A 72,089-nucleotide genomic window follows, 5' to 3' on the forward strand; every position below is an offset into this window, starting at 1 on the left:
TAGGGATCTACCCCTTCAGGTTCCAGGGCTGCTGCCAGGCTCTGGGGCCAAGCTATTATTTATTATTGGTACATTTCCTGCTGCCTGCTCAGGTAGGGTTTCTGGGAGTGGTGTGGTAGGGATCTTGATGGCTGGAGGAGAGCCCGCTGGCCCCCAAGAACAATGAACAATTAACATGTTCATGAACAGGTCATGTTCGTCAATGTTCATTGTTCATTGTTCGTGGATGGCAACACACACCATGTTCGGGTTTTTTTTCTGTGCATGCCCATGTCTAGATTACACCTCCTCTTACTCCAGGTAGGGCTATGCAAATTTCTGTATGCCTCTCAGGGACAAAGCAAGAGAGTCCCTCCAGACATAAAATAGCCTAGCTCTATATGATTTTGATTTCTGTTCTTTCCTTTTTTTAATTCTAACACATGAACAATACAATGACAATTAATGGATAATTCCATATCTTAATCCTCATAATGGTAATTCCTTGCAAACATAAGGATGGGAGATTTGGATGCCTACGCCCCACTGAAGAGAAGAAACCTTCAGGTAAGTTCTTTCCAATGTTTTGTTCTACTTCAGTGGGGGAAGGTATCCAAAATGGTCATGTAACCAGGCTTAGACTGGGAGAAAGACTTTCATTACTGGGGTGGGAGAAAGATGTTCATTATTTTCCAACTTCTGTTGGAGACTGGTCTCCCAAGAAAGCTTTTATAGATGGTAAAGATGACCTTACTGCTACCTTACGGCACTCCATAACAGAAGCCCTAGTAAAGAAAAGATCAGCAGAAAGCCGCCCCGCTGTGATCCCACCCGATGCCCTGAGACCTTGTACCTGAAAAGATCTATGTATGCACATTTTATCCAGAAAGCTGTAATTAGCTTCTATATATAAATTGCCCCTCCGACATCCAATTTTGTGCCAGTGACAATATTCTTGGATGTGTGGATTTGCAGAAAAGGGTAACATCAAATGTTGGTTAAGATAATACATTGAGGAATCCTTCAGAAGAAGGATCAGTTCTTAGTACCACTGATTTTTATTTTGGCAGGTACAGAGGTCCTCCCTTATGTAAAATGCCCCTAAATCTGAAAATCTCCATGTCGAGGTTATAAAGCTTATAAAGGCCACTTTCTCAGACAGAGATTTCTTGGTCTATGGATATTAAGGTTCGATGTTTTTGTGAGGAGGAGCGAGACCTTTGGACAGACTCCCTGCTGGGAATTTGTGTAGAACCGGTGGTGCCGATTACACCATTCCCTTTAGGCAATTGATTTATATCCTGGTATGCATAAAAAAGGCAATGGTATCTTGCCTAGATTAAAATCCAACAGATTATTATCTCTGTCTTCTGTTTTATTACAGAAGGTTGCCATGTGTAAAGGTATATACTCAAATGATCCTGATGAAGCAAACCTGGCACAAACAGATCACATCTGGTCATAGTTGTCGTGGGATCGTTATCGACATTAGTATCAGATCGGAGAAAGTGAGGTCTCCTAACACATATGTAACTAGTAGAGAGACATTCTCCTTTCACCATCGCCTCCTAGTCAGCACCCTGTTGAGAATCAGCCAGTGGGGAAAAATCTCAAGTAGACTATTTGGCCCGGTGCGGTGTAAGGCATCTATTCTTTCTGACTTAACCTCAATGACCCTGGACAGGAATTTTGACACTTTCCTGTCTTTATTGATGTTAAAATAGAGTACCATCACTGGTGCTCGGAAGATTTTTGGTGATGTCTAGGGACCAATCCCCTGGTCCATATCTTGTTGGTCAAACAGCCTGTCCAACTGTTATAACCCCCCTGGATAAGTAGAGTCCTGAGATCCAGCTAGTGCTACACTGCCCCATTAAATATCTGGGCTGATTGAAGCATAAGTTAAGAATGCCAGCTTTATTGTTCTTGTTTTGAACCATAGTATACTGTTTGCTTTCCTTTAAAGACGCTTTCTCCTTGACTTCCATGCCTGGGCAGTGAGTGCTCTTCCTTTCTGTCTGAGGCCTCGGATAGGGAGTGCTACCACGGGCCTTTCTTCCTTGCCCTTCTCTTGTTGACGACTCTGATTATGTTGATACTGGCAGCATGGGCAAGGTTGATCTAGTCAAGGAAGCATCTGAGGGAACAAATGCCCCAGAGACTCCTGATATGTCACTTGTGCTGGGAGGCACACGGCTCCAATTTTGCCTTTTCCAACTGCCTGAGGCCTCAGACAGGGATGGCTCATCTCGGTGTAGGCTGTTGGCAAAGGCAATCTAGTCACGGAAGAATCCGAGGGATGGATGGCCCCGGAGACTCCTGACTGTTATGCCTGCTGTGGACCGAGACACAGAGCTCCAAATTGCCTTTCCTATTGTCCGAGGCCTTGGACGGATATGGCATGTTGATCGCAAGATTTTTTTCGCCATTTAGACCCAGGGCCCTGGATCTTGCTAGACGGAAAATATTCCATCTGTGCCACAGTCTTCCTAACTGGCAGATAAGGAAATTATGAAGTTGCTCCTTCTTTTGTTGTCTTTTCATTTGGGTAGGTAGAGCTATACTCTAATTTCCTCCTGGAGCGGCAGGGCTATTCAAACTGGAGGGACTCTCTCGCTTTGTCCTTGAGAGGCATACATAAATTTGCATAGCCCTGCCTGGCGTGAGAGGAGGCATGACCTAACCAGTTTGGATGCATTCCCCCACTAAAGGAGAACAAACAAATCTTTTTTATTTATTTATTTATTTTTAATTACTAACATCCAGACTACAACCAAACTACAAACAGAAAAGGGAAAAAGGAAGCAAGGGGAAAGGTAAAAAAACAACATAAGAACATAAACTACAACTACAAGTATTGAATTCCCTTCATAATACAATTCTTTAAAGTTGAACTTTCTCATATGCTATTAGATTGGCAGATCTTATAAAATACAAACTACAGTCAGGATCAGGTCTTCTCTCCCCCCCCTCCCCGCATCTCGGTCTCAATTATCTCTGAACAGCTACACTAGCTGTGCTCACTCCCTCCTCCCCACTCCCCCCTCCAGATTCTGAATCTTCTTCTCGCTGAAACTCTTGATGATTAAGCACAAAACCCCTCAGCTGTACTTCCGATGTTATCTTGTAGGCTTGGTCTTTATATCTAAACCAGATGCCTTCCGGAAATAACCATTTATATTTTATGTCACGCTTTCTCAGAAGAGCTGCAAACCTTTTGTATTTGAATCTTCTTTTCCGAGCTGAAAATGGAACGTCCTTCAGTATCTTAACCTTGTTGCCAAGAAAGTCCAAGTCCACATTAATCGAATTATATAAAATGGTGCCCCGAGTCTTCTTAGATGAAAAATCAATAATAATCTCGCAAGGCAGCTGACGCTTCATTGCATATTTTGAAGATGTCCGACGGACTTCCAGAATATCGCTTTTTACCTCTTCGTTAGTCGCCTTTGCGAATGACGCCAAAAGTTCCAACACCAAATCCTTTAAATTTTCACTTTCCCCCTCCTTCACATTCTGTAAACGCAATAGTGTCTGAGCATGATCCACTTGTAGTCCTATCAATTGATTCTCCAAAAGCTTTACTTCTTTATTTGTAGCTCTCATGAGTGTTGCATTTTCCCGGGCAGATTTCTCTGCTTCGAGCGCTACATCTTTAATGGTTTTCACTTCATTTTCAACTGAGCCAACCCTTTGTCCAATTTCATTTAGCTTGTCAACAAAGGGCTTCATAGCTTCAACGACCAACCGTTTAACCACCTCTTCAAGAGTCTCTCCCTTCCCCAGCAACGCAGCTGAAACCGATTTGCCCACTGCGGGGCTCTGCTTTTTTGTTGCCATCTGAGGGGAGGGGGGGAGTCCGCCAACTAGGTTCCAAAACTCAATGAAGAGGAAGATTTTCGAACCTTCTTTAGCTTCAGCTCCCACCAATCTTTCGCATATGCTTAGAATAACAGAAGGGATCCGCTTACTTACAGGCTTTCACCTTAAATCTGCTTGTTGCTGTTCTCCATGGCCCGGCAGCACGCGATGTGCTGCACAAGTCTGCCGGCCTCCATAGGAGCAAACGGGCAATTTACCCCCTGGATCAACTTCAGGGAGCTCTTCCCGCAGTGCTCCGGACCCTGGCCCCCTAACTGGAAGTCCTGGGGGTTAACCCTCGCAGGTCAACCTCCCGGTCAGGCTGCTCGGCCGCTTCCTCCCGGACCTGCGGAGAGGAGCGTCCGACATGGCCAGGAAAACGAAACCGAATCTCAGGAGAACAAACAAATCACTCACCCCTGACCCCATTCCCTCCCAGGGCAACAGGCCCTAGCCTCCATCAAAGTCTATGTGAAATAAATTCCAGGTGAGTAGCCATGTTGGTCTGCAGTAGAAGAGCAAGATTTGGGTTTGATAGCACCTTAAAGACCAACTAGGTTTCCTGGGTATGAACTTATGAGAGTCAGAGCTCCCTTTGTCGGATATGATAGCCAAACCTAGCTGGTCTTTAAGGTACTACTGGACCCAAAAATTGCTCTTCTATGTGAAATAAGATACGTTTACATTGTTTCTTCAACTCAGTATTTTATTTATTTACTGAGAAAATTTACATGCCGCCACTCCAAAGTCATGCTCAAAGTGGCTTACAAACCAGACTCCAAGCCACAAGAAGAAACCTCCTTAGGGAATCTGTTCTGCAGAACTTGTGCTACATTGTGAAAGAACGCCCTCAAATGACTGCCAATTAAACCCCTTTAAGAGAGAGCATGGCAAAGAGGCTGGTGCACAGGTTAATAATAATGATAATGATAATAATAATAGTAATAGTAATACATGATTAATGGTGATCTCTCAAGGGGTCAAGAGATGAACAGAGGTGGTTTGCCATTGCCTTCCTCTGTATTGTACTAAAGGCCAGCCCTGCTCAGCTTCTTAGCTCTGACAAACTCAAGTGATACATCCTTTCAAGCACCTCAGACTGAACTCAGAAGCATATTGGTAACCAGTGTAGCTGCCTTAAAATAGAGGTTATATGTCTACACGTTTGAATTCTAGTCCACAGATAAGCTACTATAGGTTATACCCAGGGCTTTTTTTCAGCTGGAACGCAGTGGAACGGAGTTCCGGCACCTCTTAAAAATGGTCACATGGCTGGTGGCCCCACCCCTTGACCTCCAGACAGTGGGGAGTTTAGATTGCCACTGAGCGGCACGGAAAGCAATCTAAACTCCCCCCTGTCTGGAGATCAGGGGGTGGGGCCACCAGCCATGTGACCATTTTAGCTGAGGGTGATTTAAACTTTAAAAAACTCCCCCCTTGTTCCAGCTGACCCAAAGTGATATCATTGTGCAGTCCTGGGAGTGTGCACACACTTTGTGTGCTTGCATGTGGTACCAGGGGCACCACCTCCTGCCCGGAGTTGCCCCCTGTGCTGGCAACTCACTGAGTTCCACCACCTGTTTTCTCAGGAAAAAAAAAAACTGGTTGTACCAATGGAAGTATCCAAGTTGTCTTCAAGAACAGCTCTGTGGCACTGCTAGGAATCGTCATGCCATTTTCATCTGCTTCAGTAATCCTGGGATTCACAGCAGTCTCATATCTTGATGTCTAAAATGGAATTATTCAACAGGGCATATTTATGAAAGGGAATGGGTTTGTAGTTAACGCCTGAGACACTTCAGGCAGCTTTCATTGCTTTGTTCCTTTAGTGTATCACACTGGTTTTATTGCATTGTTCTCCAGTTTTGAAATCCAGCTCTGTTGCAATTGTATGTATTATACAGGTATATTGTATATATTAAACTGTTTTAGTGCATTGTTTCCTAATTTTTGGAAGCCAGTTTCATTCACTGTGGGTTGTAATTTTTATATTTTTCTTATTGTGTGGATTCTAATAGTGTATTTTGCCTGAATTCTCAGGGAGAAGGCTGAGGCCGCAAATGAAGTAAATAATAACAACAATAATATATAATCCTGACACATTGATAAAGGCATACTAGCCCTCTGGAATCAACTACGATCTCAGTTCCACAGATCATCATGGTCATGATAATGGGACTAGTTTGTTCAGCAGCACAAGGCATTCCAGAATGGCACATACACAGTGCAATCCTAAAAAGAATTGCTTCAGTGTAAGCCTATTGATTTCAATTGGCTTACACTGGAGTAACTGTTCTTGGGATTGTACTGATAATCATCTAGTCTGCCTTAGAACAGAGGAAAACAGTGGACAAGCTGGTAAATGCGGAGAGAATGTCCTTTTTTAAAGTCAGCTTTAGTGTTTCCAGGCTGACTGGAAAGCATTTTGATCCGGCGTTGTGAAAAATCCGACTTCTTCTTTTCCAGATATTACAGATCGGAGGAAAACTCCTCCTGTAGAAGCCTGACTCACTTATCTCCCAATCACAGGAAGATTGATCATCTGGACGATGATCTGTGGGAAATTGGGCATTACCAGCCGTTATGAACTTATTTGGCACAGACCTGCCTAAAACACTGGAAAGGCAAGGCAAGCTAATGTAGAGACACTGGCAGTTATCTGCAGTTAGTGGATAATTAATGAGTCATTGTGAATGGTTTATTACAATAACATTGTGCTTTTTTTTAAAAAAAAGGAAACAGTGGCAGCTGATGAACCAAGTGCACAGCTGCACGGCTTTTTTTGAAAATAAATCAGTCCTCTCAAAGTAAATGCTCATTTTCCCACCAATTGGAAAGGAAGAGGCTCTGCTTATAAAAGGCTGATGTTACAGGTACGTCCCTAGAGTTTGTGCCCATTATGATCTCTGCATTAACATCTATCTCCTGATTTTTTAAAAAAATAGGCATTGCCAAAAACAACTGGAGAAATGGAGAGAGGCTGATACCAGAACTGCTATTTTAAGGGGGGGAAATAGCACGCAGTCTGGATTAAATTAGTGCGGATCTTAACCAATGTGTACCAGAGTCCAGGTTACTCTTGTAATAAAGAGGCAAGGACTAATCAGTATAAAACATGTTTACTAGAGATGTTGTGTGTGCCTACAATAGCACATACAAGCAAGGAACGTACAAGAGCTAGGAAATACCAAGTGGAAAAATAGAGCCGTTTGCATGAGCAAAGAACCCACTTGAGATCGAAGAAGCGGGGCAATACGTTACCTGATCACGGGGAGAAGCAGAGAAGCAGCAGCGAAGCGGGGCGATATCTAATGCCTGCACTAGATACGCAGAGTGATGGTCGGAGGTCGGGAGAGGAATGGTGCGCGCCTCATGGCAGGCAGAGCCTGCTTAAGTACCCAAAAACGTACCCTGAGGCGAGGGCCTTCCATGTGGTTCTCAGGAGGGGAAACAAAGGCTTGATGGGTCTACAACTATCGCTAATGGGACACTTTAGTGTCTGAATATATGATTGTGACACCTCAGGAAGAGGGGACAAAGGAGGGGAGGGGTGCCGGGCGGGTTGATTGAATCTGCCAGGAAGCTGGAGTTGTTTTGATGGCATCTGTTCTGGAATGCGGAGGTTGTATCGAAATGTGTCCATTAGGTGTTCTGGACAGCCGGCACATAGCTTCCATTCCAGGGCAGCTTCCAGCAATATGCATAGCAGGGCTCCATGGATGTGACAGGAGCCTGGTCTTGCAATGGCAGCCTCAGAGCAAACCGTCTTTGCCGCCTGGGAACATGGCTTCTCCCTTGGCACGTCTTGTGGGCTGGCTAGCAGGCTGCCTAGTGGCGAGGGCAGACCCAGTAACTGCCTTCAAGGAGCTTCCCACTGGAACTGACCAGGGGGCGCCTGGCCAGGCTCACGGAGGGTCCCTCCAGCTGGCACTGTGCTGCTAGCAGCATGGCTCTGGGCTCAGGTGAGGTAGGTGTCCAAGGAGGCAGGAAACAGGCATAGGTAACACAGTCCATAACCGCAGCGAGAACAGGAAGCAGGCATGGATAATGCTGTCAGATGGCCATCTAGCCTCTGCTTAAAAACCTCCAAAGGAGAGCCCACCACCTTCCAAGGAAGCCTGTTCCACTAAGGGACTGCTCTGTCTGGAAGTTCTTCCTAATGTTTAGCCAAAAACTCTTTTGATTTAATTTTGACCCATTGGTTCTGGTCCAACCTTCTGGGGCAGTGGAAAACAACTCCACACCATCCTCTATATGATAGCCCTTCAAGTATTTGAAGGTGGTGATCCCATTGCCTCTCAGTTGTTTCCTCTCCAAGCTAAACATACCAGGCTCCTTCAACTTTTCCTCATAGGACTTGACCTCCAGACCCATCACTATCTTTGTTGCCCTCCTCTCGACATGTTCCAGCTTTTCTATATCCTTCTGAAAATGTGGCGCCCAAAACTGAACACAATACTATAGGTGAGGTCTAACCAGAGCAGAGTAGAGCGATACCATCACTTCGCGTGATCTTCTATAGCCTAGTGGTTAAAGTGTTGGACTAAGACCTAGAAGACTCAAGCTCGAATCCCCACTGTGCCAAGGAAGCTTGCTGGGTGACCTTGTGTCAGTTGCACACTGACAGCCTAAGCTACCTCACAGGGTTGTTGTAAAAATAAAATGGAGGTGCGGAGAGCAATGTTCGAAGCTGCTTCAAGTCCCCATTGGGGAGAAAGGCAGAAAATCAATGAAATAAATAAATTAATAAATCTGATAATTAAGATCATATTGGAGCGCCTGATCCAGCCAAGAGTTTAGCTATAATATTTTAAATGGATTTTTTAAAAAACAATGTGTTTAACATCTTCCCCACATCTTAAAAAAAACTTAACTTTTGACTGGATTGCACTCAGGGAGTTGTAAACAATTTTATTGTTTTATACAAGATTTTATATTTGGACAATGGTATATTCCCATGTTGTGCTCCGTCTCCTCTTTGCTGGCACACAAATTTAAGTATCTTTCTTCTGTGCATTACTATCCCTTTAAAAAAATTTCCTCCATTTCTACCTTCGCATTTTTACCTCAGAAAAGATACAATAATGGGTGAGAAATCCAGAGGGGATATGAGAGAGTGTGAATTCTCTATTGAATCGTGATCCCTGCTTGTAGATAAGGGATACAAATCCTGTTAGAAACATAGCCAGTGAAACCTCTGGGATGATAAATGAAACCTGAAAAGCTCCTTCACAAATGTCTATATGGTTGTTTAGTTTGGGGTGGGGGTTGTTTTGTTTTTTTACCTTAAAACGTTTATTTTAATATATCTTTGCATTTTATATAACATTTTATTGTCTAAAATCTGTGAGCTGTAAAGACACACCTGTTAATAAATGGAATAAAAAAATTTAAAAAGAAAAAAACCCTAATAAATCTAATAGCTAGAGACATCTAATGAACAATGCTGTATGACAACCAGGGCTTTTTTTCTGGGAAAGGAGGTGGTAGAACTCAGTGGGTTGCCCTTGGAGAAAATGGTCACATGGCTGGTGGCCCTGCGCCCTGATCTCCAGACAGAGGGGAGTTTAGATTGCCCTCCACGCTTGGGCCACCAGCCATGTGACCATTTTCAAGAGGTTCCGGAACTCTGTTCCACCATGTTCCAGCTGAAAAAAAGCCCTGATGACAACGATCATGAAAATCAGAAACAATTCCGTAAAAAGTACCAGACATATGCCATAAACAACACCAAAAATGGAATTCCAGTACTAGAAAACATTGTGCTAAGAGCAAAATAACACATATAATCAACAAAGATTGGCTACCATCCTGTTCCCTTTATAAAACAGTCCTTTATAAAACAGTTCCCTTTATAAAACATTTCGATCAAAATGCAAATGTTTTTAATTCTTAACTTCCAAGCACAAGTCATGCTATCCTTGCTCTACCCCCACTTTCAGCATACTGATTTCCTTAGTTTAAAATCTCCGAATTGTTCTGCTGCTTCTCTGGTTATAAATGCCAGGAAAGATTGGCCTGTGTATTTATCTACTGTGTACATAAAGCCAGCGAGCCTCTGCAAGACATGCAGATGTGCACTCAGTCAGATTATCACCAGCGACATCTTGCTTTGTTAAAGGAGGCAATTGTCCAGCCACATTATACTATCTTCCCAGGTAGTTCTTCAAAATGTTCAGCTAGAGATTATAAAGGAATCCAACCTACACGAATCTTTGAACTGTAGGAACGAAAAGATGGAATTTTAGAAAACGTGGCACAATAAATAGTTCTGCTTAGGGTCTTATTTCAGCAACAGCTCTGTTTTTCAGTTTGGGATGTGAAGAAATACTCTCCACCCTAGAATTCACCTCAATATTTTGATAATAGCTACTGGACTCTACCACAGGTTCCAGCAGATTCTCCGGCTGGTAAGAGACTGGCCAAAAGAAAACGCAATCGATTCTGTAGCATGGTGGTTAAGTGGTTGGGTTGCAAATCAGCACTCTGCTAATTCAAATCCCACCACTACCAAGAGCTCAGCAGGTGGCCTTGGGTAAGACACTCCTCTCAGCCACAGCTCCCAGCTGCATTCTGGGATAATAATAACACTGACTTTGTTCCTGCTTTGAATGGGACACTAATCTGCCTAGAAAAGTGGTGTATAAGTAGACATGGGCATGAACAGAAAAAAAAATGAACATAGTGTTCATTGTTCGTTGCCATCCACGAAAAACGAACAACCAACATTGACGAACATGATCCTATTAACAAACATGTTCATTGTTTGTGGGGGCCAGCAGGCTCTCCTCCAGCCATCAAGATCCCTACTGCACCACTCCCAGAAACCCTACCTGAGCAGGCAGCAGGAAATGTACCAATAATAAATAATAGCTTGGCCCCAGAGCCTGGCAGCAGCCCTGGAACCTGGAGGGGTAGTTCCCTATCCCACCACACACAAAGAAAATTCAAGCTCCAATGCACTCACCCTGTCTCTCTAACAGCAGCTGTCTCTCTCTGAAAGCCAGAGCTGGGAGCCCCCCTTCCCTCCGGTCTTTTCCTCTTGTAACAAATTTGGAGCTCCAGTCCACACTTGGAAGGAAGACCTGCCTATCAAGCTAAATTGGGCTTAGATTGGGGTTTCCAGGGCAACAGCAGGAGTTCAGACAATACCTGCCTGAGTTGCCATGGGAATTGATTGCAGGTGCCAGACTGTTTGGCTTGATGAACAGCAACAAACAGCAATGAACAAGGCTTGCAACAACCACCTGTTTGTTTAGAATGGGGCCTCATGAACAGCTTGTTCACGAACAGCAGATTGGGCAGTTTGTGGGTTTTTTCCCGTTCATATTGCTATTTGTGCCCATCTCTCTATATAAACACTGAGAAGCCACGAGGAGCCACAACAATATTGTAACAAAGTACAAAAGGAATTTAGTCATGTAAGGTGTATATAACAATCAAGTACATTCAAGTAAATATAACAGTGTAAGAACACTCATTCATAATAAAGTGACTAGGTGCTTGACACAAGACCGCTTGCCTCAACGGATTCTTCCAGTGAATCGAACATTTGCAAGTTAACTGAGTCCTTTCATCTATACAGTCTCGTAATTCACTGGAGAAAATGGTCACAGTTGACCCGTCGTTGAGGAATCCCTATACAGCTCCAAGTTGGGAAGGGCGGTGCGCGAGATGAAAGGCGCACTGTGGAGAATTCAGTCACACCGGGTAACAGGCTGTACCGTCCTGTGCGTGAGATGAAAGGTGCACTGTTGAGAATCCAGTCACACCAGGTAACAGGCTGTACAGACGGTACAGCCTGTTACCCGGTGTGACTGGATTCTCCACAGTGCGCCTTTCATCTCGTGCACCGCCCTTCCCAACTTGGAGCTGTATAGGGATTCCTCAACGACGGGTCAACTGTGACCATTTTCTCCAGTGAATTACGAGACTGTATAGATGAAAGGACTCAGTTAACTTGCAAATGTTCGATTCACTGGAAGAATCCGTTGAGGCAAGCGGTCTTGTGTTAAGCACTTAGTCACTTTATTATGAATGAATGTTCTTACACTGTCATATTTACTTGAATGTACTTGATTGTTGTATACACCTTACATGACTAAATTCCTTTTGTACTTTGTTACAATATTGTTGTGGCTCCTTGTGGCTTCTCAGTGTTTGTTCAGACTCTTGGGAGCCGCCTCTGAGTTTGGTTTGCATCTCTCTATATAAGCACAGTTATTATTATTGAAAGAAAACTGCAGAAGAGTCCTCCTCTCTCCAGCACAGAACATTTCAGTGCATACATATACAAATGATTCCTTAAGGAAGGACTTTTGAATGCTGAACTTCAAAAATTACTATCCTATCTTAATTTAACATCTGTTAGTTTACCGTGCATGTTTTCACCTTTTCTTTGTATACTTGCTCAGCCTGATGCTGCACAGGTTATGCATATGCTTTTATTCATTTATTAAACTTACTTATAATTTGAATGCCCAAACCTTGATATCAGAACCCATGCCATGACCATTTAGTCCTGCTTTCCAAGGAGCAGTAAAGAGTAGAGGAGCAGTTGAGGTTGCCATCCCAGAAACACAACAGCATAGAAGGGTGAAAGTGAAATAGATTGTCCCTGTCCTAGCTAGTATGGGCGAAGGGGGAGATGAAAAACAGTAATGCAGATGCAGAGTGGTAAATGTAAAATCTGTCTATCAGAAGATAGGCTGATTCTGCACACATTGAATAATGCACTTTCAATGCACTTTATCAATTGTTTGAGGTGGATTTTTTGTCCCGCACAAAAAAAAAAATCCGTTCCAAATGATCTATAAAGAGGATTGGAAGTGCATTATCCAACATGTGCAGAATCATACTCTTTCAGATTTGTTGGTGGAGGCAGTTACTACCTAGAGAGAAATTAATAACTGGCGGGTAGTAATGGGAAGGGTTACCTCGTTGGGCAAAGACCACAGTTGGCATCAGGGACTTTTCCAAAATACTAGGACCCAAGATAAAGGGCCAGACCATTCCTTTACATAGGGAATATATGAAGTAATAATGTAATACTTTCAGGAATCCTACTGTGATAATAAAGATTAGTGCCTCTGAGCATAGCGTGCCTTTCTCTAATCAACAAGTGATCACAACCAGTCCCTAACTGACAAGAGAAGGACTTCTCAGAATACTTGCCCTGCTGGAAAGGGGCAAAGTGGAGAAGAAACTACTAATGTGCTGAGCTTATTTCTTCCTCTTCTTACAGATATTTAAGTCTAGGCATGGCCAAAGGCATGTCTGGAAGGAGAGGATGGGGGAGATTCGATTAGCTGCAGCTGACAATTATCTGGGCTGCAGTTTTTTCTGCTCTGCTTCCAGGCACATAAACCTGGGCATGTTCCAGGGCTCCTGGTCCTTGACTTGTAGCCTGTGGAGCACAGCCTGAGAAATCTGTTAGGTATCTTGGTGAACCAGGACATTCTGTTTACTTTGTTTCTTTTTTAACTGTATGGTTTATAGTGATAGTTGTAATTGTGTTTTGGAATTTTCTGTACATCACTTGGGGAAAAAATAGCATAGAAATAACTCTGGGATAACTCTGCCTAAGATTGCACTGTTCAAGAGCGTTTAACCTCATAAGCCCAGGCAGAGAGACAGCTCCTCGATGGGAACTTTTCACCAACGTGTGATCTCATCGGGATCTCTCCCCGCCCCCCTCCTGAGACACATCTTAAATTTCAGTTTCTGCCCAAAGCAGTTTCTAATATAATGCTTTTTATTGCAAAAATACCAAATATCCCAGTATCCTTGCCCCAAGAACCTGGTATCTACAGCAAGCACGAAGTGAAGTATAAGACATTCAGTTATGATTTAGAGTTGATGCATTTTTTTGCCAATGATAAGAGGATTCCAAATGATCTTGTCTCAGATTAGTAGTATATGACAAAATATTGTTATTTGAGCTGCAATTCATAAGCTTTGCCCAATCAATTCTGTCTCCACATTGGAAATGTGGTTTAAGATTCCCCAGAGCATATTGTCTTCATTGAAATTTCTGTACTAGAATATATTCTTCAATGATGATTTTTCTGAGTTTAACTTTATACTATACTTATCCTATAGTATGAAAACCAATTTACAGTTTTCCTTTCAGTCTCTCTCATCTATTTTACGTTCATAAATACAATTTGAACTTAATAAGAACTTTGAACATAAGGACAGTTTATTATGTTTTAAGGTAGTGAAGAGAATCTATCTAATTTGCCAAACTAATCGTCAAAGCAATTTGCCATGTTACCAAATAACTGTATAATCAGGGCTTTTTTTCAGGGGGAATGCGGGGGAACGGAGTTCCGGAACCTCTTGAAAATGGTCACATGGGTGGTGGCCCCGCCCCCTGATCTCCAGACAGAGGGGAGTTGAGATTGCCCTCCATGCCGCTCAGCAGCGAGGAGAGCAATCTCAACTCCCCTCTGTCTGGAGATCAGGGGGCAGGGCCACCACCCATGTGACCATTTTCTCTGAGGGCAACTCACTGAATTCTACCACCTCTTTCCCCAGAAAAAAAGCCCAGTATATAATATTTTGTTTATTCACGCATCCAGTGTCTTTCTTTGCAGAACACTATGATTTGCTTTTGATCCCCCCCACAAAAAACTTTCTCAAACTACATTAAAACACCTTTCTTTAAAAAATAGAACTAGCCCCTTGGCTAGTTCTCCACTCCTCTATTTTGCCCTCACACCAATTCTGTGAAGTAGGCTAGGGTAGGTAAAGAGACTGAATGATAATCCAGTAAGCTTTATGGCTGAGTGGTGATTGGAACCCAGATCCTGCCAGGTCATCATCTCAAACTGGCTGTCTAGCACCACATAAACCCTTCAGCTTGTACTGTTAAATCTGGTCTCTGTTCAAAAAGAATCCAGTTCTCTGTTCAAAAAGAACCCAATGGCCCAATGTCTCCCTCGAGACATTGGGCCATTGGTTATGAATCCAGACCAACCAGCGAACCAAGTCTTCCCAGATCCAGAGGCTAAGTACCTACAACTGATTTTTAACAGGACCATACACTGATTTCAGAAAGTCCATTTTACTGACGATCCAGCTCTTCTAGCTCCACCCACTGACTCATTGCTCTGGGGGTTAAAAATGGTAGGCAAAATCCTTTTTAATTCCCTCTTCCCCAGTATGAACTGCAACTGAAGTGTTGGTTGGGCCTTCTCCATATTATACATTCAGGCTGTTCCTATTCTATGGTTTTCAAATAATGTTAATAAGCGACCCAGATAGGCATTTAGGCAGGGGTCATTTCATAGAAAAGTGCTGGAGGAACTCATTAGCATAACTCATCAGCATATGCCATGCCCCTTGCCATCACCGGAACTGTGTCATTAGCATAAATGATTTGCATATGCCACACCCCCTGACATCACCTATCCTGGCTGTTTTGGAACCAATTCTGGCCATTCATGGCCAAAATTGGACCCAAAATGGCAAAAGGGGGCTGCAAATGGCCAAAAAGGGCCCCAAAATGCTCAGGATCAGGCTGCTGCTGAGTGGGAGAGTGATCCACCACCTGTCAGAGGCCCGATCCGGGCCGTTTTGGCCCCAATCCTGGCTGAAATGGGCCCAAAATGGCCAAGAGTCAGGTGGGCGGGGCCACTTGACATATGACCTCTTGGGGGAACTGCCAGAACTGCGTTCCTGTGTGTTCCCCCTGCATAACAAATGGTAGTACTATTTGGAGAGAGTCATTGGCCTCCTTATTTTGGAAAGCAGTGCACCTTCTCCCACCCTTCCTATTATACAACTATTATTTCATCCCTGAAACTTCACCTCTTAGTCCCCACAGAATTGTATGGATGAAACAGCTCAGTGAAAAATAAGAAAATGAACAGTTATGACAAGGGAGATAAATTTGCACGCATCCTTGCACCTCAGAAAAAATCTGCTCCGTATCCTCATTTTATCGGTTTCTCATCATAAGCCATATCTTGTCATGTTTTAGAGATCGCCTACTGAATGGCTGCCTCTTAATCCCATCCCAACGATTTATTTTCATGGCTTCTTCTGGCCACTCATTATATACCTTATTACCTTTTCAGTGAAATAACGTTCAACCTGATTTTTTTCATTTACTTGAATGTCCTCTTAACTATATTTTAGACCCAGAGTTTTTGAAAGATCACACAGTAACTTTAAAAAAAAATCCTACTTTGATTGTGTTTTATTGGTCATATTACAAATTTTCATTAGGTCTCATCAAAGTTACCCTTTTGCCAAGGAGAGTAAACTTTTCAGTAAGAAAGAAGTCAAAGGGGTGAAGAATTGCTCTGTGTGGAAAAATCTCCCCATAGCAAATCAGATCTTATCCTGTGAAGCACATCAGGATTGGTGAGGCTTAAATTCCCCCATCATTCTCTGTTTTCCTTTGCTCGGCTCTCTTTAACTGAGGCTATCGGGCCTCATGGGCAGGGACTGGCCCCGAAGTTCATTTGATTGACAGTGCCTTCCTAAGCAGAGTTCCGACTTTCTAAGCCTATTGGCTTCAGCAAACTGTCTGCTTAGGATGGTGCTTTGAGTGTCTAGGAAGATCTAGTACAGCGGTCCAGGCAACACGCCCAAAGCACAGAGCTCACTCCACTAAGAATTAGTATGCTGGCAGCAGTCTAACTGGTGGGGGTGGGGTGGGGACTAGTTTGCAAGCCATTTCTTTTGCCAAGCCTCACACTCAACTGCCCTGAGTTCTGCTCCTTCAACAAGGAGGCACCTCACCAAGCTGCATGAAAACAGTTGTGCTTTTATTATTTCTGACTTTAATAGGTAGCGTACTTAGCAAGAGAAGCTAATCCCCCTACCAGATATCATAAACAACTATCTTACCAAGGTGTGTGTGCACATAGTTCATTCCCTACTTCTGAAACATGCTCAGCTATATTCTTGGTGACTCCTAAAACGATACATTTTGATCCTTTCAGTATGAGAATTCTCACTGAGATAAAGAAATTGGCATAAAATTTAATTTTGAGGCATTTGCTGATTTCCCCCCCTTCTCCCAAGAGGTTTAATGTTAAATGTAAATTAGATATTTTTGCTCTTGCTCAGCCCACCGAGAATCCACTCAGAGCTGCTTGAAGTGTGTGGGAGGGGGAAGAGGTAGAAGGAGTCTTTTTAGCATTGCACACTTTACTTTATTGATAAAGCATCCAGATAAGTATTGAAAACACAACATGCGCTTTCTTCCACTTTGTTGGTAAATGTTCTTTTTAAAATACGGATGTCAGGCTTTGGCAGGGGCATAGCTGCACATGGCATCAGTGTGCCTGAACTGCAGCCCTTGGCCGTGGACAGGAACTGCACAAGTCCCCACTCTGTAGAAGGAGGGGAGGTATACATCACCCTTGCTTCCTCTCTACCACTCGCGGGCCTGCTCAACCTGTCAGGGTCCCTGCGGCAGCCTCCCAATTCCAGCCTTCCACAGCTTCCACCCTCTTCGCCTCCTCCTTGCTGGTTCTCCCTTCTCTCCTTCCTCCCTCCAGTTATTCCTCCTTCCATCCTTTCTCTCACTTTCTTCACCACCTCTTCCTCACTCCTACTCAACCCATTTCCTGCTCCTAACTCACCACCCCACCTTGTGGGAGAACTTCCCTTATATCCCTTTACCCATTCCTGGTTCCACCTACCAACTATGCCCCCAGCCCTCTAGCCATGGTCCTGGCTGTCCTAGGCAGCCACACCTGTGGTTGCTTTGCTGGCTGCTCTGGGCAGCCACACCTGCACCTCCTTTGCAGGCTACCGGGCTTTCTCTGCTGATTGCTTCAGCCACACCTGCGCCTCCTTTGCTGACTGCTGGGCTTTCTCTGCTGATGGCCTCAGACAGCCCCACCTGTGGCTGCTTTGCTCCTAGCTTCACCTGGTCCTGGCTAACCCCTTCTAAACTTCTTGCAGGTTGGGGCACGGCCCTTGGTTGCCCTGGCGGACTTTCCTTCCCTGCTGGTAAGGTTGCTGGCTGCCTTGCTGCTGGCTGCCTATCCCTGCTTCTTGTGTCCTCTCCCGCTGGTTGAGTCCCTTCCCAACTGTCTTCACTCTCCCTCCCTGGGCTCATAGCCTCCCACCGAAGGGTGGAGCTAGCTGGCTTCCACCTGCCCCATCTGACCCTCTGAGGCTTGGGAGCTTCTTTCCCTCCCTCTGGTGCCAGTGGGTTATGGACCTGGATGTCTGTTGGGGCAGCTGCACTGCTGTCTCCCGGCCATCCCCTGTCCTTTTCTCCTGGCAAGTCCAGGGCCTGAGCCTCAGGCCCCAGACACAGATTTGGGGCTGACAGAAATTGAGGTGGGGGAGGGAAGGCAGGAAAGCTGAGAGTACAGGTAGAGAGAGGAACAAATATGGGGACTCAGCCCTTATGACTGAAAACTCTGTAGCAACCTGTGCCTGGTTTCTAAATGACTGTGTTGCTGTGTAGTGATCAAGCAAAAACATACTGTACATTCTCAGAAGTACCTTTCTTTCCAAAGGCACTCAGAAGTAACTTCTTTTCCTCAGCCTTGTTGCTGTAAACAGTTTTTTAGGCTAAGGCCTAGTTTTACACAAAATAAATCAGGAGGAAAAATGGGCAAAGAGAACTTGCCTAACACAGTAATGCTTAATTGGAAGAGAATTGTGGGAAAGGGGATTGTTTTGCAAAGTGTAGAGGGGAAATGAATGGATTTTAGAGGGGAACCATACATACATGTTGTTGGCTTGGGGATCTGGCCTTTATTTCTAAAGAGAGGGGTGGTTGGGTTCCTTTTCAGGATAAATATCAATACTTCGAAACAGGGCACTGGACCTCTACTGAAAACTCACTTCCATACTGAAAATCCAACATCATGAACATTGGGTGCAGCAATAATTGGGGTCTAACGATTGGAAAACCCACAAAGGAATTCAGAACTTCCTTGAAATACTGAGCGGAGTGCCCCAGCTGACCACAACTGACCAGCTCAGAAAACAGACTGAAAATTTAAAACAAACAAACAATTGACGAGACTCCTGTATGCTTTCTTGATGGGAGAACATTGGAAATTAGCTAGGTTTGTGCAACTTGCACAATACTTGAATGGCAATTTAGCACAGAGGAGAATGGAGCTTTTGTCCCCAGGCCGGGCCCTACTGTGTCACAAAGGTACAAACAGGACAACCTTTAGGGGGAACCAAGCTCAGGGTGAATCATGCCTCTTCTCCTGCCTTCTCCAGAAGCCTGCTGCTCATCTCAGTAACTGCTGGATGTCGAAGGTGATGTAAAATTGTTTTTAGACTTCTCAAGCTGTCAGTTCAGACTCCGGCTGTTCTGGGAGCAGAGGCTTCAAAGGCCTTGGCAAACTGTCTTGAGACTGAGGCTGTCAAACCATGGAAGGACAGAAGCAAAAGAGAATGACTCATTTTATCTCTCATCAAATTTAACTGAAAATCATTTTCAATCATGGACTGCGGGGGAGGGGGAAGTTAAAATTCCACAAGTTTTATTTAAAGAGATTTGGGTTTTTTTTCCTGTTTTTGCACTGTATTACCTAACTTTATATATATTAAATTGTTTACTTCTAAACAAAACTTGGTGGCAATTCTAGTTCCAACATTACAATTATGGTTGCTAATCTCCAGGTGGGGCCAAGAGCTCTCCTGGTATTATGACTCAACTCCAAAGTACAGACATCAGTTCCCCCAGAGAAAATACTTTTTTAGGTTTGTAGCTGTGTTGATCTGCAGTAGAACAGTAGGATTTGAGTCCAGTGGCACCTTAGAAACCAACAAGATTTTCAGGGTATAGAGAGCTCCCTTGTCTATAGGAGAGAGCTCTGTCTCTCAGAAGTCACCCTGAAAATCTTGTTGGTCTCTAAGGTGCCACTGGACTCAAACCCTGGAGAAAATGGCTGCTTTGGAGGGTGAACGCTATGGCTTTATATCGATCTCTCCTCTCCTCAAACTCTGCTCTCTCCAGACTCCACCCCCAAATCTTCTGGAATTTTCCAATCTGGTGTCGGCAACTCTAATTACAATGCCTTTGACTATTTTCTCTAATCTCCTTCTGCTCCTTCTGCTCGGCATCAAAATGTTAATGAAGAACTGTGAATGGTAGAGCAAACTGTTATTTTCTGTTCTCTCTCTCTGGGTTGTCCATCTCCTTCCGACACATCTCAACAACAAAACGGTAGAACCAAGTTTTGGCAAGTCGGCATCACAATTTAAGCAGCTTCTTGAATCAGATCAAACGGTAGCCTTTTGTGCGATTCCGCAGTGACCGTCTATGGGCTTTTTAGCAGTGGAATATGCCATTTTAATTCCTGAAACTATTAAATTAGCAATAACTATTCTACTTTTAACAGCATGTGGGGGCTTCGAGATGACAATTTAGACTTTGTTGAGAGGCTGCAAAATGTCTTTCAGCAGTTAGCCCTTTAAACATCACTCCCTCCTTGCCACCTAAAACACTTTTATTAAAAGCTAATTTAGTGACATGAGAGGTAATGGGATAATTATCCTGAAGTCAGAAGTCCCCCTTTAGGACAAGTATATCACATATCCACACTAAAAAGGAAAACTGACAGTCACCTAACAGTTTGCTAGCTGCTAATTAGGAGCTGAAAGCTTATTCTTTTTTTTAAAAAAAAACCACTCCCAGATGGAGAAATGATAAAGGAAGGAAGGCTATCAACTTGCTAGGGACCCCTAAAATGATGGCAACCATCAACTTTATTACAGTAGCCCTTATTGCAGTATGGAGGTGAGAACCATACTTAATCTAGGCATCGAGGGTATGTTCTCCAGACTGAGGGCCAAGCTACACATGACGAATGACACTTGAACGGCAAGTGGATTTAGTGGAGGGCAAGTGAACAGGGAGAAATACACTTGCTGTTCAAGTGTCATTCGTCATGTGTAGCTTGGCCCTGAGATTCCTGAAATCCATTGCTGGATCTGGAGTGATAGCCAATGGCAGGGCTGCTATTACCAGTTCCTGCGGCCTTTGTTTTCTAGACTTGAGCATACGTAGCCCATGATAGCTCGGAACCAAACTACAAGTGACACCTGACACAGGTTGGACACTTGTCAGCTTCCCTCAAGTTTTGATGTAGGCATCCTGGTCTTGCAGCTTGGCTCTCCGACTGCTGTCCAATGGACTTTTCAACTGTCGCTTGTCCAACATTCCGCCAAGCTGCCTACATTTCCCATCAAAACTTGAGGGAAGCTGACAAGTGTCCAACCTGTGTCATTCGTCACTTGTAGCTTGGCTCTCATTTGTTTAGTCTGAACCTCATGAGATTCCTGGGCCAAGTCTTATCCCTGACTGGTACTTGGCTGCCTGCAACCTAATATACACTGCTGTCAAGACTCCTCCAGTTTCACAAAGAGGACTCTGCACTCTGTGCAGTGTGATATAGAATATGTTCTGTGCAATATGACTGTTGCTTTAAAAACACTTTAAGGGATACTGTGGCTATGTTTGATAGAGTACTCTTCGTTCTGTCATCAGTTTCGATGCTTACCACCCTTTGGAACAGCCATATTTCAATGAATATATGGGCTTTGTCAGGAACTGCATCACTGTGAGGATGTAATCCCTTTGCTTTCTGGATTAGGACCTAGAAACAAGATATTTGGGAGTACAAGAAATGTACTTAATTTCAGTTCTATGGACTGAGATAATTGGTGTTCATGACCTTGTAACACACTGAGTATTATTAAGCAAATGTTTAGTGCTTAGAGGCTCTATGATCTAAGACTTTGAAGGTTCTGTGAAGTGTTAATTGGTATGTATGACGGTATTGTGAAGTGTTAATGTTATATATAAGTATAGAAGAGACTGCATTGTTCTATGTGGAATAAAGAATATATGGGTCTAAAGAAATAAATGTTGTCATTTTATAGCACATCCTATTGACTGATTGCTTAAGAATAATTTATTGGGACGTGAGCCCTTTACACGGCATGTCCTCCAGGAGGCCTGGTTTCTGTAAACTGGAGTTGTGATTAGATTTGCCAACTTGGTATTGGGAAATTCCTGGAGATTTGGGGGTGGAGCCTGTTGTGGTGTGGTTTGGGGAGGAGAGGGGAAGGATCTCAGTGAGGTATAATGCTATAGAGTTCACCCCCCCCCCCCAAGCAGCCATTTTCTTCAGGTGAACTAAACTTAATAGGCTGGGAGATCTCCAGACCTCACCTGGAGTTTGGCAACCCTAGTTGTAATTGTGAGAGAATTCCAAGTAACATTGCAGGGGGTGTATATGAATTCTATCTCCTTTCAGTTGTTGCAGTCTAGCAGGCAGGCAAGTGAGGCAGAATTTCCTGGAAGTGTAAGCTGGTTACTTGTGTAGCCCCAGCCCTAGGCTTGCCCCTCTCTTTATCATATTCTCTATAATATTTTGGAAATTTAAATATAAACAAGTAAAATGTCCAGCAAATGACAGAAATGTAAACAGAATGTATTGGTCCTTGTCTTCCTCTGTATTTATTTTTTCACTTTGAACCCTTTGTTTCCAAGCCCTGGCACTATGGTAGTTTCCACTCCCTTCCATAGTATGAGATGCAGTGTTTGGAAACCATGCAAATAGACCTGAGATATTTTAGTGCATAAAGCCTCTTTGAGCCAAGGCCAAGTTAAAGCAAGGATACAATGTATAGATATTTGATGGAGAAATCTATGTGCAGTCAAAGAAGAAACAAAATCTGTCAGGTTTCCAAACACTTGAAAGGGAGGAAATGTTATCTGGCCAAATAAACAGACACCGTGGACATGCAGAGAGGTTGTTGCAGATGTCAAGATTTGCAGTGAAATCCAAAGTATATAGAAAATGTCTTTCTCTTTTTAACATTCCATAACACTACTTCAAAGGCCTCAGGAACCATGCAGGACTCTGCCCCTGAAACAAATGCCTTCTCCATGGCATATGGCAGGATTATCACTTCTGCGAGGGGAGGGAGAGAGACAGAGCCACTTCTGAACACCAACAAGTGCAATTTTTCAAAGGAGGGCCCCCAAAGTCCCTCTACTGAGCAAAGGGAAATCCACTACTGTGTTTCTAACAGGAGAGATCTAGAGCACTTTAGTGTCCGAGGAAAATCCTTTGAAAATTTCTCTGAGTAGGGTGTGAAAGGGGGAGTGGGTCACCGCGAGGGCATCTGGCAACAGCTCTTATCGCTGTTCCAGAACACAAGAAGCCAAGCTGGATCAGATTCATGGTCCATGTAGTCCCACAACCTCTTTCCAAGAGTAGTCAATCAGACGGTCTCAGGAAACCCCAAGCACGGTTTGAAGACAAGAGCCTCTGTCCCAGCATTTCTCCAGCTGCAACTAGTATTCACGGCTTTGTCAGGGAATGAGTCTCAGTGGTAGAGCATTATGCAGAAGGTCCTCCTAGGTTCCATCCACAGAAAATCTACTTGAATCAGGCAGCGGGTGATGTGAAAGACCTCTTCCTGAAACCCTGGAGAGCCACTGCCAGCCAGAGCACAGAAAACCCTTCTTGGCAGACCAAGGGTCTGACAGTATAAGGCAGCTGCGTGTGTTCTCATCAAGGGAAGAGGCTGTGGCTCGGTGGAAGAGCATCTGCTTTGCATGCAGAAGGTTGCAGGTTCAGTCTCCAGCATCTCCCATATCTCTTTGTCTGCTTGTGCAGAAGTAAGTGACTACAAAAGGATCAGGCAATATGTGATATGAAAAACCTTGAACTGAGATGCTGGAAAGCCACTTCCAATCAGAGTAGACAATACCAATCTTGATTGTGTGTGTGTATGTGACAATATAAAGCAACTTCATGCGTTCAGCTAAGAAAATGCAGAAAGTCCCAGGTTTGGTCAAAAAGATCAGGCGGTAGGTTTGGAGAACAGTGAGCAGCTTCTAGTCAGAGTGGTCCGTACTGACCAATAGCCTGACTCAGTTGGTGGCAGCTTCATATGCTTATGCTGATTGTACCAAATTCATTTGCCTGAAATCCCTCAAATCTATTCCCCCTTCACCCCTGTTTTTCCTAGGCATGTTGTGCATTTGTGAACAATCTCGCTTCTGTATGTTTGTAAGTTTCCCCCTTTTTAAAAAACAAAACTCTTTCATTCAAAGATCACCGGTCTTGATTACCTCCTTGAGGAAGGGACCCCGTAAATACTGGTGGAGATATCCCATTGTTACCCCTCTTGCATAGCCTTCCTCCTTGCTGCTAATTCCCCCCAGTTACTTGCAAGGAGGCCCATTCCTGGTAAGAGATAAATGGTGGAGCTTGTGGGCAACACCCTGTACTTCTATCACTGGTGATTTGCAACCACGAGGCATAGATCTACAGTCATAGGGAATCTTCCCTGTAGGTACACTGAGAGCCAGTTTGGTGTAGTGGTTAAGAGCGAGGGACTCCAATCTGGAGAGCTGGGTTTGATTCCCCACTCCTCCACTTGAAGCCAGCTGGGTGACCTTGGGCTAGTCACAGCTCTCTAGAGCTCTCTCAGCCCCACCCACCTCACAGGGTGTTTTGTTGAGGGGATAATAATGGCATACTTTGTAAACCGCTCTGAATGGGCATTAAGTTATCCTGAAGGGCGGTATATAAATCAAATGTTGTTGTTGTTGTTATTATTACACTCGAGCCGGTCTGTGTGAATGTGACTCTTGTGTGCCTGTATCTTTCGTCTCCTCTGATTTGGGTTGGAATCCTTCCCCTTTCCCCACTTTGGGTTCGTACTGTCAAGAATTGGCAAATTACTATAAATTCAGGGCCACCTCTACCAACTCTGTGTCACCCCTCACCCCCCTGTTAGCCTGGCTCTCCCCATGGTGTTGGTCCCCTCCCTCAATCACTAGTTTGTTTCCTTCCCCACCAGCTCCTCTTGTCAGCTCACCCCTGCTAGCTTCGGAGTCTCCTTGCCACTGCTGGCTGATTAGGGAAAGATTTTTGAGATATAAGTGCCAGCATTAACAGCCACACTGGAGACGTGGTGGAGAATGGATATCCTTGGGGAGGGACTTCCACAGTGCAGGGGCCATTCAGTGAGTGATCTGTTGAATGTGAAAGACCCACACGAACAGCAGAGCAACATCTGAAGAACTTAACAGGAGAGAATAAAAGGAAGGGGCCACTCCCTAGGGCTGCCAACTCTGGGCTAGGGAATTCCTGGGGATTTGGAGGTACATCTTGGGAAGGGTTGGGGGTTGGGAAGACTCTCAGCAGGGTACAATTATATACAGTCTGCTGTCCAAAGAAGCCATTTTCTCCAGGAGAACTGAGTTCTGTTTTCTGGAAATCAATTGTAATTTTGGGAGATCTCCGGGTCCCACAGGGAGGGTGGCAACCCTATCAATTCCTGAAATACCTTATGCTCAAGGGTCATAACAATGATTGCCAGCATCTTGAATGCAGTTCGGTGACAAAAAGAGAGTGACTGGGTAGCCAATCCAGCTCATCCAAAATAGAGGTAAGGTACACCTTATGCGCTAGAGTTGCCAGGTTCCCCGGGGGCTAAACTATGAGATGGGGGGGGGGGGGAGTACTCACTCGATGCACATGCAAACTGAGATCATGTTTCCACACACTCATGTGCTGCTGGAAAATGACATCATTTTTCCTGTATCATGGAACAATCACGCAGTCAGCCTTCCCCCCTCCACCAGGCAAGTGAGTGGGGGGGGGCTGTTGGGGACGAGGGATCTCCACTCCCACCCCCCACCCCCATAGGGGACTGGCAATCTCACTTATGCCTTGTCCTGGTTCAAAAGAAGGAAACAATTGTAATTTGAGGACTTGGGTAAAGCTAGGCCATAGTTTATGTTCTATAGCACAACCCCAGTATACAGATTCCAAAGCCCCTTGTGTGCATTCACCAGCAGGTCATGTCCGTCACATTTATTCTGATGAAGCATCATTGAAGTCAAACTGGGTGGTCCATCCCTCACACTCATACCAGCCTAGCTTTCTTTACCTTCCCTCGCCCAATGCTTCCATGCCCTCCATGTACCCTTCAGCTTTATTCATGAATGCGTTCAACATCTCTAACTCTCATTTATGCTGTTTGCTTCACTGGCTGTACTTGACAATTCACTCCTTGTGTTTACTACCCTTTGAATGAAGTAGTTTTCCTGGAATTCAGGTGCAGTTAAGTGATAATAGTGCTCCTGCTCTGTTTTATGAGGCAATAATCTGGATTGGCCGAGTCATTTATCCCGATACGGAATAATGCCAGTGAAACAGTTTGATGGCACTGTTATTGTTCTTGGACTCAAAATAAGGTTTTAAATAAACTGTTTTGACAAGAAGCCATTTATTGAGGATTGGCCTGTGTTAATCTTACAATTCTACATTAGATAAATTTGGAGTTACCTTGTCCTGGAGAGCGAAAGGTGTGTGTGTATTCATGTGTGCACAGATGTTGAAACAGGGATTGTCAAAATTACTTTTTTAAGTTTACCATCTAAGATTTTGACACCATAGTATACTTATATTAAAAGAGAGAGAAATTTACAGCCCTATGCTAAAGTAAACCCAACTAATTCATCCAGGGTCCATTCAATAAGGCTGCTTATTTACATATAAATTAATCAAAACCTAAACAGAAAATACCCCATTCATTAAGACAGTTATTATAACTAATCTAAATTGAAAGACACCCTGACCTAGATAGCCAGGGCAAGCCTGGTCTCATCAGATCTCAGAAACTAAGCAGGTCAACCGTGGTTAGTAATTTAATGGGAAACCTCCAACAAAGACTGCAGGCAACGGCAAACCACCTCTGTTAGTCTCTTCCCTTGAAAACCCCACCAGGGGGGCACCATAAGTCAGCTATGACTTGATGGCACTCTCCACCACCAATTGAAAGATAGCAATAGCCTTTGGCTCTGGCTATTATTCTGAACCCCAGCTGTCTGGTTCTGAATTCATGGAGGTCAGAAGGACGGGGAAGAATCACCTCCCTGTATTCACAGATTGTGAAACTGGAAGGATGAGGAAGTTTTCTTTCTTTCTCTCTTTCTCTCTTTCTAGTCTGCCTTTCTCACTCTGAGCCAAGCTACAAGTGATGGATTACACTTGCCTGGCAAGTGAACAGTCTCACGTGTATTCCAACTATGTTGCCTTGATCAAGCGGAGAGCAAGTGAATGGTAAGTGAACAGGGAGGAATACACGTGAGTCTGTTCACTTGCCAGGCAAGTGTTGCCTGGCAAGTGAACAGTGTTATTCGTCACCAATTGAAAGATAGCAATAGCCTTTGGCTCTGGCTATTATTCTGAACCCCAGGTTGTTACTGATCATTACTAATTTTAAATATATAGGTGTCTTCCTGAAGTGACAAGAAATAATATTTGATAAAAGAGACGAATGCCACTTACACTGCCTATTTGTCATGTTTGCTGAAGACCCCACCAATTTTAACCATTATCATATTGATTGCTATCATTTGAAATGTCATAGAAACGTTTTGTGTTAAATAGTATTCTTAGTCAGAAATGTTCTGAGTGCTGCAAAAAGCTATAAGGAAAAATGTGGTAGGAAATTCAGGGACAATGTTTGCAACATCCTTTTGCTGACATGACAGAGAAGTAGCTCCATGTGGGATGGGTGTTAGCAGCACTGTGCCATTCTTGGCTTGGCTAGACAGAAACAGGGCCAGGCAGTAGTAGCACCACCCCTCAAATCTCTCAGCATTTGTGGAGGCAGTATTGCGAACCCTACCGACCAACCTCTGATGTGAAAAGCAAAACAGGAAGTGAGAAAGGAAGTACTTTAAAGTAGTTCTTATTAGAAACCTACAGTTTTCTTTCAGTTACTTCAGGAGCTTTCTTTTCTGTCTCTGCTGTGTTTTGCTAATAAGGGCATACGAAGCTGTGTTCCTTAGTGGAAGGGGGATGAGAGGCTCTGGGTTTTCTTGACTGATTGCAGGCTGCAGCCACTAAGATTCCTTAAATGTGTGAGGTAGTCCAATCGCGAAGCAGATGGGGTGGGATTCTGAAACAGATAAGAGTTGGTTTCATATACTGCAGCTTGCCTGTTTGTAGGAAAGAGGGATGCAACTCCAAGAGAGAGGAATTGTTTGCAAGTTTTCTTGTGCCAAAGTATAGTGTACTGTTTTAATACCATATTATCCCTTTTTTATTTTCTTAGCTTTCTTCTTAAATACGGTTTATGGTTTGTGTGTGTGTGTGTTTTCTAATTCCTTTGGGAAGTCTTGTTTTGTTTTCACTAGGGGCTTGCTCCTCAACCTTCTTTCCTGCCTTATTATTGGATTTGTCGCTTGCCTTCTGATTTCCTTCTGCTACTTCTGGCTCTTCGGAGCCCGATTTTTTATTTATCCTCCCCGCCCAGTCTTATACGCTTCATCAGGGCTCATTTCAAGGGGGAACGCGCAGGAACGCAGTTCCGGTAGTTCTCCAAAGAGGTCACATGTCAGGTGGCCCCGCTCACCTGACTCTTGGCTATTTTGGGCCCATTGCAGCCTGGATTGGGGCTGAAACGGCCCGGATTGGGCCTCTGACGGGTGGTGGATCACTCTCCCACTCAGCAGCAGCCCAATCCTGCCCATTTTGGGCCCCCCTTTGGCCATTTTCAGCCCCTTTTTGCCATTTTGGGCCCCATTTCAGCCCCGAATGGACAGGATTGGGTCCAAAACAGCCAGGATAGGTGAGGTCACGGGGTGTGGCATATGCAAATCAGTTATGCTAATGACACACATCTGGTGATGTCAAGGGACATGGCATATGCTAATGAGTTATGCTAATGAGTTCCTCCAGCTCTTTTTCTACGAAATGACCCCCTGCGCTTCATCATTTCTTTGTCTCTGTGTGTGACTTGCTGTTATTATGTGTTGCCTCAGTGTCCTTTACCTAACCCTTTTGATTTTTAATCCCCCCCCTTGGGTGCCCCAAGTGTAACCCAAGCACAACACTTTAACTTTATTTCTTTATTTTATCACACACAGTCCAGTAATGAAATTACATACATTTCATACACACATTAGAGTATCTTATCTGACACCTGTGCACAAACACAGCATCTCATCGTGACTGGCGGGGGTTCTTCTGGCTCTGGTGGGAAGAACGTGCAGCATGGTGGGGGCAGATCTGGTAGAGAGAGACGGAGAAGAAGGGGTGTTTTGAAAAAGCAGCAGCCAACAGTAATAGCAGGTTTCCTGGCATTGGAACTTCCCCCTGCAAGCGCAAGCTACTGTTTTTCAAGCTAAGTGCCTGCAGTGCCAATTCCTCAAGCTGCTTTATGTGTTACTGTTTCCGACTCCTATCCATTCTCTCATAGACTTTGATTTTAAACATGGGCACCCTTTCATTGCTTCAAAAAAAGGGAGGACATTTTTGCTTTATCTGTCTGATATTTGGCACTGTAGAGGCCTTAGTGCCCTGACCTGGATAACCCAGGCAATCCCAAGCTTGTCAGATCTTGGAAGCTAAGCAGGGTTGGTCTTGGTTAGTAATTGGGTGGGAGACCTCCAATGAAGATCAAGGTTGCAGAGGCAGGCAACGGCAAACCACCTCTGTTAATCTCTTGCCTTGAAAACAGCTATGACTTGATGGCACTCTCCAGCACCAGATGTGCCTGGGTTATCCACGTATGGTGGGCAGGGAAAGGGGGAAGGGTGTACCACCTGGAATGTTGAAATCCATGTTGGTACTGAGTTGTATTTTACTGGTTTTATTTGTTGTAATTTAGCTATGATTGTAACCCACCCTGAGCCTGCTTGCAGGGAGGGAGAGCTAAAAATCCAATCGATCGACCGACCGACCGACCGACCGACCGACCGACCGACCGATCGATCGATCGATCGATCGATCGATCAATCAATCAATCAATCAATCAATCAATCAATCAATCAATTAATCAATCAATCAATGTCTTAGGGGAGTACTGCAGTCCCCCTGAGCTTTGTCCAGTTCAGATAGAAAAGCAGAAAGGTACAGAACCAAGAAAGGGGGGAAGGGGGTATTTCCATTGAAACAAATGGGAAATAGTAACAAAATAGAATTATGAAAATGAAACAACAATAATGAAACAATAACAAAACAAAGCCATGCAAAACAGTAATAAAACAGTCCCTTTGATAATAATAAGAACAAAAGCAACAACACAAACAAGGCATGGGTACATTCTTTTGTGCATGTAGATTTCTTTTTCACCTTTTCTTAAAGTCATCTCCTATATGTGTGCCTTTTGTGGTGGAGGGTTAGAAATAGACATGGGCACGATCCAAAAAATAATCCCAATTTAGCTGATCATGATTCCGTGGTGGTGCCGAACCCAGGTACCCGAACCTCACCGATCAAGTCCCGTTTCCGATACAGAATCGGGAATTGGGCATCGGGAATCGGGAGGGCGCCCCACCACCAACACTCCCCCAGATCAGAGTGACCAGGCACTAGAGTGTGTAATACTGTGTGAGCCCTCAGCCAAGGAGGTGCCTACTGAGCTTGGCCCCAGAGCTAGACGGCAGCCCTGGAAGCAGAGAGAATAGGAATAGAGCCCAACCCCAGCTGCAACACTCCCCCCCCCCCCAGACCTGAGCCCTCAGCTGAGGTCCTCACTGAGCTTGGCCCCAGAGCTAGGCAGCAGCCCTGGAACCAGAGGAGATAGCTCCCTATTCCCTAATTCCCTATCCACTGAAGCCCAAAGCTAAAGCTCCCTCTCTCTCTCTCTCTCTCTCTCTTGCGCTTTCTCTCTCCAAAAGCGGCAAGCGAGAGCTCGCCTCTGTCCCACTCCACCTGTGAGCAGAAAGTGAAACTTTGTTGCGCAGCACATGGCTATTTATAAAGCCTGGGTCTGCTACGCAGGAGGGCTGTGTTTGGCCGTAAGAGCTGCCTCTCAGGCTTTGCAGGGATGAGATTCGGGGACCCATGGCTACAGAAGAACACCCCCTTCCCCCGCCCTCCCCTCTCTTCTCCCAAATGGACGAGACGGGTGCGTGCTTTTCTGGCTGCTCTGTGGTTGGAAGGAAGCCCTGCTGATAAAGGAAAGCTGGGCTTCCATTCGCGTTTCCAGGGCGACAGAAGGAGGGCAAACAGCTCCGGCATTCCCCAGGCTCCGTTTCCACGGGGCTCCGTTCCCTCAGGAACAGATGGCTGGCGCCAGACTGTATGCAGACCGCAATCCCGAACGTAAACCGATCGATCCGATCGAGACCCAATAGAGCTCCCCACCCAAGCGCTGAACCAGGAGCCATGGACGGAACCGATCAGCCCGGCCCCGATGGTGCAAACGCCAAAATTGGGGCAATTTTCAGACCATAATTCCGATCGTGCCCATGTCTAGTTAGAAACAACCCCCGTCTTTAAGAGAGGTTGAAATAGAAATCTATGTGTGCAATAGCAGTCTGAATAGCCCCAATCTTGTCAAAGCTTCAAACCTAAGCAAGGTTAGCGATGTTAGTAGTTGGATGGGAAACCACATATGCATTTGCACAATCTCACATACACACATGTGTCCTCTCTCTGTGCATATACATACACATTCCCTCTCTTTTGTGCTTGTATGTTCACATAAACCTCTCACACGGCTGCACCTCTTCTCACATCAATCCATGTGTATGCACATACTTATACATGCTTATACTTTGCAAAAATGGGATAGTGAGGAAGCGTAATGTGCGTCCTCCCTCTACACTAATCCTCACATTCATATGCTTCCCTTTTTTTCTGTTGCTTAGTCTCAAGTTCTTTTCTTGCCCTTATTTCTCCCTACCCTCTCATCCAACTCTCAACTAGACTGTGGGATTATTTGTACACTTTTAGGGAATCTTGTTTTATGCATTATTATCTCATCCTTCGGACAGCACACATGATATTCCCTTCCTCATTTTATCCTCACAACAACCCTGTGAGGTAGATGAGGTTGTCACTGGACCAAGATTACCAGACAAACTTCATGCAAAGTGTGGATTTGACCCTGTGTCCTCCCAGATCCTGAGCCAACATTTTAACTACCACACTCTTTGCTACTGCCAACTAATTCAATGAAGTGAGCTATGTGACTCAGGAAAGCTCATACCCTACCACAAATTTTATTAATCTTATAGGTGCTACTGCTCTTTTCTAAAGCTAATTCAATGGTTACTTTTGATGTTTTTATTGATATATTGATTTTATTGCTATTATCTGCCTCAGATCCAAGTTTTCTGGGAGAAAGGTAGACTTGTAAATATCTGAAGTAAACTAAGAGCCACATGGTCTTTTGCACTGGGATTCCCTTTTTATATATGATAATCATTTTCTACATAGAGGATCCTTTTGCTTGTATTTCCTGCTCCTATTTCAAAGTGCAGATTCCTACCAATGATTCAAGATGTACTTTGTATTCACGGTGCCTCTCTCATGCATCAAAGTTTGGTTCTCCCTATTCCGCCCCCCCCCCACTCAAATTATATAATATGAAACCAATGCAATTTGTGGAACACAGAATATTGTCAAATAAATTCGTACACAGCATTAAACTGTGTATTAAAGATGTTGTAAAGAACAGGGAAAACAGAAAACAATAAAGAAGAACTCTACAAAAGGCAGAAATTGGGAACATGGTTTTGTTTTGTTTTTTGGCAAAATCAAGGCTCAAGGTAGAATTCAGCAATAACAGTATCATCCGACAAATAGGTTGTTTTTATTGCAGAGGAAGGAACTGCATATACATTAAAGTCTCTCTATTCTTTCCACTTGTAACTGAGCTGTAACTTGATGGCGAGGTTGCAGGCTAGACCTTTACAGCACCCTGAAGTTACTGTTGTGGTTTTTGATACTTAAAAAATATTATTATTGTGACTTTAAAATGCACTCACACTGCTTCATAGTTAAAGTGGTTATTTTTTCAGGAATATGGTTCCCTAGGTATGTGTCTCTTATCCTGCATCATGACAAATAGCTATTCTGATTGATTGCTTTCACATTTGTGACCCTTTAGTAGATATAGTATATGAAGCAACTAGTGCTGGAAAGCCAGTAGAAGCCAAGTAGCTTAAAAAAATGAGTTGATTTTGGGATGGGCTTGACTAAATGGAGAGTTGTGTCCTTGTAAGTTTGTTGATCATATTTCTTTTTGAAGACTGTAACATCCCTGGCTGTTACGCACCTGCCCATGATGAGCATAGCACCTTGATAGTCAGTCGATAGAAAGTGATCCAATAGTCTATATTTTTCTGTAACATTCAAGATCCTTTGGATTTTATTCCCAAGTCTCACAAAGCAAATGAGCACCCAAAGACACATGGACAGGTGCTGTGGGGTTGCTGTCCCAGAGCTTGAGAGAAGAACACCAATCATTTTGATTTTACCATAATCATAAGAGTATTTGAAGAGCCCGGTGGGATCAAACCAGTGATCTATCTAGTTCAGCATCTGGTTTCACACAATGGCCAGCTAGTTGCCCTGGAAGACCAACAAACAGGGCACAGAGGTCAAAGTCCTTCCCCTGAAGTTGCCTCTTAGCACTTTTATTTACTGCTTCTAAATATGAAGGATCCTTTTAGTCAGGGCAGGGGTCATTTCGTAGGAAAAGAGCTGCAGGAACTCATTAGCATAACTCATTAGCATATGCCAGGCCCCTTGACATCACCGGAAGTGTGTCATTAGCATAACTGATTTGCATATGCCACAGCCCCTGACCTCACCTATCCTGGTTGTTTTGGACCCAATCCCGGCCATTCAGGGCCGAAATTGGGCCCAAAATGGCAAAAAGGGGCTGAAAATAGCTGAAAAGGGGCCTAAAATGGTCAGAACTGGGCCACTGCTGAGTGGGAGAGTGACCCACCACCCGTCAGAGGCCCGATCCAGGCCATTTTGGGATCAGTCCTGGCTGTTTTAGGCCCGATCCTGGCCATTTTGGGCCGGATCCAGGCCAAAACAAATTGCCAAAAATCAGGTGGGCGGGGCGCACCTGACATGTGACCTCTTTGGAGAACTACCGGAACTGCGTTCCTGCACATTCCCCCTCAAAATGAGCCCTGCTTTTAGTCATCATTGGCTAGTATCCTCCATGAATTTGTCTAATCCCCTTTTAAAGCTATTCATGCTCATCATGACCATTGCTACATCCACCGGGGCTGTATTCCATGATTTAAAGGAAAGAAGGACTTCTTTCTATCTGCCGTCTATCAACTTCATTTGGTACCCTGAAGTTCTATTATTAAGGATTAGCTGAATGAAAATGTGTATTAAATATACTCTTAAGGGCCTTAGAATAATAAGAGGCTCTTTCCTTGCCTTTAGTTTCATCCTCAGATCCATGGCAATATTGTTACTATGTTGGTTTCAAGCGGCATTTGGAATTCAACGCAAACTCGCCACCATTTGACCCAACATCAGCCGTCAGCCTGTGGCAGACAATTTTTGTATAGAGTTTAAGTTCTAATTGCTGTAACACCACACCACAAAAAGCTTCACCTGCCAAAATTCTATGTATTACGCTTCTGTTCGAGTCAATTGGCTTAGAAAGTTGTAACTCTGCTTAGGACGGTACTGTTAGCATTCTGTTTCTCCCCTTATGTCCTCATATATTCTACTCTTCTGTTAAATATCAGGTATCATAACAAATGGATACCACATTTCTAGAGCTACCCAATACAAGGCTCGGAAATTCATGGAGATTTTGGAGCTGAGACTGGGGAGGGCAAGGTTTGGGCAGGAGGGGACCTCATTGGGTATAACGCCTTAGAGTCCAACCTCCAAAGCAAGTGTTTTCTCCAGAGGAACTGATCTCTGTAATCAGAAGATCAGTTGCACTTCCGAAAGATCTCCAAGCTACAGCTGGAGATTGGCAAGCCTATGGCTGGCAATTGGCAGGAAATCGCAAAGTGCAGGGATTTTCCTTTTGGCATTGCACTGATGCCTGAGACTGCCAGGAATTTCTTGCTCCCTGTCCCTCACCCTGCTGCAAACCCAGTAACTATTCTGGCCCCCGTCATTAATCTTGGTCCAACAGTGAATGTTTTTCCTGGGGTCATTCAAACTAGGACAGTAGGAACTTCCCCACCGCACATCCAGTTTGGCACGCCCGAGGACAAACTGAAGAAATCGCCTGACACCTGGAGAACAACATACCAAGATTCAAATGAGGATCCTTCCTTCCTATGACAAGCCAAGAATTGAGAACAGGAAGAACGTATGGCAGCCAGTGTTCATAAAATACATGGTTTTCTCTGCACCATTTGGAACTTAATGAATCTTGACATACAGGTTGCCAGATGTCAGGAGAACCAGAGACATTTGGAGGACCTTTTAAAAAAGATCTGAAGGATACCATTGGAAGAGTTACCCACTGGAAATTGCCCAACTATTGTTGAAAGTCTTCCGCTCTTGAGAAAGTGGGGGGAAGACTTGAGACAAGGGGGAAATGGCCAATCCTTTGAAACAAGTTTTTAATAAATACAGGACCTTCCACCCCAAGTTTGAACCTGGGACTCAGCACTTCGAATTCCATAAAAAGGCCCAGGCATTGCTCAATGCTGGGTTGGATTTGAAACTGTTGGTCCAGTTGCTATCTGGTGAGGAGCTCCGTGACTGAGTGGCGGTTCACATGGTGGACTTCTTTAACCACATCAACCTAATCTATGGGACCACCAGTGATTACTGTTCGGAGAAGTCGTGTCAGGTCATGTCCAGGGGCATGAAGTATGAATACCATTGGTAGGATGATAAGTACCACAAGCCCACAGCCCTCTCAGCCCTCAAATACATGAATCTCCTCATGGATTGGATTGAGGTGCCGATAAATAAAGAAGAGCTGTTCCCCACAAACATTGGGACTCCATTTTCCAAAAACTTCCTTCGGTGGTTAAAAAGATTCTCTCTAGGCTCTTACGGGTTTTTGCCCATGTATACATTCACCATTTTGACTGGTTCGCTCAGATGGGCTCTGGGGCCCATGTGAACACCTGTTACAAGCACTTCTACTATTTTGTAAAAGAGTTCAACCTCATAGACACCAAGGAGTTGGAACCACTGAAGGAAATGACCTCATAGATGTGCCATGGAACTTTCATAATTCTGTTGCTGTACTCCGAACCATTCCACCTGCCCATCTGTCTTATTGTGGAACTGCCTTCTACTAGAGACAGCATAGTAATCTTAGAAATGTTTCCCTTTTTTTAAGAAAAGAAAAAATATATTTTTAAATAAACTTTTTCCAAGATGTCTTAGAACTCGCTGTGGAAAAAAAATTATGAAATGCTTCTAATTGTTAGATTTAAAAAAAAAAAAAAATTAGAAGTTCATCTGCCACTGAGTGGGATTGCAACTTTAAAAAACTTTTGTTGAAATAGAATGTGTGGTCACGGTCACTTTCATCTGATCTTTGTGAGGGTTGAAGAGTGCTACTTCCAGGGACCTGGGATGCTTTGCATCGTTTACAAGGATTTGTGGTGCGGCTCTCAGATGACGTGGTGAAGGCTGGCAAAATTTCACGTGTACATGTTTTTTAAAACAACTCGGAACTGTGTTTATGCCAACTGCTGGAGATACATCCAATGCTTCATAATAAAGTGTCTCAGCACTGATGCCATGACATCACTTTGGGGTCAGGCAGAAAGTCTTACACAGGTTGGACGCTTGTCAGCTTCCCTCAAGTTTTGATGGGAAATGTAGGTGTCCTGGTTTTATAGCTTGGCTCTCCATTACAGCTGCAAGACCAGGATGCCTACATTTCCCATCAAAACTTGAGGGAAGCTGACAAGTGTCCAACCTGTGTTAGGCGTCACTTGTAGCTTGGCTCATAGTGTGAGTGCAATGCTGATCCCAACCCCCGTATTTCCCCCCAGCAATTTTCATCTGCCGTCCAACTAATCAATGGCAGGCAAAGGATGGGAGATGTCCTGCTGAAATAGAAGACCTAGTCTCCCTATACTATTTCACTCCTGTAGGTTAAGCTGAGGTTGTCAATATTTTTACAAGTCTCTGCTCATGTTTCTTTAATGGCAGCAGGATCTTCAGACATTAATAACTAATAAGTGAAAATGCTTATCTCCTTGTAGTGAAAAGTTTATCTGATTGTGGTGAAGGGAGATTTTATCTCCCTGTAGTGAAAAGCTTATCTCCCTGTAGTGACCTCATCTCCATATACTATTTCACCCCTGCAGGGTAAGCTAGGGTTGTCAATATTTCTACAAGTCTCTGCTCCAGTTTCTTTAATTGCAGTAGGATCTTCAGATATTAATAAGTAAAAATGCTTATCTCCCTGTAGCGAAAAGCTTCAGCTACTGATGTCTGCAGATCCAACTGTTGGTAAAGGCATAGAGGCAAGGCAGAACACTGTTTCTGTTCAGTTGGCAACTCCAATTGTATGCATAGAACCAGGGCTTTTTTTCTGGGAAAAGAGGTGGTGGAACTCAGTGGGTTGCCCTCAGAGAAAATGGTCACATGGCTGGTGGCCCCACCCCCTGATCTCCAGACAGAGGGGACTTTAGATTGCCCTCCACGGCGCGGAGGGCCATCTAAACTCCCCTCTGTCTGGAGATCAGGGGGCGGGGCCACCAGCCATGTGACCATTTTCAAGAGGTGCCGGAACTCCATTCCCCTGCATTCCCCCTGAAAAAAAGCCCTGCATAGAACTATTCATTGATCATTTTCACTGTCGTCCTCCATGTTTTCAAAAAATGATTAATTGCAATGCAGTAGAGATACAAACTCATTGCCATTTTGCCACCCGAGTCGCTTGGAAAACTTTAGTTAGCATATCTCCAGGGTCAAGGACTCGGTGCCCTTCAACCTTCTAGCCACATTGTTGAATCATTTGTATAAAAGTCTTATCTGACTGTAGTTAATTGTCAGCATTAAACTAAAACACTGACTGCTTATTACTGAGAAATTCTAATTACTCGCATACATTAGCTTTAATTCCCTGATAAGCAAAGCTCAGTTGTATTCACATCGACTGCAAGATGGAATTAATTGGCAGCAGGTTGAAACTGCAAAACTTTATCAGTGTATGAGGGAAGCGATGTTCCAGCGGTGTAGTAAAGGCAACCTGCTTCTACCTTCTGGGGAATGACAAGCAGTTGGGAAATACTCATCAACTCTGAGTGCGATTTTGCTTACCTCTTAGAGTCTGAGCCTGGCAATGGAAAAGCCATGGAACAGTTGTGGAGGCCATATTGTTCCCTGCATGGGTCTTTTCTAGATGAGGCATCAGATCACAAGTTACTAAATGGTACGTGATCTGGATGACAAGATGGACCTTCATTCGGACAACAGGAAGGAGCTGAACCATTTATCTCTTTGAGGTACCTCATTGGTGGCCTGTGGCTGTTTGGAAGACCTTGGGTCAGTCACATAACTTTTAGGCTAACCTACCTCACAGTGTTGTGAGATAAAAATGGAGGAGAGGAGAATGTTGTAAGCCGCTTTGGGTCCCTACTGGGGAGAAAGGTGGAGTATAAATGAAGTAAAATAAAAACAAATACATTTTCTCCAACTTCTTGCTGGAAGTTGAAGAGTTTGCCTACTGCCTGAGACCACAAGGATTTGTAGGGCAGTCCTAAGTGAGTTATACCCCTTAAATCAATAGCTTAGAAATGTGTGATTCTGTTTAGGATTTGGACTGTTTTAGTGAGAGCCATTGCGTCACGATTAGGGAGTTAGACTAGGGTTGAGGAGACCTGTGTTTAAATCCCTAGCAACAGGGTGATCTTGGACCAGTGACTGTCTCTCAGATTAATCTCACAAGGATATTGTGAGGATAAGATAGCTGAGAAATGAACAACTCTGTGCTCCTTGGAAGAAAGGCAGGATTGAAAGGTTAATTCCTGAAGGATAGACATGTTAGTCTATTGTAGCAAAATAAAACAGAAGTCCAGCAGCACCTTGAAGAGTTTAAGTTACCACAGGATTCAAGATTAAAATTTGACAGAATGAGGTGCTCCATAAATGCTTGATGGCTCTTATCTTTACCTCTTTGCTGGAGCTTGCTACTAGAGAATTGGAATGTGGAGATATTTTAGAGCTTGGTTTCATAGCAAATTCTTGGCAAGTTCCTGTGTAACAAGGAAAGTGTATAAAGTTTATTCCTATCTGAGCAGCTTTTGAGGTCCCCCCCCCATCAAGAATGGCTTCCTGAATTAAAATCACACATGCAGCTATAAGTCACATATGATGGGAAATAATGTCGTGCCCATGTATGCATGAACCACCCACTTTCTCTCCTTTACCCAAAACTTCTGTAGTTAACATTTACAGGGCAGGCGACGGTTACCTTTTATTTCTCCTACAAGGCAGTAAAACCCAAATGAGTCTGTGCTGAGATTTTAATCATCAAAATAGCCCTGACTACTGATATTTTTAAAATTCCTTGTACATTATATATTTCTTTCTGATTGCCGTTATATGGCATACCATCTGTTTATGGCTCTTCCTGGGCCATTAAGGCAGGAGTTCTGGCTAGCAAGCATGGGACTTAACAGCCAGTAAAATAATGATGAATTAACACCTTATCGCTCACTGCTTTCAGGACATCAACAGTAGTTAACATTATTATCCTCTTGTTTGAAATGTTGAAGTGCAAGATCTTAAGCGGGTTCCCTTATCCAGAAAGGTTGACACCAGTGCATTTGGCTTCAGAGTTTATATGCTGATCACTGTATTCTGAGTTCTGTTAATATACTGTAGTTTAGATTGCAGAAGCAGATCTAGGGGAGAGAATTAGGTGACGGGTAGTCTTGCATTACAACGGAATGGTGGCCTCATTGGACTTTTGGTCCTTCCAAATTCCATGACACTAAAGCAAAGGTCTTTGACCTTGTTTAACCTGTAGATACTTTTGGAATTTTGAGAAGAGGTAGTGGGCGCTCATGAAGGCAGCCATGAGGGAACTAGAAAAGATCCTTAAGTGTAAGGAAGTGTCACTGGGGACTAGAGATGGACATGATCCGCATTACGATCGGAAAAAAACCCACGATAATGGCGATCGCGCGATCATGACCTGGCGGATCGTGATTGTCCACGGCCAACGATCCAGCTATCAGGAGAGGCTTGGATTGTTGCGTCCAGGTTCGGATTGGGGATCCAGACACTCAGGCGCCAGCAATCTATTCCCCTGGCAACAGAGCCAGGGGAAAGCCTGAGCTCTGTTTGCCCTCCTTCTGTCGCCCTGGAAACCCGAATGGAAGCCCAGTTTTCCTTCCTTCCAACGACGGAGCAGCAAAGCAGTCACAAGTTGGGAGAAGACACCCAGGGGAGGGAGGGGGAAGGGGGTGTTCTGTAGCCATGGGCACTCCAATCTCATCCCTGCAAACCCTGACAGACAGCTCTGACGGCCAAACACAGACGGCCAAACACAAACACAGATGCCGCCGGCATCACCCACTGTTCCTGTATCGCTGGGAACAGTGAGGCACCCCTTCGCTTTTGCCTCCACGATCCACAATCCACGACCCACGATCCACGGCTCGGGAACGGGAGATGATCGGCATGGATCATTAATTCGGGATTGTCAGCGGTGCCGATCCACAATCCGCTGGATCATTAAAAAATTTTGGATCATGCCCATCTCTACTGGAGACCAAGATCAAGATATTTCATACTACAGCATTCCCCATTACTATGTATGTGAAAGTTGGACCACAAAAAAAGCTGGCTGGAAGAAAATTGGTTAATTTGAAATGTCATGGTAGAGGAACGTTTTACAGTTACCATGAACAGCCAAGAGACAAATAAGTGGGTTTTAGATCAAATCAAGCCTGAATTCTCCCTAGAAGCTAAAATGACAAAACTAAGGCTATTGTACTTTGTTCACATTATGAGAAGACTCACTGAAAAAGTCTAAAATGTTAGACAAAGTTGAAGGCAATAAGAAAAGCGGAAGAACCAACATGAGATGGATTGACTCAATAAAAGAAGCCATGGCCTTAAGTTAGTAAAACATGAGCAAGGCTGTTATGATGAATAAGATATTCTAGAGATTATTAATTCATAGGATCACCATAAATTGAAAGCAACTTGATGGCACATAAGATAGGGGGCACCAAGGCCATGGGGGTGGGGGAGGGGATAGAAGGTCCAGTTGACCCGAGCCTCACACTGAAGATGGCCTCACTTGTCTATTTTCCATAATTTGTTTATATGCACATCATGTGTCATTATTTTTAATTTTTATTATGTCTAGGGGCCTGAAAAGCTGAAAGTGTCTTGGGCCTCTCTGGACCTCAAGAATGTCTGTGGGTTATCACCATAAAATGGGTGCCATGAGGACTGGGTTCTGTGATGGAGGCAGCTGTTCCCAAATGGGTGCTCCATACAGCCACAAAGGTGATGCCTCCCAGGCTCTTTTGAAGCACTTCCTTCTCCAATGCAGTAGAGAAAAGCCAGAACTGACTCTTTGTCATGGTGCCTCTAACGTTTTACATATTTTTAATACCTTTAATTATCTGCCCTGTTTTTAAAACCTTTAAAACATTTGCCTATGGACCTTGGTTCAGCTCCTCCTTACTTTACCTTAAACTTATACGTCAGGAGGGCACTGGTCCTAATAAATACTCCTTAAAATAAACACTCCTCTGGTCCTAATAAACACTCCTCACACAGAACTTGTGTTCTTTACTTTACCAAAACTTGTACCTCAAGAACACATTTTCTTTTGAATTCGTGTGACCTATATATTGCCCCCTCTAACTCCCTCAAAAGGGTTTTGCTGCCACCAAACACTTTTGTATTAGGGCCAAACTACAAGTGATGAATGACCCAGGTTGGACATTTGTCAGCTTCCCTCAAGTTTTGATGGGAAATGTAGGCAGCTTGGCGAAATGTAGGACCAGTAACAGTTGAAAAGTCAATTGGACAGCAGTTGGAGAGCCAAGATGCAAGACCAGGACGCCTACATTTCCCATCAAAACTTGAGGGAAGCTGACAAGTGTCCAACCTGTGTCATTCATCACTTGTAGCTTGGCCCTTAGACCTCCTTCTTGTTGTCAGAACTGTGGCTAGATAATGTCCTTACTCCAGACTACCTTCTGCAATCAGACAAAAGCCCGTTGTTTCCAAAAGTTTACTGAAGAAAGACAGCATTATAGTCCGCGAGCCTGAATACAATATCCAGGATGGTACATGTGAATTGTTACCAATGACAGGCAAAGCATGAGGTACAAAGTAACAGATCCCAGCAGGCCCAACCTCCCCCCATAGTTCTCAAAACAATCCCTTTGAAGCTTGGAAAGCGAAAGTCCTTCGAGGCTGGAACAGCGGTAGCCAAAACATTCCTCTGGAGATAGCTGCGTGGGAACATCCTGGCACCTGGGAAGAAAGCACTCATAATACTGAAAGGATTAAAATGGAGCCTCTTTGGCAATAGTACACCTGAATATAGCATATCATATTCTGAACGTGACACTTGTAACTTTTAATATAGAAAGACTTGTTATAGATGATAGTTTGACAGATCAGTCAGCACCACATAAAGGTGGCTGTGAGGTAAAAAAACAAACTTTTTTTTTCTTAAACAAAAGTAGGCTACATTTATAGGTACATAAGCATGATGGTTGCAGAGTTTTGATAAGCATATTGATTTCAGAATAGTTTTTAAGCTTGCTGGTTTCAAATACGATTATATCTTAAGGGTATTTTCACAGACTCAGGGCCAAGCTACAAGTGACGAATGACACTTGAACAGCAAGTGGATTGATTGGCGCGCAAGTGAACAGGGAGAAATACACTTGCCATTCAAGTGTCATTTGTCACTTGTAGCTTGGCCCTCAGTCACACAAAATAATGTTCCATGCAGGGCTTCACTAACAGAATAAACTCTTTTCACATCCACACAGACTGGGGGCCAAGCTACACATGACAAATGACACTTGAACGGCAAGTGGATTGAGTGGAGGGCAAGTGAACAGGGAGAAATACACTTGCTGTTCAAGTGTCATTTGTCACTTGTAGCTTGGCCCTCAGTCACACAAAATAATGTTCCATGCAGGGCTTCACTAACAGAATAAACTCTTTTCACATCCACACAGACTGGGGGCCAAGCTACACATGACAAATGACACTTGAACGGCAAGTGGATTGAGTGGAGGGCAAGTGAACAGGGAGAAATACACTTGCTGTTCAAGTGTCATTCGTCATGTGTAGCTTGGCCCATAGATTCATTCAGGTCATTCCACACAGTTTGCCTGACTGAGGGCCAAGCTACACATGACAAATGACACTTGAACAGCAAGTGTATTTCTCCCTGTTCACTTGCCCTCCACTCAATCCACTTGCCAGGCAAGTGTCTTTCATCATGTGCAGCTTGGCCCTTAGATTGATTTCTCACTCAGATGTACGCAGACTGTTCGAGGAGCACACACAGTTTGGCTGACTTTGACAGAATTTCTCAGGACACCACACAGCCAGTTCAGGCTCCACACAGGTTGCCTCCTTTCCCAAAATAAATATTTTCTCTCAGGGCCAAGCTACACATGACGAATGACACTTGAATGGCAAGTGTATTTCTCCCTGTTCACTTGCCCTCCACTCAATCCACTTGCCCTTCAAGTGTCATTCGTCATGTGTAGCTTGGCCCTCAGATAATCACATTCTCAAGCTGCACACAGGATTTATAGATGGTAGTTTGACAGAACGGTCAGCAGGTGAGGGGGGTTGTGAGGTAAAAAAGAATCTTTTTTCTTTTTTAAAAAGTAGAATTTATTTATTGGTTTAGAATTTTATTTATAGGTACATAAATGTGATGGTTGCAGAGTTTTGATAAGTGTACTGGTTTCAGAATAGTTCTTAAGCTTGGCAGTTTCAAATACAATTCTAGTTCAGGTTCCACACAGGTTGCCTGATTGGCCCAGAATCAGCATCTTCCTTCAGAAACACACAGACACTCTGAGGCTGCACACAGCTTCGCTGTTTTGACCAGAATGAATATTTTCTCTCAGCTCTCTAACTAAAACGGCACTTCACTCCACCCCTAGGGTACAGCTGCTGGCCAATCAGATTATACTCCATTCACCAACCACCACCACCCCCTTTCCTTAGAGGCCTGCATTTAAACCCACAGCAACATTAAAAAAAAAAACATTAGCAAGCAGAAATAAATTCTAAATTATTTAAATTATTAAACATGAAACATTAGAGTGCCCATAGTCACTTTATTGGGGATCACAGTTCTATAGGTATAAGTTCTCAACATGTTCAGCATTAACTGATGCGAGATCGTTCATTTTATGCTGGGAAGGAGGGAAGTAGCTTTTGGTCCCCAAAAGTAGAGCATGTTTATAAGTAAATTCCACTTCAAAAACGTTGACAGCCAGTGTTCTATGCCTTTGTATCACCTTCCCCCTATTTAAATGGTAGATAGCGATATCTACAGGCATTTGTCCTTTTTCTAAGACCAGCTTCCCTGTAGTTTTCTTATTAAACATTGATTGCCATTGGGATTCATGTTCTGTATTTCTTCTCTCTCTGAGATCTTGCTGTGCTGCACTCTGTCAGGGTACAGAGTCTTACAGAAAGCAACTGGAGCAAGAAACCACAGCCTGCTTTTCTGCCATTTATTTATTTAGGTATTTCTATCCTGCTTTTCTACCCAGTGGGGACCTAAAGTGGCTTACAACATCGTTCTCCTTCTCCTCCATTTCATCCTCATGACAATAACCCTGTAAGGTAGGTTAGGCCGAGAGCGACGGGACCCAGATCACACAGCGACCTTCCAGGGTAGACATGAGATACAAACTCAGCTCCTCCAGATCCTAGTCTGACACTCTAACCATTACACCATGTGGGTCCGTACTTGGACTCCCTGTTAGGTTACTCCTAGGGTTGGCAACTCTGGATTGGGAAATTGCTGGAGATTTGGGCCTGCAGAGGATGAGGTTTGAGGAGGGAGAGAGCTGAGTGGGGTACGGTACCATGTAGTCTACTCTCCAAAGCAGTTGTTTTCTCCAGGGAAGCTGACCGCTGTAGCCTGGAAATCAGTTGTAATTTTGGGAGATCTCAAGGGCCCACCTTAAGGTTGGCAACCCTAGTTACTGCAGCCACTAGGATAGACTCCACAAATCCATGCTGTTTTTCTCTGGTGAAAGAAAGAAATGATTACTCTCTACTAGCCTAGGTATCAGTGATTTTTCCTCCCCCTCCCTCCTGTTTTTTAAAAATAAATTTGTCAACAGTTTTGACTGTAATTGTTGCCCTTGGTCTTTAAGATTCAATTGTACCGTGTACATATTTTTTTTAAAAAAATATGTAATTTGTAAAGCTTCTTACTATATAATTGAGTAAGTGTATTTCAGACAACTCACTTTATACCCTGGTGCACCACCAGAGGGCGCTGCCATGGAGGGAAGCCTAGGCAAGGCACCACGTCCCATCAGAAAACGTGCCATGGTGGGAAGCCCAGGCCGCATGCCGCATTACCTGATGTCTGGCTTACTAGTGATTGAATAGAATGGTTTCAGGAATGGTGAAATTGACGTTGTATTTTTGACCATCTTTGATAAAGAACTGAAACGGGGCTCGTGCTGTTGCTTGTGGATCTGGCCGGGGCCCCGCTGTTGGCATGCAAGCTGCCGTCCAAAGTGTCACGCGGCATGGCCGTGCCCTTTGTCTTCGACCCGCGCGCCATCTGCAGCTCGCCCTGCCAGCACGGGGGCCTGTGCATCAGGAACGGCACCTGCTTCTGCTCCAAGGGCTACGAGGGTGAGCTCTGCCAGTATGCAACTTGTTATCCAGAATGTAAAAACGGTGGGAAGTGTCTCAGACCTGGAAAATGTAGGTGTCAACCTGGCTATGGAGGAAGATACTGCCATAAAGTAAGCTGTGAAGGAGGGTGTCAGAATGGTGGGGAGTGCATTTCTGTCAATGGGAGGGTAACGTGCATTTGTGCTTCAGGATGGACAGGATCGAGATGCCAAGAAGCAATTTGTCCTCAAGGATGTCGGAACCGGAGGTGCTTGTGTAGCTCCTGGAATCTGCAGCTGTGCAACCGGCTGGGTTGGTGGGGCCTGTCATTTAGCACTGTGTAGACTGCCTTGTCAACATGGAGGCAAATGTTTTGCCCCAGATGTGTGCAGATGTTGTTCACCATACTCAGGTCTACAGTGTACCAAGAGAATAAAGGAATGAAACAATCTTCTTGGAAGATGAATGCCATTATTTTAATGAACGAACATAAGGAGAATTTTTGCTTTATCCTAGTTGGTTCTTCAATAGATTTTTTTTTAAAATCTGATTATATCTCAAAGGGAAACTCTCCTATATTAAAAGGCCACTTTTTAAAAATACTCCAGTTATCAAGTTAGTCTTTCAAAATATGTGTGTGAAAGAGAATCTGAATTCATGGTATTCTATTGCCTCATGTTAGCACATTTAACACTGAATATTTTATTTTAATAAATCATTCCCTCCCGCAAAAAAGAAAGAAAGAAAGAAAGAAAGAAAGAAAGAAAGAAAGAAAGAAAGAAAGAAAGAAAGAAAGAAAGAAAGAAAGAAAGAAAGAAAGAAAGAAAGAAAGAAAGAAAGAAAGAAAGAAAGAAAGAAAGAAAGAAAGAACTGAAACGGGACCTATAGTGAACCGGTCAGCCCGTTAGATGGTTTCCTTTCCATCCTACACACCTTGACCTACAATTGGCATTGATGGACTTTTATGCACCTTATATCAAGAATTGTTTACAAAAAGCAATATTGAATGTTAAATGTTGTTAAATGACTGTTCATCAATTGTATTGAATGCACTAGCACTTTATATATAGGTCTGAAGAAGGGAAGACTGCATGTACTGGTATGTTGATGGTAAATTGTGCACAGATGAAATAAGAACAAGTTAATTATTTTGTAATTGTTGTAGTAGTACTTTATTTTGTTAGAACATCAAAATACTTTTATTCGGTATTAGGAGTGGAGCAGGTGGCATTGTCCTCCCCTGCCTTAACCCAGCTGGTATTAGTGGCGGAGTATGTGGCAATGCTCATCTCCCACCATCACCCATTTGGGATCAGGAGTGGAGCAGGCGGCCATGTCCACCTCGCACCTTCACCTGGCTGGGATCAGACGCAAAGCAGGAGGCAATTCCCTTCTTCCCTTGACCCAGCTGGGTAAGGAGCAGAGCAGGTGGTAATGTGTGCCCTCTTCACCTACCAGAATAAGCCACTGATCAGGCAGCAATGCCCACCCTGTCTTCACCGTGCTGGAATCAGGAGCCAAGCATGCGGCAATGCCGGTCCCCCCCTTCACCCAGCTGGGATCAGGAGCAGAGCCGGTAGTAAAGCATGCCATCCACCTTCACCTGTCAGGATCAGGCACGGAGCAGGAAGCAATGCCTGTTCCTCCCTTCACCCAGCAGGGAGCAGGTGGCAATGCCCACCCCCCTTCACCCAGCTGGGATCAAGCTCGGAGCAGGCAACAATGCCTACCCCCCTTCACCCAGCCATAGTCAGTTGCAGAACAGGATGCAATACCCCCATTTACCCGGCATGTATCAGGTACGGAGCAGGTAGCAAAGCCCACCACCCCGTCTCATGGCTGAGATCAGACGTGGAGCTGATGACAATGCTCACCCCCCTCCTTCACCAGCTGGAATCAGTGACGGAGGAGGAGCGAATGCCTGCCTTCCCACCCTCCCCTTTCTAGAACCCATTGTATTTTTTCTCCACAACGGCCTTTGTTGCTAGTTGCTTCGTAAAAGTGTATGTCAGGGCAGGACAACTGTTTCTGGGAGCTCCTTAACTTGTCTCAGGAATCTTTGAGAGTTACCAGTCACAAAATGATGGCTCACTGGATGAAGCCAATCACAAAATGGAAGTTCTGTCAGAGGAACCAATCACAAAATGACTGGTCGGTGGGTGGAGATGGTCACAAAACGATAGCTTTTACAAAAAATATAGTATTTTTGGAACAGGTCTGCAGTACTCACATTGGAAAACCTTTCCTTTTTTCCCAAAGCAAACCACTCCCTCAAACTGTAACTTGTCCTGCAGGGGGAAAAATACACTACTACCTCTAAATTTCCCTGCCATAGAGAAAGAGCAGCTTTTATGCAGAAGGAGAGAATCAATAGCCATCCCCTTTCCTGTCCAGGACAAGGAAGCATGGGTACTCACATGAATGAGAAGGAAAAGATACGAATGGGAAAAGGTGCTGATGCTCTTGTTTTCCTATCCAGAACAAAGTTGCATAAGCGTGCCTCCTTCAGGAGGATGTTGTGGTAGCTTTAAAGGGAAGAAAATGAAAGCAGTGGCGGAGGAGCAGAGAGTAACTTTTAATTGCTTGGAGAGTGAGTGGTCAGTCTCCCCAAGTCCTTCAGCTCATGCTATGTCATTTATACGTAAAATGTTGTATCAGTACCAAATAAGAACATGAGATATAAATATGCTAGTTAAGGAGCTTATTAATGGCTCATCTACATCGATTAAGCACCCCAAATTTACGGCACGTTCCTGCTAAGAAGCAGTCTTCTGCAACTACCATAGAGTAGTCATCTCCGGGTTGGGAAATACCTAGAGATTTAAGGGGTGGAGCCTGGGGAGGGTGGAGTTTGTGGAAGAGAGGAAGCTCAGCAGGGTATAATGCCACACAGTCCCTGCTCCAAAGCAGACATTTTCTCCTGGGGAAGTTAACACCATGGCCTGGAGATCAGTTATAATTCCAGGATATCTCCAGCCACCACCTGGAGACTAGAAATCCTAGACTGCCAGCATTTGGGGCAAAGCCAACCTGGCTCCAGACTTACTTACCATTTATCCTTACCTGCATGTAAAACTGTTCCAAGAGGTGTTAAGCCTCAAACCCCACCCCTGTCCACATGCCACTCCAGCATCTAAGGGCTTAGTGGACGGTGCTCAACCACCAAGGACATTCTCTCGCCAGCCCATCCACCTGTTCGAGTCAATGATGGGCTAGCTTGGAAACTGCCCTCCTCCATCCTTAGATGGCTTGGGGTGCTTACCAATTAGCCCTACCTGTACAGTAGCAACTCATCCTATTTCTGGCCAAACTAGTTACAGCTTACCCAGTCAAAAGATCAGGTCTAATTAGACTATTCCATCATTCCCCAGGACACTGAAGACCAGCCAAAAAAAGGACCCCCTTCCAGGAATGGCCCCACTTCCAATGCCAGCAGGAGGGGGAAGGGGGAAATGGGTTGGGGTGCAACATCACTCCTGGTGAAAAATCAGAAGAGACATCATTACCTCAGGGTGCACCCTAGGATCTGTCCAAGTTTGAGGTGGTGTTGATGTCACTTCCATATTTTTGTTGCCAGAAATGACATTGTGCCAGCATGCCTGCTCCTGCCCTGGCCCCCAATTCCTCTCATGGGGTTGCTGGCTGCGGCTGTCCAATTTCCAGGGCAATTTGAAGGAGGCCTGAGTGGGCTGTCTCACAGCAAAATCCTGCTGCAGGGGGAAGGGCAGAGCCCAAATAGCCTCTCCGGCACCCTTCTGATGGGCTGTTCCACGCACAGTAGCAAGTGGTTCATCAACAGCCAACAGTGCTGCTGTGCTTTAGCAAAAATTGTGACTGGCAAAAAGCAGGAACTAAATATTGCATGATGCTGGTTTATTGATTCAAAAAAATGTGTATTTTGCAGAGAGAAAATGGTGTGGATAAGCAGAGAATGGCAGAAAAATAGAGCATCGCTTGTTCAGGTCACTCAAGGGAGAAGCAGTCACAGTAGGGATTCTCAGGTCAAAACAGCAGGGATGAAGCATTCAAAATCATCCCTAGAACAACAAACTAGATCCTCCTTTGGTGTGAGGTGTTGTAACTCCATCAAGTGGCTGGAAAAAATTGCTCTCTCAGGTATTCAATGGGAGTAGCAGTGTAAAAGAAAAGAAATGCCACCATACATTTAACTTGGAAATCTTGGTCTTTGTCTCCTGGTTACTAATGAGAGCTGGGGCACATATATTCTTCAGAAAGAAATGCTGGAGATGGCAGACATTTCCCACATGCTTGCCAGCAATAACATGGGGTGTTCTTCAACCTCTCACCATGTGCTACAAGATGTGTAAGGAAGGAGCATGGGAACTGCATGTCTAAGGAAGGTGACAATGATGAGCAAAAATCAAGTTCAAAACTGCTAATGTAAAGGAAAATGTAGGAGGATGACAGATGGCAGATAGGTGACAGCGCAAAGCAAACTCTATACCAGAATTTCCCAAGCTTCTGATAGTTGAAGTGCATTTTCCCCTGCATTAGAGACACTTCACTCTTACACTCAAAAAGGATGGCTTTCGGAGTGTAGGTTTTCTGCAAGAGTTACTGTCCTGAACAGGTCATCTGATTGGAAAGAAGCAAGAGGAAATGAACTCATGCAGAGACACAATGTACAGCCTCCTTTGAGAATGACTAGTTCTGCCAGTTCATGTATGCACAGGGCAGGGATGGTATGTTTTGCATGATGGAGCAACAACAAACACCTTTTTTCTTTTAACTTAATGGTTTATTTATCAACAGTGAAACTTCAGGGCAGCTAGCTTGGCTTGAAAAAGCAGAACTTAACTAACAGTTTCTTGACTATTAGGCTCTAGGTTGTCCTGAGCAGCTTGTGTAATCCCTACACACCTGCAGCTTCCTAACAGAGGAGTAAAACTGTGTTCCTCCTCCTTACTCTCCTGCTTTGACTAAGGCCTTCTTGGTTAGCCTCTTAAAGAGGCAGTACACAATAGAATGTGCTGCGGGCCTAGTGATAGATCTGTAATCTTTGAATTTGCCTAAATACTTTTTGAAAGCCCTATAAGGAATGAACTTAAGGAATGAAGGAATGAACTTCATTTGTTAATTGAGCCCTATCAGAGGAAATCCTTTCTAACATTCATGACTCTACTGCCAGTCAACTTCATTTAGGACATCTTTGTCAAGTCATACCACACACCCCGGCCGCCTTAGTCATTTTTGTGAACTGAAAGTTCAGCCCTATAGCTGCTTCTTATAGGGAGTGGGTTCTGATAATATCAAGAACACTTTAATAAAGGGAGAAAGAACCCATTTTCAGTTTTCAGAGGGATTTCCAGTTGTCTGAACTGAAGTCTATATGACATCCAGTCATGGGAAGGGGAAAGGGACTTTTTGCGGTGGCAAAAAAAGGCCAATTCAAACCTGGGTTGTATCAAAGGGGCCATAGCGTCAAAATCGCAGGAGGTCATCATAGCCCCTCTCTATACTGCCTTGGTCAGGTCAATTGTGTGCAGTTCTGGAGGCCTCACTTCAAAAAGGATGTGGACAAAATCGAGAGGGTGCAGAGGAGAGCGATGAGGATGACCAGGGGTCTGGAGACTGAGCCCTACGAGGAAATGCTGAGGGCCTTGGGAATGTTTAGTCTGGAGAAGAGGAGACTGAGGGGGAACATGATTGCTCTCTTTAAGTATTTGAAAGGCTGTCATTTGGAGGAGGGCAGGGAGCTGTTCCAGTTGGCAGCAGAGGGTAGGACGCGAAGCAATGGGCTTAAATGACATGCAGAAAGGTACCAGCTGGATATTAGGAAGAACTTTTTCATGGTCAGAGTAGTTCAAAAGTGGAACCAGCTGCCTAGGGAGGTGGTGAGCTCCCCTTCACTGACAGTTTTCAAGAAGAGGCTGGATGAATATTTGTCAGGGATGCTTTAGGCTCATCGTGCACTGGGCAGGGGGTTGGACTAGATGGTCTGTATGGACCCTTCCAACTCTGTGATTCTATGATTCTATATGATTCTATATTGAGCTATGGGGGGGAGTGCATCACTGTTGTGCTTGTGCTTTTGTGCAGCCCTGATGGAGGGGAAAAGGTTGGAATCAGGTATGGGGGGTGGCTGTTGTAGTGAGTGGCAAAGGAATGACTTGTGTGGATGCCGTTCTTGTCCATTCCCTTACCGCTTGTTGCTGCTGTGGTGGGAGGGGAGCATTATTGCACCCTCATTTAGAAGCATCCCATTGCTTCCAAGTCCCGCTAGAAATTGCATAGTTAAAAAACGACTAGAATTCACTTCCACAGCCAAAAGGTTTCTTGAGCAGTAGCTGTCATAACAGCTATTGATTTCATTTTACCAAGTGCCGACCCTGGAAATCAGAGCAGACAAGAACCGTTCCGTTCCCTTATGTTGTGGCTCCGAGGCATCTGGGAGGCGAAGCATCTTGCGGCCATGCCTACGCAATCAGCCATTTGTGTGTATATGAACAACAACTGGTGGGGTTTGCGACTGTTGGTTTTCAGCTTCAATTCCTGTTGTGAAAACCTGCGTGAAAAAGTAAGACCCCGTACTGTTTATTCTCAGCTGTGGGAACCAGTAGGATCCCTGGCACAAACCAAAACCCTTACTGCTGTTGCCATTTTTCACATTGTGTCAATGAAAACCCTAAATATCCTCAGAGACATAAAAGTCCTTGCAAACCAGCAGAGAAAGCAACACAAACACTCCCCCCAGTTGCATTAAGCTGAATTGGTCGATAGTTCCCATCCCTGAAGAACAAGATGCATCACATTTCAAACCCAAACATTAAACTGACTATCTAGGATAAGAATGATACACACAAACTATATTCAGTCTCCTCTTTTTGGCTCCCCGAACAGCAGTCTAAATGGCAGTGACTGGGGCCATAGGCAGTTGAAAATGGGAAAAGTGAACTGTAAGAATTGAGCTTGGAGCTGGATAGAGTGCTGGAAGAGATCCACAGTTGGATTGATAGGAAGGCAGAGTTAACTGCAGACCAGAATCGGAACCAAGTGGGGAAGCAGATAGAGAGCTAGGCAAGTGAACAAAAGAACGAATAGAGTGGTGTGATACTAATGCTGAGCTAATGCATTATCCAACGTGTGTGAAAGCAGCTTTATTAATGCACTTTCAATACCCATTTGTAATAGTTTGCAAGTGGATTTTTCTGTTTCGTACAGGGAAATCAAATTGCAAGTGATTGCTAAAGTGCATTGAAAGTGCATTATCCAATGTGTGTGAAAGCAGCCTCGAAGCTACATTTCATCCAACACGCTGTTTTTTGCCCCTCTGTGCCTCTCTGATCCCACCACTAACAACAATCTAATGTGATCCATAGTGTGCCTGTGCAACTAACAGTCGAAACACACGAGATGAAATACCTAGGTTCAACTCGTGTTCTCTTACCTAAAGGTTTGTCGGGAAGTGTAGGCGTCCTTGAAGCTTAAAGTTTAGCATTTACAGAGCAGCAGGGAGAAGTGCAGGTGTCCTTGCAGCTTAAAGTTTAGCATTTACAGAGCAGCAGAGAGGGATGTGCAGGGGACCTTGCAGCTTAAAGTCTCCCGGTGCAGCCAGGCGTCGCTCTGCAGGGCCAGGCCGGGTGAAGGGAAGGGAAAATGCCGAGATGCACCTTGAGAGTGGGAGGAAAAGCGCCCCACACCTGCACTTCCCTCCTTGCTGCTCTGTAAATGCTAAACTTTAAGCTGCAAGGATGCCTGCACTGTAAGTGCTAAACTTTAAGCTGCAAGGACGCCTGCACTGTAAATGCTAAACTTTAAACTGCAAGGACGCCTACACTTCCCGGCAAACCTTTAGGTAAGAGAACATGAGTTGAATCTAGGTATTTTGTCTCGTGTGTTCTGACTCTAAGAGCAAAGCAGCAAGTGATGCATTACACATGGCAAGTCCATGTAAGTTTACCTGGGAAGTATAGTGAGAGACTCCTTCCCTTCTCTGTTTCCCTTCTCTGTTTTTAAGAATGGATGCAGCTCCAGCTGTAGTGATAGCAGAGGGATCTGCTGCTGCTCTAACATGCCCTCACTCCAGTTTTCCTCCAGGAGCTCAGTGCAGGGGAAGGGCATGTTAGAGCAGCAGCAGCAGCAGCAGATCCCTCTGTGGCTGGAGCTTTGCTGAGACGATGGTTTTCTTCAGAGCAGCTCCCCAGAGGCAGGCAGCCCGCCGGACTTAGGGTGCCGTGGAAGAGAGCAGCAACAGCCCATCCCCAAATGGAGCCTAAAGCTGGCAGGTGGTGAGCAGCCGCAGAAGGAGCTGCTGAGGCTGCTGCCGCTGCTACTCCATCATCCGTTCTTAAAAATGGAGAAGGGAAACAGGGAGGGGAAGGAGTCTCCCATTACACTTCCCAGGTAAAATTGCAGGACCAATCAAGTGTTCTCCACGTGTAATGCGTCACTTGTAGTTTGGCTCTGAGACCACAGGCAAGTGCTGAAGACACTCAGCAGTACCCCTACACTGGTAGGGGAGCAGGTAGGCAAGGAGACAGTGGAGGAATAAGGGTGCTTCAACATCCACTGGCTGGCTCACACCCTTCCTCCCAACCAGGAGCAGGGAACCAACCCCTTGAAGGTCTGTTCTGATATGCACAAGTGGCCTAACTCTGTTCAACAGGCCACTCCTCACATGTAGCATGGTATAGCATACTGCAATTGGCAGCACTTCACACTATTACCAGATGGAAGTCCCACTTGATCTCTTCTCCAGAGACCCACCATTGCCACCCGCCTTCCTTGCTTAACCTACTGAGCATGTGGGTAATAAAGCTATTGTCAGTGCACCATCATATGCAAAGACTAGAGCTGCCAGCTCTGTGTTGGGAAATTCCTGGAGATTTGAGGTATACTTGGGGTTTGCTGAGGGACCTCAGTGGGGGATAATGTCCACTCTCCAGAGCACCCTCCAGGAGAACGGATCTCTGTTGTCTGGAGATTTGTTGTAATTCTGAGAGATCTCCAGGCCCTACCTGCAGGTTGGCAACTTTAGTGAAGACCCAACTTTATCATGCCATCATATGGGGGTGGGGGGCGGGAATCAGTTGTGGCCGAATAAATCAAGAACAAATGTGTTGCCTTGTTCTGACAACTTGTTCACTCTACATCGACTCAATACAGGCTCATAAAAGACATCGCAAATTGAAGTGATTGGACAGATCTGCTTGGTAGTTCTTCATAAGCACTGAAATCCCGTCTACTGGCTTTCCACAAACTATGCAAAACTGAATGATTAGGAGGGCTTTTTTACACCGGTAATAGGACTGTGCTGTAAGGAAATGGTTGAGAAGAATGGATAAGGACTATAGACTGTACTACTGCATTCTAGTTGCTATAAGTATGCTTCTTCTGGAAAGTTCTGTGTCCTGTAACATGTCATGTCAATTTGCTTATGTTTTGTTTCAGTATTTTTTTTCAGCTCTGTATCAGATCTCTGCTTGTTTTTCCTGCAACCTTTTATCCTATTGTATTGTTTGTTGAATGTCCCAGCTGTTGATCGTATTGACTACACTGTGTAATCCGCCTTAAGCCTCAACAAGAAAGGCAGACTATAGATAACATAGGCCGTTTCCACACGGCGTACCTTTTTTTGCCAGAACACAGCGTGTTCTCGCACAAAATTGTGTGATAACAGTGTCTTCCTGGCACAATTTCGCGCATGAAGACGCTGTGTTCTGGCAAAAGGTAAGCCATGTGGAAACAGCCATGAATAAAATTAAGTAACTGTCTTTCACCACATCCATTCAGATGTTACAATAAGTTAAAAGCTGGATGAGAACATCCAGTTTGTTGTCATCTTGTGACATCTGAATACAGCAGGGCTTTTTTCTGGGAAAAGAGGTGGTGGAACTCAGGACTGCACAATGATGTCACTTTGGGTTGCCTGGAACAAGGGGGGAGAGTTTTTTAAAGTTTAAATCGCCCTTGGAGAAAATGGTCACATGGCCGGTGGCCCCGCCCCCTGATCTCCAGGCAGAGGGGAGTTTAGATTGCCCTCTGTGCCACATGGAGGGCAATCTAAACTCCCCTCTGTCTGAGATCAGGAGGCGGGGCCACCAGCCATGTGACCATTTTCAAGAGGTTCCAGAACTCCGTTCCACTGCGTTCCAGCTGAAAAAAAGCCTGTGTTTGAGGTATGTATCAGACATCTTCTTTTATTTCCTCAGCTAGATATATGTTTCCACACATCGGCACTGTATGTTAGGGACACTTATCTATAAAACAAATTTGCATTGTAGATTTGATATAACCATGTATCATTTGTGTGGTATTACTGACACCTGATTTAACTGAGCATCTCTTTAGACACCCATTTGCTCCTCTTTTCCCAGCAGATCCAAAATAACATTCTCAAACCTGTTGCCTATTTAGGACACTTATCTGCCATAGCAAATATGCTATTTCCTCATGCGATGGAGACAGCTGTAGATATTTGCCATATCCCTAGACTATTCGTTTTTGGTTTCTACCTGGAAAGCACCAAGCATGAAGGAAAGAAGGCATCAAGTGCCACCCACACATACCATTAATTCTTCATGCCCACTCAGCTCACATGAATGGTTGTGTGAACTGGACCGTACTTAATTGTGGTTCTTGGCATAACCACTTTAGTTCCCATTTTTAACAATTTTTTTTTATGTAGCAAAAGAAAGATGGCGGGTGAGCATATCCCTCAGCTTAATGCACATCCTATGTTATTCATGCTTTATCTGAAAACATTTTGAAAATCAAAGGGAACATCAGTGTTAGTCCTTGACTGGCTTAATAAAATTAACAGTGCTTTTAAAGGTCAGGAAATACACCTGAGCTTAACATTTCTCTAAACATATTAAAAGGATAATGTTCTCTCACATTAATTTTTAACAGCAACTATCAATTCTATGTCCTATTGAATTAGATCCTTTGTGGAGTTTTATCATGCAGTTTCCAAAGAGTCGCACACATTACGGTAGTCTGAATGGAGAATTTTCCATCCCATCTGACAGAGGAGAAGGATGCCCTCGGTAAGGCACCAATAAGCCATGCTCTGATTTTGCTCTGGGTTTTCCTGAAGGCTGAAAATGGGTAGAACTACTGACCTGTTCATAATCCACTCAAGAAAAATAATTGAATGAATTGCCTGCTTGTTCGTGGCCCACACATTCTTTAATGAAGACTCAAGACTCAATGTATGAGTTTAATAAAAGACAGATCTGCTGAAATGTGTTAAACATCCATTTAACTTCTCAGCCTTCTGCAAAATGTAGGTTAATCCTAAACAGCAGGTTACTGGAGGCTGCCTTTGTATGGGCAGCCCTGCCGAGGCTTACAGTTCAGCTCAGCTAATGTCATTGTGCCTTGCCTTTGCTTCATCGTCTGCCCAGGATCAGTGCCGTGAGATGCTAGGACTCCGCCCAGCCTGCCCCTAGCCATATCAGGCAATAAGCAGCCCACATGGGAGAACTCCCTTAAATGCCTTCATCCAAGAGGAGTATAACTATTATCCAGTACATTTTTATCTATCATTCCCCTTTCCAAAATTTAGTCTCCTGTAAGGTAGGTTGGGCTGAGAATGACTTGCCTACGTCACCCAGAAAGTTTCATGGCAGAGTGGGGAATTGAACTTATATCTCTCAGATGGCTCACCAAACTTGCTGGTCATGGTAAGTCAATAAATACTTTCCATTAGCTGCTAATTTGTACTCAGTTTCAATTGAGGGTACAGCTGTGGTTCCTTGGTCATGATTAGAGATGGGCACGATCCACATTACGATCGAAAAAACCCCACGATAATGGCGATTGCGCGATCGTGACCTGGCAGATCGTGATCGTCCACAGCCAATGATCCAGCGATCGGGAGAGGCCTGGATTGTTGCGTTCTGGCTCGGATCGGGGATCCAGACACTCAGGCGCCAGCAATCTATTCCCCTGGCAACAGAGCCAGGGGAAAGCCTGATCTCTGTTTGCCCTCCTTCTGTCGCCCTGGAAACCCAAATGGAAGCCCAGCTTTCCTTGATCATCAGGGCTTCCTTCCAACCACGGAGCAGCAAAGCAGTCACAAGTTGGGAGAAGACACCCAGGGGAGGGAGGGGGAAGGGGGTGTTCTGTAGCCATGGGCACTCCAATCTCATCCCTGCAAATCCTGATAGGCAGCTCTGACGGCCAAACACAGACCTCCTGTGTTGCTGAGGGACGGTGAACAGAGCCCCAACATGGGCTGCTGAAAGCCCCCCTGAAACAGCTGTTTGGAGTGTGGCTCATCGCCACCTTCCCGTGCCCACCAGGTCTGGCTGCCGCCACCACCACCCACCTTCCCACATAGCTGGGAATAGCAGCCTGGCTCACTTTGGCCTCCACGATCGACGATCCATGGATCGGGAATGGGAGATGATCGGTGTGGATCATTAATTCGGGATCGTCGCTGGCGCCGATCCACGATCAGCTGGATCGTTAATTTTTTGGGGGATTGTGCCCATCTCTAGTCATGATGATGGATTTCCCCCCTTGAACAGTCTCAGATTACAAGATGGATAGTTTGTTGGCTGTTGTAATGAGCTCTGCCTTGTGGCAGCCATTTTGTGATCAGCCTTGTCCCTATCACCGTCATTTTGTGGGGGTGCTCACTTAGTTTGTCAGCCTCAAAATGGGGCCTGGAGAATTCCCAGAATTACAAGTGATCTCCTGTTCATAGAGATCAGTTCCCCTGGAGAAAGCGGCTGCTTTGGAAGGAGGACTGTATGGCATTATACCCTACTGAAGTTCCCTCCTCTAAGCCAAACCTCCCAGGTTCCCTTCCCCAATCTCCAGGAATTTCCCAAACAAGAGATGGCACCCAGTGCCACTACCCTTTCTCAGCATTCCAAAAGTGCTCGCAGGCTCAACAAGTTTAGAGACCCTTGGTCTCAGGAAAAGGAATTCATAAGCCCTCAAATATTTTGCAATAGACATCATTTTGATCCCTTTATCATTTCTCAAAAGAATATGATAAAATAAGAATAAAATAATTATGAAACAGCACAGCATGTTCCTCTGCAGGTTTACTCAGTATCTAGTCCCAATATGCTAAATAAAGCTTTTTCCAAAGAGTGGCTAAGTATCCAAGGAACTTGGATTTTGCAGAGCTCTTTTGGCTACGTAGAATTTATTTTCTTTTTGAATTACAGCACAAATTGTACTCTGAGTTTGCCGTGAAAAGATAATTGAACAGTTGGCTACTACAGTCTGAATGGCTCTGCAGGACTTAAGACTTGGCAGCATTATCAGGGCACAGTTGAGACAGAGCTGAGCTGGGGTGCTCCTAATTTTGAAATCAGTTCCAAATATCCGTGCAGTCCTGCCTCATAGATGCTGATGCGGACTTTATTGCGTGAAGTCAGAGGGCATAATCCAGGGGCCTCGCTTCTCTGAGTAATCCTCCAGAAACATGCTTAAAACACAGGCATGCCAAGCACACCGGGTCTGCATATTGTGTTGACAAAGTATTTGTAAAGCATTTTCATCTCTGCTTTAAAATTTCAAGCAGGAACCTGTGGAGAATCATGGAAAGGGGTCCCAGGCAGAATTTGAATACTTTCTCATCTCCAAGAGCTCACCTTCCAGGATTCTGTAAGAGTTTGATGGTTTTAGCAGGCTCAGTATACCTAGAGTTATCAACCTAAGGTAAGGCCCAGGGCCCAGTTCTCTGGCAATTATAACTAATCTCCAAATTACAGAGATCAGTTTCTCTTAAGGAAATGGCAGCTTCAGAGGGCAGACGGTATGACATGACATCCCTGCTATACCCATTGTGCTCACTCCCCAAACTCCACTCACCCCAGGCTCCACCCCCAAATCTTCAGGAATTTCACAACCCAAAGTAAGCAACCCTCGTTATAATGCTTAAACAGAACCTTCAGGTTCAGTGACCATATAATGTCTTTCTACTAGGTGCTGAGATATGCAACAGTAGAGAGTTAATGTCTTCATGCCCTACTATAAGTATTTAAAACACTTTAAAGTCATGATGGACATGAGATATCTAGGAAAATATTTCTGTGAAAACAGCAGAAGTCTAGTGGTACTTCCAGAGTATAAACTTTCAAGCATCAAAGCTCCCTTCTTCAGATACATATCTGAAGGTATCTGGAAAAGGGAGCTTTGACTTTTGAAAGCTTATACCCTGAAAATCTTCATCTCTAACATGCTGCTGGACTCATATCCTGCTTTTCTACTGCAAACCAACACAGCTACCTACTTGAAATGATGTGAAAACAGATGTGTGTCCCAAAATTTCCACTGTGGGTGTTATATTTATATATTTTAGTAACATCTGAAATACATTCACACCTTTAAAGATATCTAAACTGTGATTGTTCAAAGCTCCCAGGTTTACCAATTTCTTCCTTTAAACATACTATAGAATTAAAATGGGATCCTGTGTCCTATTAGAGCAAAGGTGACTGGTATTGGCGACGACTCAGCTTTTATCCTGGCACAGGTGCACTCTGACTGGCTGTCACTACAGGAAGGCCCAGTGCGCTAGCCTGGCCTGGAGGAAGCTGCTGCTGCAGGAAGGCCCATCATGGACAGCCCGGCTCGGAGGAGGCCATTTTTGAGAGCGGGAGTGCTTCTGGGGCAGTGTGATGGCCCCTGGAACATCCTGTGCTCCACAGCAGGCCGATTTTGGTCTCAAACGGCCTCAAACGGGCCACAATTGGCCCACTGTGGAGCACACGAACACTGCTAGGGTGGCACAATGTCCCCTGGAGTGCTCCTGTTCTCTACAGTGGGCCAATTTCAGCCCCAAATGGGCCAAAATTGGCCTGCTGCCCGGCGGCGCAGCCCTCTCAAGCCCACACAGAGGAGCAGTGTGGCCCTCACAAGGCCCCACTAGAGCTCATTGTAATGTTAAACACAACGGGCTTTGTTGCTAGTTGTTTATATTATATGAAGAGTAATTCAATGTAACCAGTGAAAAACCCAAAGATAACTTTCCACTGAGAGAGTTCCTATTCATTCATTCATTCACTCTGATTCATATTTTTGTCTGTACCAGAGCTCTGACAGATACTTGGGGGTCCCTGCGTACAAGGCCTTCTGTTTTTATTTCAATAGAATCAGCAGATCTGCATGTATTTCTTGGTAGAGTTGTTATGGTGTGGCTGCGGATAACAGCATAAGCTTAGACATGGTGGAATTTTAGATTTTCTTTTTATCCCATGGTGGAGAAACAGATGCTTGGGGGCAACCAAGAAGGAGGCAGGAATGGAGCTTTGCCAGCGATGCATCCCTGCTCCAAGGAGATGATTGCTTTAAAATAAAATTCCTTTTAAAAATATTATTTCTCTTTGTTTCTGGGAAAGAACATTTCATTGCCTGTGCAAGTGATTCAAGTGCATGCTTGAATCCCCCCTCCCCCACTTCCTCTATTGTTTCCACTCTATTGTTTGGCTGGCCAATAGGCTATTTTCCCAGCCAATCCCACGTAGAGCCCCTTAAAAGAAAAAAGAGGAGTACAGGCGAATGAGCAAATCAGGAGGTTTGCTCAGGAGGCAAAACAAAGGAGGTGGAGAGGCTAAAATCCAGGAAATAGGTTGATCCAGTGCTCCAGCGATGCATCAATTTAGCACATGTGCGAAAGAAAGAAAGAAAGAAAGAAAGAAAGAAAGAAAGAAAGAAAGAAAGAAAGAAAGAAAGAAAGAAAGAAAGAAAGAAAGAAAGAAAGAAAGGGCTGACACTGTGATGCCACAAATGACCGCAGTGATGGCAACAAGCACTCATAATTCCGACTCATTTTGGCATGATGTCAGTTCCTGCCAGGTAGATCCCTCAGCCCCTCTCCAGTGAACACGCATTGGTTCCAGTAGAAAAGCTTTATTTAGGTTCTGACAGTTCAGGTCTGCACTCCATCACGGAGCTTGGTAGAAGTGACAAAGCAAGACAAGCAATTCTATGTTATACTCGATTTTCCCGTGCCCTTTTAGTTATGGCTAGATATCCAGTACACAATAATACACTCCCAGCATCTGGGCAAGGTGGCAAAGGCTGACATCTGGACACTCCAAGGTCAGTGTTAGCCTAGAAGTGCATGTTTCTATAAGATAACAGGAGAGGCCCATTCTGGGTCTCAAAAAGCAACTCTTACAATAGGAAGAGAATATGGCTATGGAGAGAATACATCAGGTTAGTAATGAGCATTGTGGTTACAACATACAGACAATCATGGTATGACCGTACACAGACATGACACATGATGTGAACGGAAAAAAAAAACAGCGCCATGCTGACCAAAACATGAGAGGTGCGAATGGCCACATACAAGCTGATTCCATACCTTTCAGCTTGACTTCAGGAAAAGTGAGAAGTTATATTTGAGTTTCCTGCTTTGGTTTTAGGGCTCAGGTAGCAGCCTTTCACATGAACTACATTCTGATTCTTTTAACAGGAGGCGGTTGGGGTTGAGCCTGGTACTTTCTGCATGCAAATCAGATTCTTTACCACTGACTTACAACTAAGATTTCAACCTCCAGATGGAGCCTAAAGATATTTCAGAATTACAACTGATTTCCAGATTACAGAGATCCTTTCCGCTGGAGAAAATGGAGGCTTTAGAGTGCAGAATCTGTGGCATCATCACCCACTGAGGTCATCCCCCTCCACAAACACACTCTCTCTAGCGCCAACCCCAAATCTCCAGGAATTTTCCAACCAAGAGTTGGCAAGCCTAGTTAGGGCCCCTCCCTACAAATTTGTCTAGTATAAGGTCTGAGGGAAAGTTGCCCAGAACTATGCATTGTCATCAGATGTTGTCTAAAGAGAAATTCAAAGGGAATTACGTGCTTTTGTCCTCTGGCAAAACACCTGAAGAATTCTGAAGGAAGCCAAAGGCATTTTAATAAGCAATTGTGCCGTTTCTCGAGGGAGCTTTGTGCATCTCTCAACTGTAAGAGTTTTTTGGTGCAATCAAGGAATGTGGAGGATTCCATTGGGACTCCAAGCTGTCTGAATACAGTGTACAAATATTTCCATTTTCCTTTAAAGGGGTTCTTAATTGGAACGCCTGAGAAAATTTGGCCAGGGCAAAAAGAAAATCGGAATCCATCGAAAACATTTGCAAGAAGCAAATGGGAAGGTGAAAGGAGAGAAGCCAGATGATTATTATGGCATCGAGAGAATGCAGGCACTGAAAGCCTCCAAGGGGGGGAGGGCAATAAGAGTTAAAAGGACAAAGAAGAAATAATAATGCAGAACCTGCAAAAGGAAAAAAAATGCTTTCAAATTAGAAAATAATGTTCCCTGAAGTCCTTTGTTCTGCTGCCATATTCTGTGTGCTGAAAGCCCTGTCGCTTTAATGAGTTTCAAGACTTTCAAAGGGAAGTATTTAGAAATGGAGTCAACATATGGGGGAGGCAGGTGGTCATTTTTCTCAATAATGGGCTATGATATGAGTTCATTTAGAACACTAAATTGAATAGAAAAACATTCAAAACACTCAAAGCAGAACAAGCAAACCATCTCCACGTTTTAAATGATACTGGAGTTGTGTTTATGCATGTGTGTGTGTGGTTCAGACTACCAGTCAATAGCTATTAACTGTTTTTGGCAGGATTTTTTTTTACTTTTAAAAGTAGTTTGGCTGTTTTTATTCCACCCCCACCCCCGATAAAGCATTTCAGAAGTAGAGTCTCCATTTACAGAAAAGTGGAACTATGGCATCTCTTTGTATGATTGACAAGCAATGAGAGAGAATGAACAATAATTTCCAGACACCCGTCTGCACCTCACAGTGTGTGATCTCAGCAGGACACCACGTAAAATGTCTTGAGAAATGGATCTTATCCAATGTACCAGAAAGACTTTGAGATGTCTATTCTTTTTTTTAAGCATCATTATGTGGAAGGGTCAAAACACAAAATATCTGACAAGTCTCATAGCATTTACCATTTGTTTTTGAAGGACAATCAGTTAAGGTAGATTAATGTGGAAAGGAAGGCAGAGTATCTGACTTATGTGGGGGAACAGGTAATAGAACAGGTCATCTAGAGAAGTTGTGGTATTTCCTTCATTGGGTGTCGGATCTCCCCAATGATTGTACCTCCATGTTGGTATCGCACTGGTATATCCCTCTTTAAAAAAAAAGAAATTCAGGGCCAAGCTACAAGTAACGAATGACACAGGTTGGACACTTGTCAGCTTCCCTCAAGTTTTGATGGGAACTGTAAGCGTCCTGGTCTTGCAGCTTGGCTCTCTGACTGCTGTCCAATGGACTTTTCAACTGTCACTTGTCCAACATTCCGCCAAGCTGCCTACATTTCCCATCAAAACTTGAGGGAAGCTGCCAAGTGTCCAACCTGTGGCAGGTGTCACTTGTAGTTTGGCCCATAATGGCATTCTCTGCTTTTTGATTTTCTGTTGCGAATGTGTGCACAATTTATACATATTTGTATAAACATGTATCATGTATTACATAGATGTAGAATACTGATTCTTGTATGTACAGATCACATGGGAAAAGGAGATTATTTCATCTCTTTGGACAAAAGTTAAATGCTGTTGATATCTTCTGAGGCTGGAAGTTAAATCAATGGTTAACACTTTTAGGGAGAAAGGTCCTCGCCCACTCTGAACGCATGCATTTCTTTTTATTGGTTATTTTTTGAGCCTGTGGACACCTTTGAAATTTTGACACAGTGGCGATGATGCAGGGTGATGGGCACAACCACAAAATTCCTGCAGCAGGAGACAGAACCAACTGCAAAATGGCTGCTGCAGGAAGCCAAGCCACACATACAGAAGAAACAAGTGCAGGTGATCCCTTTGCTGGCTCAAGCTTGTGCTATCCTTCCCCTACTTTGAAGTATAATTTTTCTCCCAAAGCATATGAAGCTGTTTACTGGGCTGGGAAGCCTTCAGTAGCATGGCTGTGTTCAGGGCTTTTTTCAGCAGGAATGCGGTGGAACGGAGTTCCGGCACCTCTCGAAAATGGTCACATGGCCAGTGGCCCTGCCCCCTGATCTCCAGACAGAGGGGAGTTTAGATTGCCCTCCGCACCGCTGGTGCGGAGGGCAATCTAAACTCCCCTCTGCCTGGAGATCAGGGGGCGGAGCCACCAGCCATGTGACCATTTTCGCTGAGGGCGATTTAAACTTTAAAAAACTCCCCCTTGTTCCAGCTGACCCAAAGTGACATCATTGTGCAGTCCTGAGTTCCACCATCCCTTTTCTCAGAAAAAAAAGCCCTGGCTGTGTTGGTAGAGCTTTAACTTTATTGTCCCACCCTTTCGGAGCATTTACATTGTGATATTTGTAGTGTATTGGCCCTCTTAGCTCACTGTAGGTGATGCGGTGGAGCTCAGCTTTCAGTTAGGCTTAGACACTCTCCTAGGCCATACCTCTATTCTGAGTTTGTTGCTTATTCTTTCTGCAGCTGCAGTTGTTGTTTGTCATGTTAACCATGAAGTTACAATAAATCTTTGTTCAACCTTTTGGAAGCAGCCTCTCATTTCTGAAGACATCACGTCATTACCCAGCCAAGTTTAAGTAGAAGGAAAAACAGGTGTTACGTGCCCCTTAGAAATTAAACTGGCACACGAGGCTTGTTGAAGTTTAAAAGATAACAGAAGGTTTTATTCACAGGTAGGATGGATAGTTAGATAAGTAGGCAGATACTTAAAAGCTGAAGAAATTAGGGAAAGAGGCGGAATGCAACTGCCCAACTTGAGACTTTATTATGATGCAATCTGCCTAGTTTGGTTAAAAGAGTGGATGACGTTAAAGAATAAGAAACTATTAGCCCTAGAGGGATATAAAAAATTTTTTGGATGGCACGCATACCTATGGCACGACAAAGTAAAGGTCAACTCGATGTTCCTACATCATTTTGTAAGGAGAAGCTTATATACAATCTGGAAGAAGTACAGAATTTACTTACAAGAAGGAACCCCCTTGTGGGTGGTTCCATACGAGGTGATAGATCCGAGAGCTGTGGATAATGAACAACAATGTTTAACATACAAAGAAATAACTAAAATTGAAGTATCTAAACTTAGAATAAAGACGCAAGAGGAACTATCACCTAACTACGATTGGTTCCAGTACAGACAGATTAGAGATTTATACAATTCGGTCTCTGTAAAAGGGGGCATACGAACAGAGAACTCGGAACTAGAGCAGACCCTTCTTAAAGAAGACAAGAAAAGAATATCCAAGGTATACCAAGTACTGTTGAAATGGTATACTGAGGATGAGATAGTTAAAACACAGATGGTGAAATGGGCTATAAATTTCAATAAAGAAATAACAATGGAGGCATGGGAATACTTGTGGAAAACTACAATGAAGACAACGACATGTATCAATATTAAAGAGAACATTTTCAAAATGATCTATCGTTGGTACATGACACCAAAGAAGATTGCGCTAGGGAACTTGAATACTTCTAATAAATGCTGGAAATGTAAGAAACATGAGGGCTCCCTCTATCATATGTGGTGGTCGTGTGGGGTAGCTAGGCAGTTCTGGGGGGAAATAATAAGAGAAATGAGTGAAATGTTACAGTTTCAAATAAATAAGAACCCAGAACTCCTGCTGCTAAACTTGGGAATGGAGGGAATTCCAGCCCATCATAGGACGTTGATTTTTTATATGACTGCAGCAGCTAGACTTTTGTATGCGCAGAAATGGAAAGTACAAGAAGTACCAACTATTGAAGATTGGATCTACAAATTGCTGTATATGGCTGAAATGGACAAGATGACAAGAAAACTGAGAGATCTGGACTCAGGGCAGTTTAACACAGACTGGGAGAAGCTGAAACAATATCTGGAGAAGAAATGGGAGGTGGGAGGAAAACTGTGGCAGTTTGAGAACTACTGAAGTATAATAAAAGTATAAAAGAGAGGGGTGACTTTACCGGGGGAGGAAGAGAAATGTGAATTTATAAGCAGTTAGATTAATTGATTGAGATATATATAGATATGTATAGGTTAACTGATAGAGAATAATTAATGATAAGGTTTAAACATGAGGATTGACTAACTAACAATATTTTCTTTCTTTGACAAGATTTATATGCACCAAACTGAATGTATAGAAGAGTTAAATTGATTGAGTATCTGAGGAGTTATATAGAATTACCATAAAAAGATGAAATGAGTAATACATAGAGAACAAATCAAATTGTTTGATTTAAATGTGGGAAATTTTTATGGTTTATGATATATAGGTTTATATAGAAATATTCAAAACTGGAAAATGGGATAAATTGTTTATCTAAAGACGTATAGTTTGGGTGTATAATAAGTAAGGGAGTTAAAGATGTACTGCTTAATATAATGGAGAATGTATATCTGTTTTAGATAGAGGAATTTAATAGAAGTAAGGGAAAAGGGACAGAGGGTGGGAAAGCTGTTGGAAGTCAACAAAAGGGGGGGAAAGGGAGGGGGTTAGAAACGGAAAATTAGGGGAAAATTGATTGTAATGCAAAAATAATAATGTTCTAACCCAATAAAAAACTTTTCAAAAAAAAAAAAAAGCTGAAGAAATTAGGAAGTTTTTGCACAGGTTACTTTACTGGGGTGAGGCATAAAACACTTGGTATCATTTATTAGGTTGCTGATTAGAGGAGAGAGGTTGATGTTATCAGACTTGAACACTTTAAAGTAAATTTCTCTCTTTGTTGGAGACCCCTTCACAGGTTAGGTGCTCCAATTTATGCACACACATGGTACACCTTCCTTTTTACTCTACTGAGTTAAAACTCTCTTCAGATTCTGGGCAGGAGTTATACCAAAACTGTAAATCTTTTTCCTTTGGCTGAAGGGGGACTCCTTTCTACCCACTTCCTTGGCCCACTACAAGTTCCCAGATCTCTTGTCTCAGTAAAATTTAGGACTGGCTGTCCCACTCTAGTACAAGGACTAAAAGTGATTCGTAAACTTTAGGTTTTACTGTAAGGGTACACTTTTCCCTTTCTTCCTCACACAGAGAGCCCTCTGGCTTGACCCTCTCTGGTCAGATGTCAGGATCCAACACCCCTAACTCCACCTGTCAACCCCTCACTCTGTTAGCACCGACTGTCAGCTCATTATTCTAACACCAATTATCATTCTCTCTCTCAGGGCCAAGCTACAAGTGATGAATGACACTTGAACGGCAAGTGGATCGAGTGGAGCACAAGTGGAGGGCAAGTGAACAGGGAGAAATACACTTGAAGTTCAAGTGTCATTCATCACTTGTAGCTTGGCCCTCAGGCTAGCCACAGAAGAGGGAAGGGACCTGTCACTCTCCCTTTCAAGCCTTTACCTGCTTCTTGCTGAATGCAACATTTGGCAATCTTCCATCACAGCAGGGGACAAAAAGGGTAATTGTAAAAAAAAAATGCCGAGAACAAGGATGGAGGGAGAATAGAACTAACACTGTTGGCAGCTGCTGCTGAAATGACATTATTTTAAATCTGCACAGCCTATGAGATCTCCAGCAGCTAATCAAAAGCTCTGCTGGGCAAGAGCCCCACACAGCCCCTCACACTTTCTAAAAACACTTGCTGGGCACCAGGAAAGGTGTGGGTGGGCTCCAGAGTGCCCATGGTAGCTAGGTTGGGGAGGGACCCTTGGGTTATTGTTTCAAACTCTTTGTAACATCTCCCCCCTCCTACCTTCTGTTACTTGTAATATTGAATATTTTGTATTTAACGCTTATTGTCTGAATTAAATCTTGCTCTTACTGCGTTTTTTCTACTTTCGTATTTTTTTTTGCCTTATGACATATACTGATACTTTTTTTGTTGTGTTTCTAAATTGTGTGATCCTAGTCCTATTGTAATGTTTATTTGATTGCATAGTTTTCACTGTGTAATCCACCCTGAAACTCAACAAGAAAGGTGGGCTATGACGCTTATGCTGGTGTGTGTGTGTGTGTGTGTGTGTGTGTGTGTTAACCTTTAAGATGCCACTGGACTCCTTTTTTATTTCTGCTGCAACAGAGTAACACAAAGAAACAAAGTCAGACTACATATATAAAGTAGCAATAATTATATAGAGGTTGTCTGGATAACCCTGTGTCAAGCAAAGAGGCTCAATGACAGTGCAAGAACTATAGTGGCAGTGCTGTATAGTGGTTAGTGGAAGAACGAGGCTTGAATCCCTGCTCTGCCATTAAAGCCTTGTGCCCATCATTGTCTTTTAGCCTAACCTACCTTACAGGTTGTTCTTATGAGCCAGTTTGGTGTAGTGGTTAAGAGTGCGGGACTCTAATCTGGAGAGCCGGGTTTGATTCCCCACTCCTCCCCTTGAAGCCAGCTGGGTGACCTTGGGCTAGTCACGGCTCTCTGGAGCTCTCTCAGCCCCACCCACCTCACAGGATGTTTTGTTGTGGGGATAATAACGCCATACTTTGTAAACCGCTCTGAGTGGGCATTAAGTTGTCCTGAAGGGCAGTATATAAATCGAATGTTGTTTTGTTGTTGTTGTTGTTTTGTTATTATTATAAAGTAGAAAGGGGTTGGGGACAAAGTTATAAGCTGCTTTGGGTCCCCATTGGGGAGAAAAGTAGTGTGTGAAAGAAGAGTATACTAATAAAGCACTGTGGGCTCTTAACTGCAGGGAGCAGGGAGGAGGAGACTAGGAGGGTAACACGGCTCTCCTGGCCAGCAGACCAGGCTGCTTGGGCCGGGGGCCGCATTTGCCCCCGCAGATGGGGAAAAAGCAGCCTGCCTCTTCCCGGGCATCCGGAGATCTGCTGGGGGGGGGGGGCAGAGCCTGAGAGCGTTTGCTGGCTCTGCTCTCCCGGCCATTCAGTTGCCTCAGTGTGCTCGGCCCACCCACCTCTCCCTTATGCAGTGCAGGATTAGCCGGTTGCTGTTTATCAGGGCCAGGTAGGAATTTTTTCTTCTCTCTTAATTGGCTCTAAAAGGGAGTTGTTTTTCACCTACCTTGCACTGCAGGGTTGTTTGGTTAATTAGGTGTGGTGTTGTTGTTAATAGTTTGGCCACTGGTAGGATAGGATCAGAATGTGTGGGCCGGTGACCCCCTTGGCACATTCCCTTAGGGGAATTGGGGTCTGTCAGGAGCAGCTGGTGAGGCTGTATGGCTGCCAGCCACGAGGGCAGACTGCCTGGTGGGGACCCTGGACAAGGCCACCCCCAGGCTCCACGGCTGTGGGGGGTGGAGCTTTAAAGGGGAACCACTTGCCTGCCTGCCGGGTCCCAGCCATCCGTTGGATGGAACACCCCCGGAGCAGTGGGGGCTTGCCCAGACAGGTCAAGGCGGAGGTCCAAGGGGACCCCAGGGCTTGACCTGTACTGCCGTTAGATCCCTTGCCGCAATGACAGGTTGTGTTATATGTTATTTAATAAAGTGGCCCTAATTTATACCCAAAGCCTCGTCTCTGCCTTTTATTTCGACTGGGGGGGGGGCAAAATAAGTTTATGCTCACACGAGGTATCTTCTGTCTTACCCCAGCTTGCTAAAGTAGCAAACAAAACACATTCCATTGACAATCCAATGTATAAAAGGGTAACAGAAAGCAATTAAAAGACAGGAAGGGAAGAAAGACAGCATTTAGAAACCGTAGGAGGAAGGAACCAGTTCAGTTACTGAAAAATTACTGTGGGAGGAATCCCCAAAAGTAATCTTGCATGGTGGAGATACTGTCACCACCGGATGATGATATTAAGAAGGTCAAAGAAATCAAGGAGGCAACAAAAAAGAGAACGTATTGTGACAATGGGTGATAATTATCTTTTTGAATATGTATTCAGATCAAGATAAAGAAAAAAAATCTAAATTTAATTAACAAATTGTGCTTTTGACCAGTTAGTCATTGAGCTGCCAAGAGAAGAAGTGACCCTTGATTTAATCTGAGTGGACTCAGGAACTCATTAGAGTTATCAGCGTAGCTAAATCGCCTGGGAACAGTGACCACAAAACTATCGAATGCTGCATATATGAGCCTGGAAAATTGCCCAGAAACGCCAACGTACACATTTAATTTCAGAACAGTGATAGAGCTCATGGGATTGACACAACATGTAGGGATGAGCTTGGATCTTACCGCTTAGCTCAGCCAAGTCTAAAGCCTTCTTTAACACATGAAGCTTATACTGAACCAGACCATCGGTGCATCAAGGTTAGTACTGTCTACTCAGATTGACAGCAGCTGTCCAGCACCTCCTTTCACCTGGAGATGCTGGGGACTGAACCTGGGACTGTCTGCATGCAAACTGTCTGCCACTGAGCTATTACACCTTCTTAGAATCATAGAATCATAGGGTTGGTACCTCTAGGGTCATCTAGTCCAACCCCCTGCGCAATGCAGGAAATTCACAAATACCCCCCCCCAAACTGCTCCAGTGACCCCTGCTCCATGCTCAGAAGATAGCAAAACTACATCGGGATCCCTAGCCAAACCAGCCTGTGCAAAACCACCACCTGACCACAAGGTGGCAATTGGTACCACCCTGGACATGTAAGAAGGGCCACGAAAACCAAACACTGGTGTAACCCCTTCTGCTCTCCCCCTCATGATCTGCCCAGGCTCACAGAATCAGCATTGTTTCCAGCCCAAGAAGCTGTCATACAGCAGAAGACAGTCTTCTGCCAGAGGCAGACTCCTTGGGCTGGAGGATAGCTTCAAACTTGGCTGAGCAGTATAGAAACATAGAGCTGGAAGGAACTCCAAGGGTCATCTAGTTGAACTCACTGCACAATGTAGGAAATTCACAGCTATCCCCCCACCCTCACTGAACACCGCTGTATGCCCGAAGGAAAGCAAACAGCCTCCAGGATCCCTGGCCAATTTGGCCTGGAAGAACATTCCTTCCTGATCCCAAAGTGGCGACTGGCACCCTGGGCATAAAAGAAAGAACCACAAGAGCTGAGCATGGGCTCATCCCTTCCTGCCCTCCCTCTCACACATAGAAGTAAGTGGAGAAGCACAAAAAAGGGAGCTTTAGTTCTTAAGTCCAGAAGTTCCAAAGACAAAAGCACAAAGTTTGCTAGTGCAAGAATCCCCCAGTTGCATAGCATTCAGGAACAGGAGCAAAAGCAGAAACAGGTCCCCTTTGCTTCCCTCTTCTCTGACTCTTTTCTTGATACTCAGGGACTGAAGAAACAACTCTTTTTTTCAAGACCAGCTGCCTGCAGCTAGTCTAAACTCTTAGCCAATCAGATTGGTCACAAACCTCTGATGACAGGCTTGGCCATGGCCTATCCTCACAGGTGAGGGGGGGAGAACTCATCAGTAGAGATGGGCACGAACTGCATTACGAGCATCAAAATGGTGATTGCGCGATCGTGACCCAGCAGATCGTGATCATCCATGGCCAATGATCCAGCGGTCGGGAGAAGCCTGGATCGTGGCGTTCGGGCTGGGTTCGGGAATCCAGTCACTCAGGCGCCAGCAATCAATTCCCCTGGCAACGGAGCCAGGGGAAAGCCTGAGCTCTGTCTGCCCTCCTTCTGTCGCCCTGGAAACCCAAATGGAAGCCCAGCTTTCCTTGATCAGCAGGGCTTCCTTCCAACCACGGAGCTGTAAAGCAGTTACAAGTTGGGAGAAGACACCCAGGGGAGGGAGGGGGAAGGAGGTGTTCTGTAGCCATGGGCACTCCAATCTCATCCCTGCAAACCCTGATAGGCAGCTCTGACGGCCAAACACAGACCTCCTGTGTTGCTGAATGGGACCCATGCTTATAAATAGCCATGGGCTTGGAACAGCAGTGCACCCCGCT

The 72,089-nt window shown here is 44.3% G+C and overlaps 2 pseudogenes; both read left to right on the plus strand.

Annotated features, from left to right (window-relative positions):
- Window positions 1-35,148: 35,148 nt before the first annotated feature.
- Window positions 35,149-37,933, plus strand: LOC129337305 (MOB kinase activator 3A-like; annotated as a pseudogene).
- Window positions 37,934-45,310: 7,377 nt separating this feature from the next.
- On the plus strand, window positions 45,311-45,845 carry LOC129337306 (von Willebrand factor D and EGF domain-containing protein-like; annotated as a pseudogene).
- Window positions 45,846-72,089: the final 26,244 nt, after the last annotated feature.

This window comes from Eublepharis macularius, chromosome 11, assembly GCF_028583425.1.
Source record: "Eublepharis macularius isolate TG4126 chromosome 11, MPM_Emac_v1.0, whole genome shotgun sequence".
Lineage (NCBI taxonomy): Eukaryota > Metazoa > Chordata > Lepidosauria > Squamata > Eublepharidae > Eublepharis > Eublepharis macularius.